This window comes from Physella acuta, unplaced genomic scaffold, assembly GCF_028476545.2.
Source record: "Physella acuta isolate Inbredline_101_S28 unplaced genomic scaffold, ASM2847654v3 ptg000534l, whole genome shotgun sequence".
Classification (NCBI taxonomy): domain Eukaryota; kingdom Metazoa; phylum Mollusca; class Gastropoda; family Physidae; genus Physella; species Physella acuta.
The window spans coordinates 215225-287313 of record NW_026732053.1 but is presented as its reverse complement, the minus strand read 5'-3'; the positions used below and the strand labels follow the sequence as shown (position 1 = coordinate 287313).

General features: G+C 37.3%; 7 protein-coding genes across 10 annotated transcripts in view; 3 read left to right on the top strand and 4 right to left on the bottom strand.

Annotated features, from left to right (window-relative positions):
- Window positions 1–9667, bottom strand: part of LOC131945815 (uncharacterized) — a 10891-nt gene extending 1224 nt beyond the window's left edge. Inside the window, exons 1-3 of one of the 2 annotated variants that reach the window (XM_059306415.1) lie at window positions 9615–9667; window positions 5083–5304; window positions 3986–4057 (exon numbers count right to left, since the gene is read on the bottom strand). In XM_059306415.1, coding sequence (XP_059162398.1) covers window positions 3986–4057; window positions 5083–5304; window positions 9615–9632 — 312 coding nt within the window. In that variant the 5' untranslated portion in view covers window positions 9633–9667. Of the gene's footprint in view, window positions 1–3985; window positions 4058–5082; window positions 5305–9571 lie in introns of both variants that reach the window. The other variant, XM_059306417.1, reaches the window with a different exon arrangement.
- Window positions 9668–12219: 2552 nt separating this feature from the next.
- Window positions 12220–19368, top strand: LOC131945814 (transcription activator BRG1). The gene is made up of 5 exons (XM_059306414.1): window positions 12220–12327; window positions 15916–16143; window positions 17036–17107; window positions 18330–18372; window positions 18886–19368. Exons 2-5 carry the CDS (start codon window positions 15928–15930, stop codon window positions 19329–19331), a joined length of 777 nt encoding a protein of 258 aa, XP_059162397.1. The 5' UTR covers window positions 12220–12327; window positions 15916–15927; the 3' UTR covers window positions 19332–19368.
- A 7169-nt stretch (window positions 19369–26537) lies between these two features.
- LOC131945813 (uncharacterized) lies at window positions 26538–32221 on the bottom strand. Its single transcript, XM_059306413.1, has 5 exons — window positions 32179–32221; window positions 31761–31985; window positions 28202–28276; window positions 27743–27785; window positions 26538–26880 (listed from the first exon to the last, which is right to left on the bottom strand). Exons 2-5 carry the CDS (start codon window positions 31971–31973, stop codon window positions 26549–26551), a joined length of 663 nt encoding a protein of 220 aa, XP_059162396.1. The 5' UTR covers window positions 31974–31985; window positions 32179–32221; the 3' UTR covers window positions 26538–26548.
- A 1979-nt stretch (window positions 32222–34200) lies between these two features.
- Window positions 34201–39893, top strand: LOC131945808 (pseudouridine-5'-phosphatase-like). The gene is made up of 5 exons (XM_059306407.1): window positions 34201–34422; window positions 35033–35158; window positions 35795–35887; window positions 36992–37224; window positions 38913–39893. The coding sequence occupies exons 1-5, from the start codon at window positions 34368–34370 to the stop codon at window positions 39096–39098; spliced, it is 693 nt and encodes a 230-aa protein (XP_059162390.1). The 5' UTR covers window positions 34201–34367; the 3' UTR covers window positions 39099–39893.
- Window positions 39894–40791: 898 nt separating this feature from the next.
- LOC131945809 (RING-box protein 2-like) lies at window positions 40792–43526 on the bottom strand. Its single transcript, XM_059306408.1, has 3 exons — window positions 43341–43526; window positions 42633–42680; window positions 40792–41258 (listed from the first exon to the last, which is right to left on the bottom strand). The coding sequence occupies exons 1-3, from the start codon at window positions 43489–43491 to the stop codon at window positions 41140–41142; spliced, it is 318 nt and encodes a 105-aa protein (XP_059162391.1). The 5' UTR covers window positions 43492–43526; the 3' UTR covers window positions 40792–41139.
- Window positions 43527–44321: 795 nt separating this feature from the next.
- LOC131945811 (uncharacterized) lies at window positions 44322–50710 on the top strand. 3 transcript variants are annotated; one of them, XM_059306412.1, is made up of 5 exons: window positions 44322–44391; window positions 46716–47346; window positions 47926–48026; window positions 49023–49246; window positions 50398–50710. In XM_059306412.1, exons 2-5 carry the CDS (start codon window positions 47186–47188, stop codon window positions 50560–50562), a joined length of 651 nt encoding a protein of 216 aa, XP_059162395.1. In that variant the 5' UTR covers window positions 44322–44391; window positions 46716–47185; the 3' UTR covers window positions 50563–50710. The 3 variants fall into 3 exon arrangements, with proteins under 3 accessions (XP_059162395.1, XP_059162394.1, XP_059162393.1); XM_059306411.1 differs by having other exon boundaries at window positions 45739–47346; XM_059306410.1 differs by lacking the exons at window positions 47926–48026; window positions 49023–49246; window positions 50398–50710 and having other exon boundaries at window positions 45739–47342.
- A 1209-nt stretch (window positions 50711–51919) lies between these two features.
- On the bottom strand, window positions 51920–56605 carry LOC131945807 (merozoite surface protein 1-like). Its single transcript, XM_059306406.1, has 3 exons — window positions 56363–56605; window positions 52653–52838; window positions 51920–52207 (listed from the first exon to the last, which is right to left on the bottom strand). The coding sequence occupies exons 1-3, from the start codon at window positions 56603–56605 to the stop codon at window positions 51920–51922; spliced, it is 717 nt and encodes a 238-aa protein (XP_059162389.1).
- Window positions 56606–72089: the final 15484 nt, after the last annotated feature.

The window sequence follows — 72089 nt, the reverse complement described above, 5'->3', positions numbered from 1 at the left end:
GTTGGATAACTGTGGGTTTCGGGGGTCATCCATCAAAAAACATCACGTCTGTCACTCAGAGGCATAGCGACCCTTCCCGGCGCCCGGGGACAAAGTTTTCGATTTGAACCCCCCCCCCCCTCAAACTTTTGATGTGCACCCCCCCCCCCCCCACTCAAACTTTCGATTTGAACCCCCCCTCAACCTATCAATTTATTTTTCCAAACCATTTTGGCGCCCCAACATATGCCCCCCCCCCCCTTCCCCCTCCCCACCCCCCGCCTCCCCTTCCCCCCCCCCCCACCCCCCCGCCTCCCCTCCCCCACCCCCCCGCCTCCCCTCCCCACCCCCCGCCTCCCCTCCCCTACCGTCCCCCCCCCTCCTCGGTACGCTACTGCAGTGTCACTTATCGTCACAAAAAAACAGACCCCACATTCAAATATATGTTTTTTATCTTTTAAAAACACCGAAAACACCGATTTCGGACTATCCCTTCATAAACTGACGTCACAGGTGACCTACTCAACTCTACTTCACCTGCCCAGTGTCCTGCCAAGTCTCAGACAACATGTTTTTATCGTTTAAAAAACAATTCCAGCCGAGCATGTATCTGACCACACTATCCTTTCATATGCTTAGGACAAAGAAACAGATGAACTCTACTTCACCTGCCCTGTATCTTGCCAAGTTCAGATAGGCAACGTTATCATTCACATCTAAAAAAAAAAAAATTGAAAAAAATAATTTCATTGACATATTGGTCTAGAACCCGTGCCTCCTGCATGAGAGCTGACTACGCTACCATTTTAGCTATTTACTCGTGACGTCACAAGTGAATTTTTATACTATACTATGTATCTCCTTATGCAACTTGATTTACGGCGTATAGATTCTAGATCTAGATCTAAAAATAAGTCTAGTAGTACTAACTTTCAAATTAAATTTTATCTTAAATAAGCCAAACAAAGATTTATATAAAATAATTAAGGCCTGAAATAGATTCTAGATGTAGAATTTACATTAAGTCTAGATCTAGAATTTACATAGAAACCTAGTGACCTACATCTAGGCTAGATCTAGATCTAGGCTAGATTCATAAATTTCCTTCGATAGCTGATCTTTAGATCTAGAGAAATTTATTGTAAAACTAAATGAAAAAGACAGTTGAACATTGATATAAGTGTTGGAACGTAATAAATACAGAAAACGGACGTATTGTTAAAGTTATGACCGACAGAAAATTAGATTTAGAACGCGTTAAACTTTGGAATGGGAACACAATTTTCTTCGATAGACGCCGCCATTTTATTGTACTAAAGAGTCAACAAAAAACTCTGACGTCACTATCAAGGGACGTCACTATCCCCACAAAGTTTATTCAAAGTATTAACATTTTTTAAAAAATACGGTTAATTTAACAATGAATAAATCAATAAATTAATTAACGTCTTTAAATAAATTTGTGATCAACAGTCTGTCTGCATTAAAAAATTATTCTCTACCTGCATACCATTTTACAGCTTTCCAGATAGAGCCGAACATATCAGGATACTTGATCAGGCAAACAAACAAACAAACAAAAAAACAAAAAAAATAAATATTCAAACATGTAAACAAACTTGACTTTTAGTAGTATACTAGAATACCCGTCATCCGTTGGATAACTGTGGGTTTCGGGGGTCATCCATCAAAAAACATCACGTCTGTCACTCAGAGGCATAGCGACCCTTCCCGGCGCCCGGGGACAAAGTTTTCGATTTGAACCCCCCCCCCACTCAAACTTTTGATGTGCACCCCCCCCCCCCACTCAAACTTTCGATTTGAACCCCCCTCAACCTATCAATTCATTTTTCCAAACCATTTTGGCGCCCCAACATATGTCCCCCCCCCCTTCCCCCCTCCACCTCCCCACCCCCCCCTTCCCCCCCCCCCCGCCTCCCCTCCCCTCCCCACCCCCCGCCTCCCCTCCCCACCCCCCGCCTCCCCTCCCCACCCCCGCCTCCCCTCCCCTACCGTCCCCCCCCCCTCCTCGGTACGCTACTGCAGTGTCACTTATCGTCACAAAAAACAGACCCCACATTCAAATATATGTTTTTTATCTTTTAAAAACACCGAAAACACCGATTTCGGACTATCCCTTCATAAACTGACGTCACAGGTGACCTACTCAACTCTACTTCACCTGCCCAGTGTCCTGCCAAGTCTCAGACAACATGTTTTTATCGTTTAAAAAACAATTCCAGCCGAGCATGTATCTGACCACACTATCCTTTCATATGCTTAGGACAAAGAAACAGATGAACTCTACTTCACCTGCCCTGTATCTTGCCAAGTTCAGATAGGCAACGTTATCATTCACATCTAAAAAAAAAATTGAAAAAAAAAATTTCACTGACATATTGGTCTAGAACCCGTGCCTCCTGCATGAGAGCTGACTACGCTACCATTTTAGCTATTTACTCGTGACGTCACAAGTAAATTTTTATACTATACTATGTGTCTCCTTATGCAACTTGATTTACGCGTATAGATTCTAGATCTAGATCTAAAAATAAGTCTAGTAGTACTAACTTTCAAATTAAATTTTATCTTAAATAAGCCAAACAAAGATTTATATAAAATAATTAAGGCCTGAAATAGATTCTAGATGTAGAATTTACATTGAATCTAGTGACCTACATCTAGGCTAGATCTAGATCTAGGCTAGATTCATAAATTTCCTTCGATAGCTGATCTTTAGATCTAGAGAAATTTATCGTAAAACTAAATGAAAAAGACAGTTGAAAATTGATATAAGTGTTGGAACGTAATAAATACAGCAAACGGACGTATTGTTAAAGTTATGACCGACAGAAAATTAGATTTAGAACGCGTTAAACTTTTGAATGGGAACACAATTTTCTTCAATAGACGCCGCCATTTTATTGTACTAAAGAGTAAACAAAAACCTGTGACGTCACTATTCCCACAAAGTTTAGTCAAGGTTCTAACATTTTAAAAAAAAATGGGTTATTCTGCGTAGGAATAAATCAATAAATTAATTAACGTCTTTAAATAAATTTGTGATCAACAGTCTGTCTGCATTAAAAAATTATTCTCTACCTGCATACCATTTTACAGCTTTCCAGATAGAGCCGAACATATCAGGATACTTGATCAGGCAAACAAACAAACAAACAAAAAAACAAAAAAATAAATATTCAAACATGTAAACAAAGTTGACTTTTAGTAGTATATAGATAGATGATTGTAACCTATGTTTAATAGTTATTTAGGAGCTTAGCCTATATCGCGTCATGGGATGAAGTTTTGAAGAGCTGCTGCCTAGCTCTGCTGGGTACCTCGATGCAGTTATCAGAAAATACGAGCTACTGGGGCGTAGCGTATTGCACAATTTACGCCCAGATTAATATATAAATATAAGCAACTGAATTATAGTTTCAAACTCGCACACATTAATTTCATTTTTTATTTATTATCTTCTTCTTCTTCTCCGTTCTTAATTTTTAGTGTTGTAAGGGAACGAGCCTTATCTGCCAGAGGGTTTGAACTCGAGACATTTTTTTCGAATTTATCAACCATGAGCTTTGCCGACTCGACCATGCTTACATCACAATTAAGGATTACGTGTCAACTGGATATGCGCCATTGAGGCCATTGACTCCGATTTCAGCCTGCTTTTCTTTTTGGATTTGCTTCCAAGAACAAACTACAAGGTAGCAGTTGTTTAATTTTGGAGTTGTCTCTCCTAGATGAGGAGCTGTCCCCAGCTAACAAGCCTCATCTGCCCGAGGGTTCGAACTCGAGACATTTAGGTTTAGCAACCATGAGCTTTACCGACTCGACCACGCCGTCCCCTAACGACTTCGTGTAATTACAAATCTGAATGTTTTTGTTTTTTTAGATTAGAAAAGTTTAAGCTATAAATGGACAAGGTAAGGCGGTACGAAAACAAAGAAACAACGTCGAAAAATTGTTTTAAAAATCCAATAAATGAGGAACTTACTTTAAATATTGCGCCCCAGCTAGATGAATCATAGACCTCAAATTTTGCAAAAAGAACTACTTTGTGCGGTTTCTGAAAAATAAAAAAGTAAAATGTGTTGCATAAATGATGTCACGCTTTCGAAATTGATTTTTTAAACAAACCCACCAACCCCCACCATCGCCCCTACACCCAATCTTTCCTTCCCCCTATATGTATTGATACTGTGTCTTGTTATTTACGGTTTATAGACAATTACAAAGCAATACAATTTGGGATCAAACCTGGAATTTACAGTTTTGATTCCATTTTTAGCGATCAATTACTCCTGTGATAGTACGATGTTTTTAAAAACTTGTAGAAATAAGTGTGCTCTCTTAATTACACACACATACACACACACACACACACACACACACACACACACACACACATATATATATATATATATATATATATATATATATATATATATATATATATATATATATATATATATATCAGTGGCGTAGCGAGGTCGGGTGTCACCCGGTGCGGCACTTAATGGTGTCACCCCCCCCCCCCAGAGGCGTTGCGACCCTTCCCGGGGACAAACTTTCAAGTTTTCGATTTGCACCCCCCCTCAAGTTTTTCTCTATATATTTTGCTATTTTTTTGCCTTGGTGTCACCCTCCTAAATGGTGTCACCCGGTGCGGTCCGCACCCCGCCCCCCCCCCCCCCTCGCTACGCCCCTGATATATATATATATATATATATATATATATATATATATATATATATATATATATATATATATATATATATATATATGCATGTATATAGTACGTAAAATTACACTAGTTTCTTAATGTTAACTCTAGTACATATTTTTCATTTCTCTTCATAAAACATTTTTATACATGTAATCTGTGGTTTCTTATGTTTTCCTGTAATTTTGAAAAAAAAAACTGATGCGCTAAAGCGACAAATAATGGTAGATTTATGTACTAATTTAACCACTTATAACCTTTATGTTAGCTTTTTAAAAATGTTTGTTTTTGTACAGTAAACTTTTTTCTTTGAGCAAGGAATTTGAAAAAAGAAATGCCAATGCCTTGTTTACTAACCCGATACTTACCTTGGCAACATAGGCTTTCAATGTCGGTTTATTTGCAAACACATTGTCTGCCCCCATGGTGTACTCATCATCGCACACAGTGATGCCAATGGGCTCAGGGTAAATGATTTGCAGGTTACAAGGTTGAGGGGGCTTGACGGTCAGGCAGGAGTAATCAGGTAAGCAGGTAACTGACGCTAGAAGAGTCACAAGAACCAGGAGTCGGAGCGTCATTCTCATTGTCTGAAATTACGTCCAACTTATAAATTTTGATTCTTGCTAACAATAGAAAAGACAGTCTGAGCGTCATTCTCATTTTCTGAAATTATGACCAAAGTATAAATGTTGATCTGTGCTAAAACTAGCAGAGTGCCAATCTGATTGTATAAAAATTACAGCCAACGAATAACTGTTATTAGGAGACGGTGTGGCTAAGAGGTAGATCGACATGCTTCTTATCCAGAAGTCCTGACTTCAAATCCTCTTCTAAAACTAGAAAAGACAGTCTGAGTGTCAATCTCATTGTCTGAAATTTCGGCCAAAGCGATAGTAAAAGCGTCACTGTGTCGAAAATTATGTATTAATTAAGTATTAAGTATAATTATTGATCATTGAGAGGATAATTAGGGGCATCAGCTGGTGTAGTACGCTTCATCTTTAAGTGCTGGACTAAAGAACGACATATGAAGTGTCAGGTCCCCACAGAGATCCGAACTCGAGACTTGGTGTGTGTTTTGATAGCACTAATACAGCCATAATCCTTACACTAACCTTAACCCTGTTCCTAGCACTTACCCTTATAATACGACTAATACAGCCATAATCCTTACCTGTTCCTAGCACTTACCCTAATAATACGACTAATACAGCCATAATTCTTACACTAACCATAACCCTGCTCCTAGCACTTACCTTTATAATAAGACTAATACAGCCATAATGCTTACACTAACCATAACCCTGTTCCTAGCACTTACCTTTATAATACGACTAATACAGCCATAATGCTTACACTAACCATAACCCTGTTCCTAGCACTTACCTTTATAATACGACTAATACAGTCATAATCCTTACACTAGCCATAACCTTGTTCCTAGCACTTACCTTTATAATACGACTAATACAGTCATAATCCTTACACTAGCCATAACCTTGTTCCTAGCACTTACCTTTATAATAAGACTAATACAGCCATAATTCTTACACTAACCATAACCCTGCTCCTAGCACTTAACTTTATAATACGACTAATACAGCCATAAACAATACACTAACCTTAACCCTGCTCCTAGCACTTACCTTTATAATAAGACTAATACAGCCATAATTCTTACACTAACCATAACCCTGTTCCTAGCACTTACCCTTATAATACGACTAATACAGCCATAATCCTTACACTAACCTTAACCCTGTTCCTAGCACTTACCCTAATAATACGACTAATACAGCCATAATCCTTACACTAACCATAACCCTGTTCCTAGCACTTACCCTAATAATACGACTAATACAGCCATAATCCTTACACTAACCTTAACCCTGTTCCTAGCACTTACCCTAATAATACGACTAATACAGCCATAATCCTTACACTAACCTTAACCCTGTTCCTAGCACTTACCCTAATAATACGACTAATACAGCCATAATCCTTACACTAACCATAACCCTGTTCCTAGCACTTACCCTAATAATACGACTAATACAGCCATAATCCTTACACTAACCATAACCCTGTTCCTAGCACTTACCCTAATAATACGACTAATACAGCCATAATCCTTACACTAACCTTAACCCTGTTCCTAGCACTTACCCTAATAATACGACTAATACAGCCATAATCCTTACACTAACCTTAACCCTGTTCCTAGCACTTACCCTAATAATACGACTAATACAGCCATAATCCTTACACTAACCATAACCCTGTTCCTAGCACTTACCCTAATAATACGACTAATACAGCCATAATCCTTACACTAACCTTAACCCTGTTCCTAGCACTTACCTTAATAATACGACCAATACAGCCATAATCCTTACACTAACCATAACCCTGTTCCTAGCACTTACCCTAATAATACGACTAATACAGCCATAATCCTTACACTAACCTTAACCCTGTTCCTAGCACTTACCCTAATAATACGACTAATACAGCCATAATCCTTACACTAACCATAACCCTGTTCCTAGCACTTACCCTTAGAATACGACTAATACAGCCATAATCCTTACACTAACCATAACCCTGTTCCTAGCACTTACCCTAATAATACGACTAATACAGCCATAATCCTTACACTAACCTTAACCCTGTTCCTAGCACTTACCCTAATAATACGACTAATACAGCCATAAACCTTACACTAACCATAACCCTGTTCCTAGCACTTACCCTAATAATACGACTAATACAGCCATAATTCTTACACTAACCATAACCCTGTTCCTAGCACTTACCCTAATAATACGACTAATACAGCCATAATCCTTACACTAACCATAACCCTGTTCCTAGCACTTACCCTAATAATACGACTAATACAGCCATAATCCTTACACTAACCTTAACCCTGTTCCTAGCACTTACCCTAATAATACGACTAATACAGCCATAAACCTTACACTAACCTTAACCCTGTTCCTAGCACTTACCCTAATAATACGACTAATACAGCCATAATCCTTACACAACCATAACCCTGTTCCTAGCACTTACCCTTATAATACGACAAATGCAGCCATAATTCTTACACTAACCATAACCCTGTTCCTAGCACTAACCCTAATAATACGACTAATACAGCCATAATGCTTACACTAACCATAACCCAATCCTTACAGAATTTTTTATGTAATACATCTTTTGATAACCGTAGTATATTACTCTGTAGGAGTCCCCCCCCCCCCCCCTTGCACCTCACATAAACATAACATACAATAAAAGCTGTTACTACACACTTTGTTTTAAAACAAAAAGTCATCACAATTGATTGATTTGTGAGACGTTTGACATATACATTTTCTTGGTAATGTTTATCGATCTAAACAAGGATGAAACCCAGTATGTTTTAACGTATTCAACAACAGTTTCTATCAAGAAGCTTACTGTGAAGGGGTGGAAGGGCATTGCCTCGCCCCCTTCCGAACGATATAGAAAAATGTTAAACCAGTGTCCACTTCAATCCACCAACCCCACCCACCCCCACCGCGGAAATTTAAAAGTGTGCCCCTCTCCCACCCACCAAATACACAAGCCTGAGGGGGTGTGGTACTTGTGCAACAATTATTTAAAACAGCTGTCCAAAGGTAGTTCCATAGAAAATTTATATTTCACTGCATTCAAACTGGTGCCTTGCTCAGTAAATCAAAATGATAAACCAGCGTTGAGCACGTTTTTAGGGCATCATCAGTAGGGATCATGATTAGCACTAATCCTAAAGTAAATAGAACAAAGATTAATGTGCGTAAAGGTCAAGGTTAGGGTCGATAAGGGTTTAGATTAGTTCAGGTGGGGTTAGAATTAAGTGCATGATCCTTTCGTATTAGAATTTAGGACCAAGCTAAGTACAAGTACAATGATTATAATATGCGAAGGTCTAAGGTGAGGTTAGATTTATTGGTAATCTATCGTTTTGGGTACGTAAAATCGCCCGCGGCTATTAATGTACGAAAACGTTACCTCATTGTCAAGGCTGTAATAGAAGTATATTGTGATTTGTTTGTGTCAAATATTATAGATAAATGAATAATAAACCTAAATCTATGGCTAAATATATCAATATAGGCCGGAAATTAACTTTAAACAGCAGTGTCTGCAAGTAAGATTTGCTATATAAACAGCAGCCATTTGTAAAATAGAGTGACTTCCGCCTGAATCTCGCTATAAGTCTATAAAAATAAAATTTTAACAAGATGGCTGCTATAGTAAATGAGCATGGTTGCATCTGTTGGAAACATCGCTGGTGTTCATTTATTACTGAAAAGTTTTAATTCAATTGTTTTAAAACAGGTACATAAATGAAACAAGGAAACATTTTTATATTTTTCAAAACATAAATCCTCCTTAAAATGCGAAATAATTATTAAAATGTAAGGAGTCACCTGTTTTTCACATTACTAGTCGCGGGCGATTTTACGTACCTAAAACGATAGATTACCGATTTATTTTAGCTGTAGTATTGAACAATTAAAATCGAGTACACACTTCTTATGGAATCGTAACCTCCAACACTCAAAATTGACAATAGACTAAAACTAATCATATTGAAGCCTAAAACAGACACAAAGCAAATTAACTAGATCTAGATCTAGATCTAGAATCTGGATCTAGTATTAGTAATTACTACAAGTATCATCTAGATATGGTTAAGTAAAAATTGATAGATCTAGATTTCTAAGAGCTTAATTGTTCCAATGATTTACATTGGTTTAGAGTACTTTAGAGACTATATCAATGCAACAAAAACAAAACCCCAACAATTTTAACATAGCAAACCCAAAGACAGTAATTCAGCTATTGATCAGCGAAGGTCAAATACCTCGGTTTTTGTAACCATTTTCAACCTTCATGGGTGTAAACTATCTTTGATCAACTTCCGTTTAGCCGTGCGAACTAGTGCAGTTACTAAAACAACACTTGCTTTGAACACAAAACAAATTTGCGCACCAAATAAACACTTTGCATTTATAATATGATTAAACCAAGCCAGAGTCTGTAAGCGGCGCCCCATAGTAGTGTTACCGGGGGCTCACAAGAGCGCCCTTGTACGTCTCCGACATCTGGACGATCACCGAAGTATGTTTTACCTCACTATTGATGAGAGCGATTAACGTACACTCAAGGCTTTCTCACACAACACGCCCTGGGATGCAGAGGCGTAGCGAAAGGGGGGGGGGGGGGCAGGGGGTACATATGTCCCCGGGCGCCGACCTTAGGGGGTGCCAAAATGGGTTGGAAAAACAAATTAAAATCTAATTTAATCTGCATTTTTGCTTTATAAATATAAAAAATATACGAGGGTGGGGGGTGCAAATTGAAAGTTTGAGGGGGGGGGGGGGGTTCAAATAGAAAGTTCGAGGGGGGGCGGGGTGTAAATCGTAAATTGAAAGGTTGATCCCGAGGGGGGCGCCAAATTGAAAGTTTGTCCCAGGGCGCCGGGAAGGGTCGATACGCCTCTGCTGGGATGAGCAGGGTGGTAGTAAAGGTAAACCCGTGTCCCGACATATACGATCCAAGAAATACAGCGCAGGCATTGTCGACGTTAAAACTGCTTAGTGTTAGAAAACAAGGTCACACGTTAAAGAATATAGGATAGGTTAGGCAATGATGAAAGCCTCTTAAAGTATTGCGTCAAAAATTCTTTGAAGACCGCGGCAACCGGCACATTATATATATATATATATATATATATATATATATATATATATATATATATATATATATATATATATATATATATATATATATATATATATATATAAGTTTTAAGTTTTTCTTAAAGTAGTCTAGATCTTTAAAAAATTAAACACTATTGATAGCAAGGACAAGATTAAAGTAACTCCAAGAAAAATAATTACGTAAACAATTCAATTTTAAATAAGCTCATTTGCGGCCTTTCTTTATCTCTTCCGACCTCCATCACCCACCCCCCCCCCCCCTTATTTTTCCAATACGTTCTGTGCCCAATCATACAATCAATAAACTTATTAAGACTCCTCCCTGAAATATATTGAAAGTTTGCTAGTTTTAAAAACTACAGTTTCTGTAGTGGTATTTTAACTATAATTTTACCCTCTAGCGTAAGGCGGAGACTGTAGATGTAAATAACTCAACGACAGAAATGTATCTAGTATATATGTTTACAAAAACATTATGCAAGCTAAAGTACACGAAATTAAATTTTAATCAGATTGTAGGTACATGTATCAGTTTACCAGGTTGATAGTTTAAATGGTACAGGTATGGGTATATAAGCCTATAGGATTCAGTATTACACACGTTTTAAGTTATCGCAAAAGCATAATAAATCCTTTTTTACTTTCTCGTATATACGAAGTATGGAGAAAGTATTGTAATCGTTCACAAAAATAGAATGAAATTTTGACAGTTTTCACCATTTTACTCCTCAGTCCTTCATCACATCCTGAGTATAGAGGACTTATTTTAATCAGGCAAAAATTATAAATACAAATATATAAACATTTTGGCGTTTTATGCGTTATCGAGTCGTAAAAACTGGACTTTGAAATTCTGTCCGTATGTCTGTGTGTGTGTGTGTGTCTGTGTGTAAACACGATAACTTGAGTACCGTTACAGCTAGGTTGATGAAATTTCATACATAAGTATTTTATCAAAATCGTAGATCCTGATCAACTTTTGAGCGATTTCCAATAACCGGAAGTGGTACATTTTCTACTTTGAATTTTTGAGTACTATTTCAGATAGATAAATGAAATTTCACATGTAAGTAAAAGATCTAATTCTCTGCCTTCTGTCAAATTTTGGGTAATTTCCGTTGATCGTAAGTACTAATTTACGCTATATCCGATTTCTCAAAAAACGAATGTAAACTAATAAAGTACTAATAATATTCCGCACTATTATGAACGTTTTATTTGGCGTTCACATGTGTGCAATTCTTTTTTCTACGAGATTTTATTCTATTTTAAAAAGTTTAAGTATTTAAAATGGATTAAAGTTCATGTCTATATCCCGAGTTCCCATCCCCTGTTTTTTTATAAAAGAATATTCGAGAAAGTTTAGGGGAGATCGCTCCCGGTTTATTTTAATAGAAGCCAACATTTAAATTTTGCTAGAAACTAATCGCATGGTTACATTAATTGAGCAACAAATAAACCTGCTTTGAATTAGAATGCCTACTTTACATAGCAATCTTTACTTTATTTTAAAATCGTTACTAATCAATATTTATGGCACACTGCACAGTTATTTGTCTTCATTGAGGCCTCAGGTTTTGAAGAAATCAGCTCAATAAAACTGTTTGAAAATAAATTTGCTAACGAATTTTGAAATATTGAACCATATCGGACGAGGCATGATAGCATGTAAAAATAAACTTTTAAAATCTCCGAATGAGCCTATGAGTTCGTTTTGCGCCAATTTGAACGGAAGTTGCTGCCTTAGCAACTTTTGTGATAAAATGGTGAAAACTTAAACAAAATATAGGGGCCTATTATGATTTCAGTGAGATTATATTGTTGACTTAGATGCATGCTTCTATGTTTCAAAAGGTGACAGTTTAAATGTTAATTTCGGTTTTAACTTTTCTTAAGTCAGGTTGAAATTTTTCTTTAATTAAACTAGATCTTTTAAAAATTTAAAACCATTCATAAAAAAAACCGTTTTTAATGCACTTCCGTTTTTGAACGATTTTAAATTTTTTGATCATAAGTTACCTCATGTATTTTAAAGCCTTTTTCAGAGGCGTAGCGAAGGGGGGGGGGGGGCAGGGTGTACATATGTCCCGGGCGCCGACCCTAGGGGGCGCCAAAATGGGTTGAAAAAAAAATTAAAAGCTCATTTTAGCTGCAGTTTTGCATTATAAATTTTAAAATATATGGGGGGGGGGGGCGCCAAATTGAAAGCTTGGTTCGGGGGGGGGGGCGCCAAATTGAAAGTTTGTCCCCGGGCGCCGGGAAGGGTCGCTACGCCTCTGGCCTATTTTAAACACTCCTCTAAGTCATTGATACACGGCTTAAAAAACAAAAAGCCATACTTCTAATAGCAATTCACCCAAAAAAGCCATACCCAAAAAAAAAAAATATGTTGCTCATTGTATTCTTCTAAATAAATAATACGTCACATTTAGTAAGCCACTCACTAGCTTGTACCACCATCATCGTCATCAAATAGTCTGAACTCTACCTCAACTCAGGTAGATGTTTATATTTTATGTTCAACTCTCTATTACCCCCCCCTCCCCGATATTGTATGGTCAACCCCTTAGTACCCCCTTCACGTGTTTTGCTGTCAAGTGCCTAGTACCCCCACCATATTTTTAATGGTCAATCCTTTAGTATCATTTAGTGTCCACATTTTAAGGGTTAATCCATTAGTACCGCCATTTTTATGGTCAACCCTTTAGTACCCCAACATATTGTATGGTAAATCCCTTAGTACCACTAATTTTTTATGGTCAATCCCTAAGCACCACCCCTCCCCCAGTTTTATTGTCGATCACTTAGTACCTCAAATTTTTATGGTCAACTCCCTAGTTCCCTAACATATTGTATATTCAATCCCTTAGTACCCCAATTTTTATGGTCAATTCCTTAGTACCCCATAAGTTTATGGTTAATCCCTTAGTACCCCATAAGTTTATGGTCAATCCCTTAGTACCCCAACCTATTGTATGGTCAATCCCTTAGTACCCCAACCTATTGTATGGTCAATCCCTTGACACCCCACATATATGGTGAATCCCTTATTACCCCAGCCTAATGTACGGTCAATCCCTTATAACCCCACATTTTTTGGTCTATCCCTTGGTACCCCCCCCCCCCCACCCTTTCACGCTCATTTGTTTTATGTTCAACCTCCTAGTACCCCCAAATATAACCTCATATAGCCAATGTCAAGGGCACAGGAAATGCTTTTGCATCAATGAGCTAGCAAGTTCAGCACTGAACCATATTTATTGCTGACACCTCAAGGATTGTGTGGTGACGCGAATTTTATCTTCACTTTTAACAATCCATTAATTAGTGCGCAGCATCGGTAATTCCCATAAGTTCAAACAAGCAACAAAAGACGACATATTTTTGTTTATTGTACTGAAAACTCACTAAGACTAAAGTTGACTTTGATCTATTACATTTTCTTAAGTACTGCTAAATTTGTTTTTATATATAAACAAGTTAATTAAAAAGTCTAGTGACAATTTTAGCGCAATTTCCTTATATCGAACCTCAGCTTATTAATAGGGTACAAAAATAACGTTTGATTTAATAAGTAAATTAAATCGAGATAAATCATATATTGAGCAAATAAATAATGCAACACAAGTAGTTTTAATAATTCAAAACAAAATAGAAAAAATATTTATTAACGAGATTTTTAAAAAAATCCTTTCGAACCTCCGCTCATTCGCTATGGTAAAATCCTTTCGAACCTCAGCTTATTAATAGGGTACAAAAATAACGTTTGAATTAATAAGTAAATTAAATCGAGATAAATCATATATTCAGCAAATAAATAATGCAACACAAGTAGTTTTAATAATTCAAAACAAAATAGAAACTAGCCTCCCGTATCAGTCGAAAAAAAAGGGGAGAGTAGCCTCCCGTATCAGTCGAAAAAAAAGGGGAAAAATTTAAAAAATCCTTTCGAACCTCCGCTCATTAAAATCCTTTCGATCCTCAGCTTTTGCGCTAAAAACCTACAAGACGCTCAGTTTAAAAATTCTTAATTAATTTTTTGTGACCGAACGAAAGGATATTTTTGAAAACTTTCTTCGGCAATATTGGTTTAAATTATGGCAGGAATCGATTGGTAAATGTTTCAAGTCGCTAAGTGGTCTGGTTGCCTAGATATGTAGCAAAAACTGAATTTGTTCGAGGTTTTTTGGCTTTTACGGGAAATCCATGAAAGAAACCCGGAATTTTTATGGCCTATGTTCATCCTCGTAACTGGCTTAACATAATTGCTTTTGGAACTAGTCATCGATATTGCTTCGTTGAGGAGGAGATACGACTTAAAGCTGTGGACACACATTCATCCATCCATCCATCCATCCATCCAGAAATGACGGGTTAATAAACGCAATTCTCCAGAATGGAAATTGCGCTAAAAAAGTATGAAACACAATAAGCTATTTTTAATAATTACAGAAATGTAATATATTTTTATGCAAGAGATGTAGATCAGGGTTAGAAAGATAGAATTTAAAATATATTTATATATGTTTAATAATGTATATATTTCTTTTTCTTTTTCCTCATACGGACTGGGTTTGCTCTTACTGATTGGGTTAAATAAGTGGGGTGGAATGTTAGACAAAAAGTTTAAATGGAAGTTCCCTTAGAGCCATGTTAGTTTTATTTTCTGCACATTTTTTTTTTACTTTTAATTAGGAATCGTTTATTAAATTCTTGTGTAAAATATCAATTTACTTGGGGTTTTTTTTTTCAATTTTTAAAAGTATTTTGTTAGTTCATATAAGAGTTATAAATTCAAAATACAATTTATGAATTTTTTTCTATAAAACCTGCTTATTAATACCGGCTCAAACGTCCTATGATTGTAAGTTGAAATCTTTTCCTTCTACGTTCTTAATTCTTGTGTTGTAATGGATTCCTCCAACATAATTAAGTCAGTAGCGTAGCGAGGGGTGGGGGTGGGGGGGGGGGTGGGACATATGTCCCCGGGCGCCGACCTTAGGGGGCGCCAAAATGGGTTGGAAAAATACATTGAAAGGTTGAGGGGGGTGCATATCGAAAGTTTGAGGGGGGGGGGGGGGTACAAATCGAAATCTTGAGGGAGGGGGGTGCAAAACGAAAAGTTTGTCCCCGGGTGCCGGGAAGGGTCGCTACGCCTCTGAATTAAGTATTACGTGTAAAATTGTTATGCGCCATATAGACAGTTGATTCCGATTTCAGCATGCTTTTCTTTTTGGATTTTCTTCCATTATCTTTGTTCAGCCAAGAACAAACTACAAGGCAGTAGTTGTTTGATTTTGGAGTTGTCTCTCCTAGATGTTGTCGAGCCTCATCTACCTGGGTGTTCGAACTCAAGACTGTTCTGTTTAGTAACCATGAACTTTACCGACTCGACCACGCCGACCTCACTATGAAGTAATGAGTTTTCAACTATCATTACAGGAAACCTAAAGTATGATCCAACTGTTGATTCTTGCGACTCTACTGGGGTCCGTGACCAGCCAGCAGGCTAATTTCGACTGTTTCAAGACCCAGCCACCCCAACCTTGTAACCTGCAAGTCACCTACCCTGAGCCGATAGGGATAACAACATGCGACGGTGAATACAAAAGGGGGACGGGCGACTCGGCCTTCAAGACACAGCCAACGTTTAGAGCAGCGGTCACTAAAGTAAGTTACAATTCGAGTGTCTGTTTGTGGACAGTTACAATTTGAGTGTCCGTTTGTGAACAGTTACAATTCGAGTGTTACAATTCGATTGTCTGTGAAAAATTACAATTTGAGTGTCTGTTTGTGAACAGTAACAATTCGAGTGTCTGTTTGTGAACAGTTACAATTCGAGTGTCTGTTTGTGAAATTACAATTTGAGTGTTACAATTCGATTGTCTTTGAACAATTGTAATTTGAGTGTTTGTTTATGAACAGTAACAATTCGATTGTCTGTCTGTAAACAATTACAATTCCTGTATATGTGAACAATTACAATACGAGTGTCTGTTTGTGAATAATTACAATTCGAGTGTCTGTTTGTGAACAATTATAATTTGAGTGTCTGTTTGTGAACAGTTACAATTCAAGTGTCTGTTTGTGAACAATTATAATTTGAGTGTCTGTTTGTGAACAGTTACAATTCAAGTGTCTGTTTGTGAACAATTATAATTCAAGTGTCTGTGAACAATAACAATTCGAGTGTCTGTTTGTGAACAGTTACAATTCGAGTGTCTGTTTATTAACAGTAACGATTCGAGTGTCGCTTTACGAACACTTACAATACGAGTGTCCGTTTAAGAACAGGGCCCAAACACACTGTCCCCAGTGGTAACCCATCTTTCTTGTGCTAGTTTCTCCGTCCCCATCTTTCTTGTGCTAGTTTCTCCAAATTAATGCACCATTTCTCTTGTGTTTCTTTTGTCACCGGTTTATTCCGGACAGCATGATATATCTGTTCTCTTTCTTCCCTTTTGTCAACTGAAGGCACAACTTAGCAACTTAAATAGTAAAAAATAGTTCATCTAAAAACACATGGTCATTACATTACTGCCGTGTTTTTGTTTTTATTCAGCAACCACAAAACGCTGTTCTTTTGATGATGGAGCGAGAAAACACAGCCGTTGGATTATTCTTCAAAGCTAAGGTATTGTATAAACGGCTTTAGTTTACATTTCGTTCGAATAAATTACAATGATAGCTATTTTTTTTTTACCTGAAACGTCTAGTATCTTCTTGTATCTAGGTCTTATAAATACACGATTAGAAAGATATTTTTTAAAACCACTTTACGAAAAAAAAAAATCATTGATGAGGCTAATATACTGGGATCTTTGATAAACTCACGTTTACAATTAATTTTAGAATGTGAAAAAAAAACTATTTCTATGTGTATTTGAACTCTAAATTCATTGTATACTTAGGTATAAAATCAGGTTTTCCAAAGTTTAGCTTGCTTTGTCTCTTAGAGCTTACCACACTTTACAAATAAGATCTTTTATTCCTGCTGGAAGCAGATTGTAGAAGTTGATATTTGACTAAAATCTACTTCATTAGTACTACATTGATAAATAATAATATCTTATAAACTTGTTTATATAAATATATATATATATATATATATATATATATATATATATATATATATATATATATATATATATATATATATGTTTATCCAATGCAAAGTGTCACCAAGTTTGTACGTCCCGGTGTAGTGACGTCATCCCCTTTACAAATAAAATTATGCATATTGACATTTAAAAGGACACGCTATAAAAACATTATTATAAATGTCGAGTCAGTTCTTTTTCCCAATAGTCCTTGGTCTTGGCAAATGAAAGAATGTTATGGCAACACTGCGGTCGGTCTCCTTTTTTATTGAACTCGACTCGGATACCTACTGGACTCGATCCCGCGAACCAAACATTCTGTGTCGTAATCGATACCGTCCCTCTAAGCAGTGGCGTAGCGAGGGGGGGGGGGCGGTGGGTGCGGACCGCACCGGGTTACACCATTTAGGGGGGTGACACCAAGGCAAAAAATAGCAAAATATATAGAGAAAAACTTGAGGGGGGGGGGGGGTGCAAATCGAAAAGTTGAAAGTTGGGGGGCGGGGGGGTGACACCATTAAGTGCCGCACCGCGTGACACCCGACCTCGCTACGCCACTGCCTCTAAGTACCATGGTGTGAAATGTGGAGGTTTATGTGCTCATTCCTAACTAACATTGATCAGATAATAATGTGTTCGGTGTATAACCTTAACAATAATTTTATACATAATTTTTATTTGGAATGCGGAACCAAAAAAATAATTAACCCATTACATTGGTTGTTTTTTTTTTTCGTCCATTTAAAACTCTTGTAGGTAAACATGAACTGTGATGTAGAGATAGATGGGCCGCCTCCAGGTGAGTTATCTTGTTTAAGATAAAAAAATTTAAAAAGTATTGTTTCAAACAGACCTTCTTCAACCCCCCCCCCTCCACACACACCCACACACATGTACAAATGTGGGCCGACTGATGATAATGAAGTGAGTCAACTATTATAACTTGTAATATTACATACACATAAAAAAATCCTCTTTAGACCTAGACCATCGTACAGATGAAGAAGAGTTTCATTTATTTCTTGACCTCGGCATATGAAGGGAAAATGCGGTCAGCACTATGCCGTCTTTACTTTCCCTAACGTGAGTTCTGTACCCATCAGAGTTAGATGGACTCAGAGGCGTTCTACTTGCGAGTTAGCAGTCCAGCGCTCTACCGCTCGTCCACTCCGCCCCACATTAGAACTACCTAAACACACAAGTAAATTTCAGTCTCACAATAGCAAAAAAAAAAAAAAAAAAAAAAAAAAAAAAACATTATTAATCAAGAAAATGCAATATAAGTAAATAAAAATGTCGGTATATTTCTTAGATTCGTATCACGGACCGAACCCTCAAGAGGGAGCACATCATTACGTGTATTTTCTGTTCGACGTTGGAGACAAGGACTTTCAGCATTCGCAGATCGATATCGATGGCCTCTGCCCAGTGCTCACCAGACTGGGGGTGGGGGACCCCATCGCTGTCTCACAGATCACCGTTTCACAAAACGACGGCCCCGGTGATGCGACACCAGCGGCAAAGGGGAGTCCGTTGGCTTGCCCGCTCAGTGGTGGAGCTCAGGGACCTACACCTGCACCTGGAGGGGCACCTGGAGGGGCACCTGGAGGGGCACCTGGAGGGACACCTGAACCTCCACCTGGAGGTGCACCTGGAGGGGCACCTGGAACTACGGCAGCCCCTACACCAGGATCTGGCTCATGTTGCCAAACTACAATTGGACTTTACATTATCTCTTTACTGCTATGTCTTGTTTAGATAACCATAAGCATTCATATATATATATATATATATATATATATATATATATATATATATATATATATATATATATATATATATATATATATATATATAACTTCAACAGCCACTAGGCACAGTGTTTAATTAAAATTTATTATTAAAGTTAGAGGTTTTTTTTTAAATTTTGGTTTTTATGAGTTTGATTTATCGTATCTTTATCTAGTCGAGTACATACAAACTGTAGTAACAACGCCAGATGTGTCTTCAACTCACCACGACAGATATGTAGGTGCACAAGCATGTCACTCAAGAAAAGAATCTTCAAAACAAATGTTAAGGCAGTATTGCTTCATGCTTCGGTGATCTGCAGGGTTACCCAGCCAAATAGAGACAGGTTGCAGTAGTTCACAAATATATATTTTTTTCACGACAGATCCTCAAGAAAAGATAGCTAGACAAAAAAAAATAGGACTAGTAAGTCTCGGCCTCTCTCGCTAAAAAATCGAAATCTCGTTATACAGGAAGAGATTTGAATGTTCGAAGAAAATTATTTTGTTTTGTAAATGTTTCCCACTATAGCAAAAAAACATGTCAGGTATTTGTTTTGAATGTCTCGCTTTAAAGATTTTTAAATACCAGCAGAACCCAAAATGGAAAAGATTGCGAAATTTCAACGAAAAATAGAATTAAATTAAGTATCAGTAAGCATAGGCTATTAATAGTAAATATACCTAACTCTAGCAAAACAAAGAAAAAATTCTTAAGTAAGCGAGTCAACTAGGACTACAATGACCTCAACTTTAGCATGAGAGTCAACTAGAATATCAACTTTAGCATGAGTCAACTAGGACATCAACTTTAGCATGAGAGTCAACTAGGACATCAACTTTAGCACGAGAGTCAACTTGAACATCAACTTTAGCATGAGAGTCAACTAGAACATCAACTTTAGCATGAGAGTCAACTAGGACATCAACTTTAGCATGAGAGTCAACTTGAAGATTAACTTTAGCATGAGAGTTAACTAGAACATCAACTTTAGCATGAGAGTCAACTAGGACATCAACTTTAGCATGAGAGTCAACTAGAACATCAACTTTAGCATGAGTCAACTAGAACATCAACTTTAGCATGAGAGTCAACTAGAACATCAACTTTAGCATGAGAGTCAACTAGAACATCAACTTTAGCATGAGAGTCAACTAGAACATCAACTTTAGCATGAGAGTCAACTAGAACATCAACTTTAGCATGAGAGTCAACTAGGACATCAACTTTAGCATGAGAGTCAACTAGAACATCAACTTTAGCATGAGAGTCAACTAGAACATCAACTTTAGCATGAGAGTCAACTAGAATATCAACTTTAGCATGAGAGTCAACTAGGACATCAACTTTAGCATGAGAGTCAACTTGAACATCAACTTTAGCATGAGAGTCAACTAGAACATCAACTTTAGCATGAGAGTCAACTAGAACATCAACTTTAGCATGAGAGTCAACTAGAACATCAACTTTAGCATGAGAGTCAACTAGAACATCAACTTTAGCATGAGAGTCAACTAGAACATCAACTTTAGCATGAGAGTCAACTATAACATCAACTTTAGCATGAGTCAACTAGAACATCAACTTTAGCATGAGAGTCAACTAGAACATCAACTTTAGCATGAGAGTCAACTAGAACATCAACTTTAGCATGAGAGTCAACTAGGACATCAACTTTAGCATGAGAGTCAACTAGGACATCAACTTTAGCATGAGTCAACTAGGACCACTAGGACATCAAGGCATGACACAAGAGTCTAATAAAGTCCGTAAAATCTAATGTCAAATATGTCAAACGTTTAACTCCACCAACAACCAAACATTAGCACTATATTTAAATCTTCACAGACATCAAACAGAATTAAAAACAAAAAAAGTATGCGCCTCTGACAAACATCGCATAGTTCTTTAACGTTTCAACCTGCGTCGAAAAAGTTCACTCAAATCGACTCTGAAGTTTTTGTTCATGACGATGTAGACGACGAAATCGCTGGAGCAATTGATGCAGCCGATGATGTTGGAAACCTGGCTGACGATAAGCGCCACGTTTGTTGGTTGTTTGTCCCCCAGCGTGTACCATGCGTATATATCCGGCTTGAACACTGCAAGAGAGGCGTACGCAGAGGTGGTGACATACACGCAGCACACTGCAAGGAGAATCTTCGTCGTCTTTTTGCTGAAACTGGCGTTTGCGCTTAAAGATTTGCGCTTAACGGAAACGATTTTCAGCTTGATGAATATGACAATGCAGCCAAATGCTGTGCACAGAGGGGGTATCACTAAACTGGTGTAGCTAAACAGCGTCTGGACAACATCCACAGCAACCAAGTTTCCAGAAAACAAGGCCGAATCTTTTAATAGTCCGACAGATCTGTTTAAACGTGCATCCCAGATGTATTCGATGTCTAGCCAGAAGCTAGTGTAGATGAAAATACTGTTCCAGTAAAGCATTACCGTGATCAGTACCATGCACGTTCTTTTAGGCGTGACGATTCGATGAAACGACATCGGCAAAAATATGACAATCAATCTCTCAATTGTGATCAACATCGGTACTGAAAATGCCATCAATCCGAAGGAGTAATCAAAGAAGGTGAATATAGAGAGAAAAATAAACAACAGATAAGTATCGTATTCAGAAAACCCATCGTAGCTTAAGTGTCCAGTTGCGATATATAAGACTTTAGGTACACTATTGTAGGCGATGAGGTACATTGTATTACAGAACGCTAGACTGATAAGGAGAATGTTCGATGACTTGTGGATGCCGTTTTTAACCAAGATGATTATACTTAGTGTGTTCCCTATCACGCCGAACAAAGCGATGACTGGAGTAACAACGTACATCAGAAGTTTTAGAATGATATCAGCCAGTTCATCGCTAATTACATCGTCGCTTACATCAGCCTCTTCTGTAATAATTGATGTCAGGTTTTCAATTTCTTCCATAATTCTAAGACGATAAAAAAACACATTCGGTAAATCACCATTTAGACACAATAAACATAATGAATTGCTCCACAACTGATATTTAGTTTTTACAAGATATTTTGAAATCAGTCTAAAGATTTTTAATTAAAACGCGTTTTTTATATAGTGCCGTAAACATACTTTAGAATTTACCTTGACTTTTTTTGCTCACTGTTTAATGAATGTGTTTGGTTTTTTCTTTATTAGATCTAATTCTTATACGTATTTTAGGGATAAAATAGTTACAATAAATATTGTTTTACACGTGAGAATTGCAACTGCCGTACTCATCATTTTTGTAAGCGGGTTATGGGTCTACAAAGAAGACTCAATGGTTTCAGCTGTATTTGCAGACCCCAATAACAAATTATTTTACAGACTACAGCTAATTACGACAAAATCCATCATTCTGCATCTCAAAATGTATCCACAAAAAGCAACGTATAAGTGTAAAATCCCACACGTAATATCGTGAAGCATTATCAACCGATATTCTAGATATATTAATTTGGTACACCGGCAAGGGCCGGACAATAGGGCTGGTAAGTAGTTCACTGAACAGTTCTATAACCGCTTGAGAATGACCTGATCTCTATGTTTACTAGAATAAGACCACCTGCAGTAATCGTGTTCGGATAATGGGGCTCAATTTACGTCCGAATTTTCAATACGGCTTTGATGTTAATAGGGATTAAAAGTGTTCATTTCCCAGCAGTGGCGTAGCCAGGAATTGGTCGTGGGAGGGGTTCAAGCATTTTTCCATATGTACACAATCCTATATATATATATATATATATATATATATATATATATATATATATATATATATATATATATGGGTCAATGGGAGGTGTTATAACCCCCCCCCCCCCCAACCCACCCCCCACGCCACTGTTTCCCAGCATACCACGCCATGATCGGAAATGTAGGATGGCACTTTCAATGATATGACGATGAATGGTACAGCATACACGCGAGAAGACTGGGAGACTGGCACTGTTTTACACCCATATCTCTATAAGTCTTAAGGGAAGCCTCTAACAAAATCACAGGCTAGTTGGAGGACCTAGGGCCACACAGAGGTCCATTTTACAGGTGAAGTACCGGACAGTTAGACCGGGCTGGCATATGATTCCCTACTTGGCTTAACACAGAAATAGGGCTGGTAAGTAGGTCACCAACCAGTTCTACGGCTCAATAAAACCTGCATGAGCCATAGAACTGGTTGGTGACCTACTTACCAGCCCTATTACAGTCAGCTTCTAGATGCGCTAAGAGAAAGACAGAAAGACAGATAAATATAAAGATGAACATGATATACCAATAAACATAAAAGACATTAGAATAGGCGAGCATGTGTTAGAGTTATAACTGATGAACAGATTAAAACTTACATGGACAGGGCCTTATGAGGTTGTTGATGAGACATGAGACCTGGACTATGGTGTTAGGATGAGTGAGAGGACTACGTTCTACCATGTAAACCGAATAATACTGTACCACCGCAGGTCTAATACTGATAAGCTTAGAACAATTTCAATGGTAGCGGCCATATAATAAGTTACAACACGCTACCTACATCAGGGGCGTAGCGGGGGGGGGGGGGGGGTGCGGACCGCACCGGGTGATACCATTTAGGGGGGTGACACCAAGGCAAAAAATAGCAAAATAGAGAAAAACTTGAAGGGGGGGTGCAAATCGAAAACTTGAAAGTTTGTCCCCGGAAAGGGTCGCTACGCCTCTGGGGGGTGACACCATTAAGTGCCGCAGCGGGTGACACCCGTCCTCGCTACGCCACTGACCTACATTACGCGTTTCATGAATGTAATGATTCAAAGGGGTAAAACAAACGCAGCGAAATACAAAAATGAATTCAATAAAGTTAAACTTTTTAGGATGAAATTCACGCGCAGCGAGTACAGATGCTTTTAATCATAAGTCTGCATTGAGCTAAAACATCAAAGAAAACTACTCTTCACTTACTGCGGACTTTGTGGTTTGGGCCGGGCCAACCACAAACAATGTACGCCCGCTAACGTAAGGTTGATCTCTCTTTCCTCGGTAGCAAACAAATACATCTTAAACGTCCCCCTGCGAAAAAAAAATGTGTGCGCCCGTTTCTCGTTTTTCAACATCTCACACTTTCGCTTCATTTTGAAGATAATTGATCCGATACCTATCGTCTGTGAAACACACTTTGAGCCAATTTCGTATTGCTTATAGTCGACAGAGTCAAGTGGTCTCACCTAGACAATTTACTACTCAAGAAGAAATCTACAACAAGCAGGCTTCACATCCGCCTTGTGTTAGAGCCACGTTTAAGATTTTACGCTACAGCTCAGTGTGAAAATCGTGGGTGAGTTTCCTGAGCAAAAAATACGATAATTATAAAGGGAGTTTATTTACTGACTAAAACCTTACAATATTTGCAGGATTCAGTAATGGCTTGAAGCTCAGCATGATACTTTTAGCAGAGAACGACTAGCTTTATATAGAGAAGATTTGAGGGTTTTTTTTTGTTGCTGAATTATTTCTAAAATACAAAATAGCATTGTGTGCCGTAAGCGTAATTATTTATGTTTTTTTTTACTTTAATTATTTTAGTAATTTGTACTGATGAAATAAGTGTATCTGATTCTGAATAAAAAATTCAAAGTCATTTACTTCATCCAAGATTCTAAGGGCATTTAATTTAAGCGCTACGTGCAGATATCGACCAGGAACGAATTTAATTTGTACACAGAAAAGTATCAGAGTTTGTAGTTTGAAAATAAATGGTAGCGTCAATCGGAAGCGTCGCTTATTAAGGGTAAGAAGCGTTTGACTGACAAGAGCAGGCGGAGAAAAACATTAAAATCAATAAATCAATAACGTGGTAAATATAGCCTGGAGCTCTATTCCCGTCCAAAGACATTACAATAATTGCTTCTTTTTACGATTTACAGATATTTGAGATATTTGAAATCAAATATGTATGTTTAAGTTTCAAAATTGTTGGATTTATTAAATTTCCAGCACGCGGTAAAATTGTGAATAAAATGTAGATAACAAGATGCCTCAGGATGTATACTAGAATGTAATGTCTACCAAATCTAGTTAAATTAAAAAAACATTCTAGTTTTATTCAATATTTACAATTAAATTGATGGTGGTTATAGTTTTAAAACACTACAGCTAAAATTGTTTTGAAAACCAACGATACTTAAGATCTATTTAGTTTCCATAAAGATATAGTACTAAATAGTTCATATAGTTCAATTTATATTTAGAAACGTGGGTGTATTTCAATTGGCAGAAACTATGTTACCATGTAAGCAGGCGTTCTTTGTTTGTTGCGACTGCCTAACGTCTTACTAAGTAGTTTGTAGATCCTCATTAGATAATAGAAAATTATATCACCTTTCATTAAACTTACTATACAGCCTGATAGAAATTTAGAATTAATGAACCAATACTGCATTTGAAGTGAATTATATTTAGCACTTACTTTTTAGACAGAATTTCTGCTACAAATAACTTTTCATTTTTTTTTTTTTTTCACTACTCATAAGCATTGGTTGAATAAACGCGTATAACTGGATTATGGACACTAAACTTCAGAGTTGTTTAAAATGAATATGTAACAAGCAATTCACTCAAGAAAAAAAAAATACGGTTTTTACTCATTTCAACAAGTCATTTAATTGTATACTTAAAACACAAAATCAAGGTGTCGATTTTCTCAGTGCTAATCTTTTAATCTTTTAAATAATATAATATTATTAAAGGTAGTCTTTTAAGAGAGCTAAAAACTGTTATTTGCACAGCAAATAAATAAAAGCTCGAAAACTTCCTCGTATATTCTTAATTAATAGAATCTTTTATGGCTATTTCAGTGCAAGTGGTTTATAAAAACGTGTATTATAAAATGTTTTTAATGCTTAAATTTTTTTAAAATAGGAAAAGATCAAGTAGTAAAAGAATGGCGAAACCGATGAACATAAAGAATATATAACTAAGCGGAAAATAAGTATTTTGAAAAGAAAAATTTGATAATGATTCTTTTATTAAATAAATTACACATCTAATTAACTCACAACTTTAAAACAATCCTGTAATAACGATATATATATATATATATATATATATATATATATATATATATATATATATATAGATAGATATATATATATATACATATATATATATATAAATAAATGTCTGTTTGTGTGTCTCTACAGCAGATACAGAAGTAAAGCGATCACGTAGATCCCAACAGATCCGGGTGTCGGTCCTGGGTTTGAACCCCCCGATGATTCCCCCGCGGGGAGCGGGCATACCAACGGTTCGCCTTTTGTCGCCGGCGCCGTGTCGTCCCTTGAGATCAAGTTCTGTTTGATACGGATCTGGGTGGCGGCGAGGGGGTCGCCCAATCCAACTTTGTCTATCAGCGCACAGAGACCCTCAGACACTATGTCTTCAAGCTTAATGTCCAGGCTTCCAGAGTCGAACAGAAGAAACACGTAGTGGTGCGGTTCCATGAGTGGCAGCGGGGGTGAGTAAAAACCTAAGAACAATATATGTATTGCTTTATGTTTACGTATTAGGCTTGGACGTGAATGAATGCATTGTCGGATGCATGCAGTGACGTAGCGACCTCTCCCGATGCCGGGGACAAACTTTCAATTTGGCAGCACCCCCCCACCCCCATATATTTTTTTAATATTTATAATTCAAAATAGCAGCTAAAATGAGCTTATTTTGGAGCACCTAGGGTCGGCGCGCGGGGACAGATTAACCCCCCCCCCCGTCGCTTCGCCTCTGAATGCATGTGTGTGTGTGTTTATGTATGTGAAGCAGACATATATTACGACAGTAACGTATGGTATTAATGCATTCACTGCAAGAATTAAACATGACAGTTTGCATCAATCATACGAAACAAATTCACAGGATTAAAATGTTTTTTGATTGATGCAGTTTATTTTGATCAACATTTCTTATTTATAAATACAATTACTTATTCAGTCTACGTAACAAAAGCAACTGGGTGGCATTTTTTTTTAGGGACGGGGGGGGGGGGGGGGGGCTGGAACGGATTATTGGCCTTTCATTATAATTTCAGTTTCGAAAATCGCATTTAGATACGATTTGACATCAGAGCAATGTTAGGGAACGATTAAATTCGTATTTCTAGGTACAGTGTATATATATATATATATATATATATATATATATATATATATATATATATATATATATATATATATATATATATATATGTATATATATATATGTATATATATATATATATATATATATATATATATATATATATATATATATATATATATATATATATATATATATCATATATCTATATAGTATAAGTAATTAAATTGTTGGAAGAAATAATTTAAAAAACTAACCAGAATCTTGTCCACTGTACACTAGTTCGCATGATCTATTCACCTAGATGTGTTTTGAATCAACAAAGGGAATAATATTTTTGTTTAATCACAGTTGTTTCTTAAAGTATCTACACTATTGTTATTAATGCTAACTGCATGTTTATAAGCAGATGGATTAAGTGATAGACTTGTATAGACTCCAACGTTTGCTCAGTAATGTTTAGAGGGACTGTGTGGATTACTAAGCTGAACGTCTCGAGTTCGGTTCCTACGGGCACAAAGAAAAGGGAGACTGGTCGTAGTGTTTTTTAACAAAATATAGATTTTTGAAATATTAATTTGATTTCATAGGCCAAGTTAAAACTTAAAGCAAACTGTACATTTAGTTCTCCGAATAAAAAATGATATTGAGTGCTTAAAGTTAAAATTTAAGTTGATTTTGAAACCTGACGGTCTATGGGGCAAGTGAGCGCTTACCGTGGGATGATCAAGCAGGTGAATCCTACTTCCTGCGTCTCGATCTAACATGACAATAAAAGCTTTCTGTGGTGTCTGAAAACAAAACATTGATTGTAATGTATGATACAATGTTGTCGGCTTCTGATATACTATACAACGTAATTTACTGTAACCCTCACTCAGTGGGAAAGCTTTTACCCACTGAGGTGTTGTGGTTAAGACGGGCTGACCCTGAGATTTAGGACACACTGACACCGACAGTTGTTGTCAAGTACTGGATTTATTCACGGCATCGAGCCATGACGGCGATGCATAACACAGTAGTACGACGATTACAGATGAATACCGAACGAACAGGAAAACCAAAAAGAAAACAGAGACGACTGTAAACCTAAAACAAATGTAAAGAAAAAGTTGCATTCATAACACCACGTGTAGGCTACAACATACACGGGTAAAATAAAATATGTTTCGGCCAGTACACAGTACTGCCAACAAGTACCAATAAGTAGTACAATAATAAATACTTAAATAAATACTCAACCTAACTAGTGTGCACATACAACACTAGCAGGAATACACAAATAAGAATTCTAACAATAAACATAATTTATATACCCACACTACCTTCATTAGGTCTACATCTTGGTACCGTCACCGTGTCCACAGACTGCAGCCTTGCGTGTGACTGACACGGCTAGGCATGAAACTACCCATAGTCCCATTGTGACATGGGACACAGGTAAAATCACTCACAAGAGCATGCAACACAACTACATCAACAGGGCTACGGCCACACAGGGGCCGCAACTCAATGAATTAAAACTTTATTTGTTATCCCCCCTTGGCTGGTAACCATATGAGCCATATGTGTTTTTAATATTCATTTCTTGTGTTTTTCTTCTTATGTGGTCTCTCTGGTGATTAACCCTTTATCTACTGACGGTACTTTTAAGTACCACTTTAATTAAGCGCCTGTATTATTTTTAATTTAAGACGAATTTTAAAAATTATTGGTAATTGATAGTATTATCTCCCTTGAGTCGCAGGTAGGTGGAGGGAGCGATGTTTTTTGAAAATTACTTGTGTGGCGCCATTTTCAATCTCTACCTGTATCGATAGTTCACAATTGTTCTGTACATATCTCACATGTGTTCCTGATTTCCCTTTGTTTTAGCTTATTCTTCACGTTTTCAACCCCGAATATTTTTTATTGGCATCCTCAATAGTCAGGTCAATGTATTTAGCTTCTAGTTATACAATTTTTATCAAATTGTCTTTGTAATAGATCGATGTTTACAAGTGGACTTATAAGTACCGTCAGGGCACACTGACATTTTTTAGGATTTCTTGGAAATTGCTAATTTTCGATGTGGAGTGACATAAATATTATTTTGATAATTAATTATCGAAATGTACTTAAAAAAAATATATTTATGCATTTATAAGAAGGTTAGCATATGGTTTTCCTCAGAAATATTGTAATTAATTGCAGATTTCTAGTAGTAAAAGAATAACAAGAATAGAGGTGGCATTTGCAGGCTCGTTTACTAGGTTTAGTATACGTTATTTGTATACCAAAGTCTAGTTCTAGAAGTAAGATTTGTAAGTTATATTAGTTGCAAAAAATGTCTTGCATACAATAGCTAGCGTGTACGTAATTTATACATGTAGACTAGTAATAGTCCATACATCTGCATGTAGTATAGATCGTTTTGTAATTTTGAATCAGTAAACACAAAACAGTAGGCCACTACGGCTCTTCCATTCACATTGAGCTCACTTCTATTTATGAACTTTACACTGTAGTGAAGACTTTTCATAACATTCTAGTGGGCTACAATTATACTAGTATTACTAGTAGTAGTGTACTGAATGACTAGGATTTCGTTTTCAAATATATTTTGTCTATACGGCTCATTGTAAAATCTATTGGAAGCCTCCAGCAAAAGCAGATTCAGTCCGGCAACTGTTGCCACACCAGAAAGACGACAGACAAGAATGTCTCAGGAATGAGGAATAAGGGAGCAAGCCATGTCGGCACCTTTTGCTTTGTTTGATGTCTAAGATGTGTTCCGATAGAAAATCCAGTAAAAATCATACTCAAAATATACTTGTGTGCTAGGTTTATGTGTCAAAATTACAAAAAAATTATTGTTATAATGATTGCCATGATATTATTTAATAAGTTGTGTCGATTTTTCCTGTTTTGTAAATTTTTTAATTTTTGGAGAAAAAAGTCCTACATTCCTGACGGTACTTATAAGTACCAATACATGTTTGGCCCCTTAAAAATTTATGAAACTAAATTTCCTTCGACATATGCTTTAAATGTGCCAAAAGCAATATGATAACACATTGTTTAAGAAAATATGTCATTCGGAACCTAATTCCGTAAATAAAGGGTTAAAGTAGATTGTTGGACAAAATATGCAGGAGCCTTAGTCAGGAGGATGGTACATGAGAGATGGTAAAATAATGGGGACAGTTGGAGAAATAGCAAATGGGAGATGGTAAAATGATGGAGACAGTTTGAGAAATAGCACATGGAAGATGGTACAATGATGGGGATAATTGGAGAAAATAGCACATAGAAGATGGTAAAATAATGGAGACAGTTGGAGAAATAGCACATAGAAGATGGTACAATGATGGAGACAGTTGGAGAAATAGCACATGGAAGATGGTACAATGATGGAAACAGTTGGAGAAATAGCACATGGAAGATGGTACAATGATGGAGACAGTTGGAGAAATAGCACATGGAAGATGGTACAATGATGGGGACAGTTGGAGAAATAGCACATGGAAGATGGTACAATGATGGGGACAGTTGGAGAAATAGCACATGGAAGATGGTACAATGATGGGGACAGTTGGAGAAATAGCACATGGAAGATGTTACAATGATGGAGACAGTTGGAGAAATAGCACATGGAAGATGGTACAATGATGGAGACAGTTGGAGAAATAGCACATGGAAGATGGTACAATGATGGGGACAGTTGGAGAAATAGCACATGGAAGATGATACAATGATGGGGATAATTGGAGAAAATAGCACATGGAAGATGGTACAATAATGGAAACAGTTGGAGAAATAGCGCATGGAAGATGGTAAAATGATGGGGACAGTTGGAGAAATAGCACATGGAAGATGGTACAATGATGGGGACAGTTGGAGAAATAGCACATGGAAGATGGTACAATGATGGGGATAATTGGAGAAAATAGCACATGGAAGATGGTACAATGATGGGGACAGTTGGAGAAATAGCACATGGAAGATGGTACAATGATGGGGATAATTGGAGAAAATAGCACATGGAAGATGGTACAATGATGGGGATACCATTGTAGACAGTTAAATCAACTAGCTCGAGAGAGAAGGTACCGATGGGGTGAGATCGGTTTTCTTGGCATGGGATTTTATTGAACTAGACACGTCGCTAGAAACTCATTTACCTGTATGGGTGGTGCTTAAAAATAGATTTTGAAATGAGAAAAGTTAAGAAATAATGAAACTAAAGGCATCACTTTAAACCGCATGATGTGTTACCAACAACTATATACTTACTTTGGTAATAGCAGCTTTTATCCGGGGCCGTGTGTCAAAGGCACCTTGCAATCCTCGTGTGTAGTCACCGTCGCATGTTGTGATGCCAATCGGCTCGGGGTAAATGACCTGTAGGTTACACGGCTGAGGAGGCTGCACCTTCAGACAGTCCAAATTAGCCGGCTCGCTGGTTACATACTCCAGGAGCGTCACAAGAATGACCAATAGGATCATCTTGCTGGAATCCTGAGATGATGGTTGAAGTATCAGAACATTATTTCTCTTTAACATTAGACCTGGTTACAATAAGCAGTTTTTACGGTATAAATTGTGTTACTTGAAGTTCAAGTTATTATACTTACACTAACACGCAGAAAATTGAAAAATAATTTTCAATAAACATATAAATAAATTAAAACATATATTTAGTACCCAGTACCCAGTTCGACACTATAGTTTCAAGTACATTATAGATCTGTTTGTTTTGTCTGTGCGTCTGCACTAAAAACAACTTTCGTGCAACATGGTGCAAATCATATACATGCTTAAATGCTAGTGCGAACTGAGATTATAATGTTAATATCCGATTACTCTTTGACGACAGAGTTTCTTCCATGCATCTCTTCGGGGTCTACCCCCCCCCCCCCCACCCGAACGAGATGGAATTTATATAGTAAATATATTCTTTTACTAGTGTCCGCCCCCCCCCCCGGAAAATGTTGACCCCCCCCCCCCTCGAATATATCAAGTGCCCCCCCCCCCACCCAAAGAAAAAAGTCTGGAAGAAACACTGTTTGGCGATCTTTGTTTTCTAATCATTGCTGCCAATAGGCCTATTTGTGTAATCCAAATTATACCCATTATCATTCCTAGAATTCCTAAGGGGTCATCCATAAATGACGTTACGCTTTTTTTTGACGATTTTTACCCCCCCCCCCTCCCCTCCGTCACACGTCGTCACAAAAAGGCAGACCCCCCCCCCCCCCTAAAATGATATCACACCTCAATCTACAACCCCCCTCAAAATTGCAGTTGAATTTTATTTAAACATCGATATTTTTCCAAAATCTTGTCTAAACTATTACAATTTATTAAAACAGTTATCTAAAACGCGAAATATTGTCTAAAATTCGTTCTCTAACATTGCTTTTTTAGAATGCAAAAATGTGACGTCGCAACATCTGAACCCCCCCCCCCCCCTCCCCCTCATCACACATCGTCACAAAATTACGGACGCCCCCTCCCCCCTACGAGTGTGACGTCATTTATGGATAACCCCTAAGGCTATACCGGCAAGGTCGATATATGATGTATCATGACGCATGGGTATCTTGACTAGCGATCTCTACATTTGACGCCATAGAACACGCCCTGAAGAAGAAACGCTGGTGATGCATCAGAGCCGCTAAAACCATGGAGGCATTAGTCACGGGTTATTGTATTGTCTCCCGTGGCAAAAGGAGACATTCATACATACATACCAATTGTCGTAAACTGAAGCCGTTACGCTAAATACGATGTATCGTTTCTGCTCAACTTTAAGCTAACAGTGATGCTAGGACAAATTATAAATGAGAAGATAATAAATAATCATAACCTTTTTGCTGACTCACTTCTGTGTTTTCTAACATTTCTTTTTTATAATGCAAAAGTGTGACGTCGCACCATCTGAACCCCCCCCCCCTCCCCCTCATCACACACCGTCACAAAATTACGGATCCCCCTCCCCCCTACGAATGTGACGTCATTTATGGACGACCCCATTATTTAAGCATCTATCCATTTATTGTTTTCACTAAATTACAAGATGTTCACTTCTCTTTTTGCCTGTCCCACTTCTCTTCACCAAAGAAGCACCATTGTTCCATATCTCGCCAGCATGATGACTTTTAAATTGTGTGTTGTTTACGGCTACAATTTCTACCAAGAGTCTTCACGACTATGTCAGATCTTGAACGATACCTTATTTTAGTGACTGGAAAAGTTTGGAATTATTCTAGGCAGACAACTGAAAAAAACCAACTCATTTTTTAAGGGGTACTATCGGTGTCCAACTTCACACCTCTCTCCTCAATAAAGGCCTATATATATAGGCTTATAATAAAAGTGTATTTTAAATTTTAATATAAACACTTTGCTCAATCATAACAAAGAAATTTAAAAAAGAAATGTTAGGACATTCTTTACGTAGCGTTTAAAGTTTAAACATATTGACTAGCTTTCGACTATTATAAGAATAGAAAGGGATGTTTCATTAGTATAAAGCTATGGATATTTTGAATACGCATATTTTAAGAAATTATGCATGTTAAGTAATGTTAGTATTTATTATTTTGCAATATTTGTTATGATATGTAACATAAATTATAGATTTTAGAATGGAATTAACTTTTTGTAAATAGATCTAAACGTCTATTCTCAACATTTAGATCTCCCCTGATAAAATAATGAATTGAAAACGAAAGTAGGGTAGGCCTAGTTTACAGCATTTGTTGTGGGCATTGGGTTGCCGCTGTAAACAACCGTTCGTGTCCGTAACACGCGGAAAGAATTTAAAATACATTTCACTTCAAAATAACGATTACTTTATAATACTTGTATCCTAGGCCTTCTATTGATTATCGAACGATGTCAAATTCATATATCACACACGTAATCTTTGACGTAGATGGCTTAATTCTTGGTAGGTGTGGTTGGTAGATCTACTTAAAAAAAAAAGAAAAAGGTTTCTTGAACTTTGATCGGTATGAACTACGGCTACCTACGGTAGTTCACGGTTACTGAAATATCGATATGGACTCTAGACTACTAGATCTAGAGATCTAGATCTAGAAATCTAGTCTATATCAGTATATCTAGAGTATTCTAGAGTCTAGAATAAATCCATCGGTAATCTATCGTTTTAGGACATTTTATTTTTAGGTACGTAAAATCGCCCGCGACTTGTAATGTGAAAAACAGGTGACTCCTTAAATTTTAATAATCATTTCACATTTTGAGGAGGATTTGTTTTTTAAAATACAAAAATGTTTCCTTGTTTCATTGGTAATAAAACAGATAGTATTAGTTACCTCACAAGTTAAAGACAGTTACAAGTACTAGACGTTTCGACCCAAGGTCTTCGTCATTGTAAAATTGTAACTATTTAGTTAGGCCTATTTTAAAATTTTAATCTATCTGTAAAAAATCAGATTAGGTTCTTTCTAAATCTTGACATCCAGATTAACCTTAACTTAACAAAATTTGCCCCTTGTGTCAAGCATTGTTTTTCTTAAATATTTGTAATACTTCAGACACAGAACGGGTCTACACAGAATGTCTAGAAGAAATCTGTGGTGAGTTTGGCAAAACATTTACATGGGACCTCAAAGCAAAGCAAATGGGAATGAAAGAACGGGACTCTGCACAATTATGCATTGGTAAGTTTTTTTATAATTCATATATCTGATATGAATCGGTTAGTTGTTTATCATTCATCTAGATGTGTAGGCCTATACACATGTTAATAATAATTACCTTTAATCAAATCCAACATCACATCATGGTTAACATTGATCTTATTATAAATCCACTTTACTGTTAATAGCAAATTAGTGCTTCACTAATACTACTAATAATATGGTCCTTGAGTGTAAAAATGTTATGCAACTTAAATGGATTAGAACATTGATATTCTTCTCAGTTCATTTACTTTAAAAAAATCTTATTTGCTCATAAGGTGAACCCCACCCCTGAACTTCTTTATGCCTAAAAGTGGAATGGTTCTATCATTTTTTACCACTACCTTAACCAACTTCCTAACAACCAAGATTTCAAAAATAAATCTCATTAACTTATTCCTTTGTGGCCACTGAGGAGCAAAGGGTTGCAACCACACATCTACATCAGAAGGTTTTTTAGCAGCTCTCTTTATTTGCACCCATATAAGCCCTTCAGCCTTTACCTCATCTTCTACAGTCCTCCTCCAGGTTTTCCTTGGCCTAGAAATGTGTTGGCTTAAAATTTTACTTAATAATAGCTTTGTTGCTGATAGAAATATTTGCTTTTCATTCTAGATACATTACAGCTACCATTGTCTGCTGATGAATATCTGCTCAAGTTAAAAGAGAAACTGGCCCAGAAACTGCCTACTGCCCAGGTCCTGCCAGGTAAGTCCAACAGTAGGGTATATGAATTATGGTACCATTTGATTCAAGCTGTAGGGTATATGAATTATGGTACCATTTGATTCAAGCAGTAGGGTATATGAATTATGGTACCATTTGATTCAAGCTGTAGGGTATATGAATTATGGTACCAGTTGATTCAAGCAGTAGGGTATATGAATTATGGTACCACTTGATTCAAGCAGTAGGGTATATGAATTATGGTACCATTTGATTCAAGCAGTAGGGTATATGAATTATAGTACCATTTGATTCAAGCAGTAGGGTATATGAATTATGGTACCAGTTGATTCAAGCAGTAGGGTATATGAATTATGGTACCAGTTGATTCAAGCAGTAGGGTATATGAATTATGGCACCATTTGATTCAAGCAGTAGGGTATATAAATTATGGTACCATTTGATTCAAGCAGTAGGGTATATGAATTATGGTACCAGTTGATTCAAGCAGTAGGGTATATGAATTATGGTACCAGGTAAGTGAAGCAGTCGGGTATATGAATTATGGTACCAGTTGATTCAAGCAGTAGGGTATATGAATTATGGTACCATGTAAGTCCAGCAGTAGGGTATATGAATTATGGTACCAGTTGATTCAAGCAGTAGGGTATATGAATTATGGTACCAGTTGATTCAAGCAGTAGGGTATATGAATTATGGTACCACTTGATTCAAGCAGTAGGGTATATGAATTATGGTACCATTTGATTCAAGCAGTAGGATATATGAATTATGGTATCATTTGATTCAAGCAGTAGGGTACATGAATTATGGTACCAGTTGATTCAAGCAGCATTAGGTGAGTCTAAGGGTACCAGTACATCACTAAAATAATTTTCTACCAATGATTTTTTTTTTTGCCTAAAGAAAATAGTTGAATCGAAAAGTGATGTGCAACATCAGAATCACTAAAAAATAAATTTAAAGTCATTCACAGACTATAAAATAGTTTTTTTTTAAATTTTCAATTAACACATTTTTTTTCAGCAGGTTTTAAGTGAATTTAACTTTAACTTGTTATATTGGTCTGAAAACCAATAGTAAGCCAGTAGCATTCAACTTTTCATTTTTTTTCACCCTGCCTAGGTGCCAAGAAATTAATACACCATCTCCACTCTCACAAGATACCAATAGCTGTGGCCACCGGGACAGACAGCTGGGGCTTTGCGCAGAGAGTAGCAGGTCACAAGGAGCTGTTTGATTTGTTCCACCATTGTGTTCTTAGCAGCAGTGACCCAGATGTGAAGAGAGGCAAACCTGCACCAGATTGTTTTCTGGTTTGTGCTGACAGATTTGATGAGAAGCCTCAGCTAGATCAGGTTTGTGTGCTTTAGAAGTTGGTTAAGATAATTGAAAACATGAAAATAGAGACCCAGCCCAGAGTATGGCCTTTGTAAACAAATAAGCTGAGGAGTATGTAAGGTTAAACGTACTGCTTACAATTTGTGCTAAGCCAAAGTTATACAATTCTCATTTTTTCCCACGTTTTCTTTAACTTGCTTTCTCTGTTTGTTTGTTTGTTTTTCCAATCAAATCTTGCGATCGAAATTTCTGGCACTTCCCAGTTAGCTAGCGCGCTGATATTTTCAGGGAAGCTTTCTTTTGGATGACCATAGAATATTCAATTGTTATTATTACTAAATTGATCAATGGAAACATTTTATTGAGCATTTTAGACCGCTATATAATCTATATATATAATTCTCCTCTGCGAGCCATTATAAAAAAAACCAGCGACGCGTAGCTCGCCTCTCTCTTGCCGCGCGCAGTGACGCGAAACGATCCCACGTCGCGACAGGCTTAGGGGCAGATAATTTAGTTTGAACCGACTTTAAACTTACAGGAGGTAACTATTACCACTGGTGGCCAGTTTGGGGGAGACGATATGGTCGAGTGGTTGGGCACACGATTGCTATCCCACTCGACACGGGTTCAAATCTATGTGTTCTAGTCAGTAACCAGCCCTCGTCCTAACCGCTATCAACTAACCTCTGACAATCATTCACTTGCGATTGAGACCGAAGAAGAAAGGGTCTCTCGTTTTTTACGAGTTGTCTTTTTACGAGTTGCCTTCGTTTACCCAAAAAAAGTGAAAAGATAAAATCGATAGCAAGATTTCAATGCAAACAAACAGACAAAGACTAAAAAGTAGAAAATAATAATCATTAAAAAAGTTTTAAAAAACCCATGTTTTCTGATTGAACTAAAAAGTAGAAAATAAATACTATACATCACAATAATGCAAGCGATCACTCTACTATAAGCGATGAAAAACGTGGGGCGCCGTGATTTTCTTACAGTTTCTAATACTGTTGACTCTCTACAAGCTCCCTAATAAAAGTCAATAGTATTATCTAATCAATAGTAATATAACTTTTACTTCGGCGCCCCACATTTTTCATCGCTTATAGTAGAGTGATCGCTTGCATTATTGTGATGTATAGTATTTATTTTCTACTTTTTAGTTCAATCAGAAAACATGGGTTTTTTTAAACTTTTTTAATGATTATTATTTTAGAGAAATTTTTTTAGAATAAATGCCACCTTTGATTTTTAGGAAATTGCTCACAAGTTGATATAAACCAATGAATAGGATACTATATTGTTGTATACAAAATATTTTCCACCAAACTGAAACAGACCTCTTGTTACCATGTTTAGTGACAACACACATACAGACAAGACCGCAAAACTAATTTTTTCCAACTGAGGGAGGTGTAAAAAATTTTGAAGTTTTAAAGTCTAAATCTCTCATTTCTGCACAATACAATACTTCCACATTTACGAGAAAGTGAAAAATGCAGCTGATATTTAGCTAAACTATATTCTACTTTGTTTTCTAGTTTATTAGATTTTTAAATGATATTCGTTTTTTTTTTTATTTCTAGGATTTATTTCTGTGAATCATTATTATTGCTCCTGAGTAGTTATTGTATAATTCTTGTGACAAATGATCATGAGCAACTTCTGTATGTTAAGTTCTATTGATTGACAACCTGATCCCCAGGTGTTGGTGTTTGAAGATGCTCCTAATGGTGCTGAGGCCGCTGTTGCTGCAGGTATGAAGGTCGTCTGGGTCCCTGACCCTAGGGCTGACAGGTCACAACTTCAAGGTCGTGTTCACCTCATTTTAGATTCATTAGAACAGTTCAAGCCAGAGGACTACCACCTTCCTCCATATGAAAATAGTTGATGACTAAGGAAACAGGCTGTATGAAAACAGTTGAGGAAATGTGAATGAATTTAAGGATGTGAAAAAGTTGTGGATAGTGGAACTAGAATGAATTATGATTACATTTGGAAACAACAGAATCAAAGAAAAAATTATACACCATTACATTTGTAAGAGATCATGTCAACATTAGTGTAATAAATTAATGTAACTTCTACAGTAGCTTGAGCACAGAAATTAGAAATGTATCCGTCGCTATTCTGAGATAAAACTCCTCAAGTATCTGTTGTTTTATATATATTATGATTATCAAATTATAACATGTTTTACACATGTATTCATATTTAAAATTGTGTGGTACTTCTTATTTGGTATAAATGATGTTTTTAATTTATTGTTAGTTTGCATAATCAGTAATTTGGTGGATCACAATTTGATGTTATAATTCCAAAGTTCCTTTAAAAAGGTTATGTCTATTTAAATTTTATTATATTAGCAATCAGAATATTTAGATAAACATAAGCACACCATTACCAATATCATGATCCAATTATACTTTGTTCACTTAGGGTAATTGTCAAAGATTAATTATAATGTTAGAACTTTTATTGTCCATTTTGTTACAAAATGTGTTTTTTTTTATGCAACAGTACTCAGACAATTCTGTCATTAGATTTTATTTTTAACTCTTTAATGATTTGATATTTTATAATAAATTACTACTCCCTTATTTTTTAAAATCAAATTTTAATCAACATTTCACATTAAAATACAGAAAGGTAGTAATACAAGTGAATAAACTTCATATAGCACTCACTCAAAAGCATTGTTAAACTTTCTCAACTTCTATAACTTTCACAATCACCTATCAAACAGTGGAAAAAAAAATTGCACTGTTACAAAGTATAATTACAAAACAACCATTCAATTACTGTGACACCCAGCTGGCAAAATTAAGTTTAACACAACAGCATATTGACAAAAAAGGTATTATAAATGTCATTTAATGACAAAAATATTTTGTCTCCATATAAGACCCGAGCACATAGCTGCTAACAGATCAGAAAGAAACAAGCTCAATATACAAAGAACGAATGAAACAAACACATCATTTCAGTCTTCCATGGGTTTTTTTATTCCGCGAAGCATACACTATCTTTAAGAATATGCACCAAAGATTTAAAAAGGAATTCTATTAAGAAATATTTTTACAACCATCCAAAACTCAGAAAAATAAATTACAATGCATAGTACGCAGTACTTAATCATGGTGTCAAATTGAATAAAGGTATCTTTGAATAAAATAAATCACCATAGCAAACAATAAAGCTACTATCGTGCTACTTGGCTAAGTATAAAAAATAATTTTACAGTAGCTTATTAGCTGAAAGAAAATATGAAATAAAAGCACCACTACAAAAGCATCAGCATCCTGTAATGGATGTTTTTTTTTATTAAACAATAACTTTGGTGTATAGCACTTAGAACTTTGATGGTAAAGTATTATCATGTGACCTATATTGTCTAGGGTCCTTGAATATATTAGTAAGGACAGCCTAGTGAGCCATAATATCAGTAGTGCACAGTAGCTTGACAGCAGAAAATATAAAAAATTACAATTTCTTAATGTCTAAGTGTGGGTACAGAAAAGGTCTGATATTAGCTTCAGAAAGTATGGAAGACCAGTCTGATAAAAATGATTTTTTTTCTATACTGGGCTATCTAAGAAGTCTTTTAAAAAATAAATATCTTTAGAACTACTATTGGTATACCAGTCAGATCTAACAATTTACAAAACTTTAAAGATTAAGTTAACAAACAAAATAAATTTTTTTTTAACTTATATGTAATTATATGAAAAGTGTGTAAATGTTGCATGAACTGAGCCATATCAAAATACTACAGTCAAACAGAAGTAGTGCCTCGTACTAAATTTTGAAATCCACTGCTATATCTCCACTAACTCACACCATGTAATCAGCTTGTATCAACAACTATTTACAGCAAAGGGTTGGTGTCAAATCAAGGCATAGTTCATAAGGTACAGATAAAAAAAACATGATCACTTTCCCGTCCTCTGCACAACCCATTCTTGTTGGCATAAAGGGCATCGGTTGTTCTGTTTTACCCACAAGGACATACAGCAGTTGTGAAATGAGTGATTACATTCGCCCCACACCACTGCAGAGGGAAAAAAAACATTTATATTAAAAAAAAAATTTTTAAAAATGAGCATACGTTAGTATTTCATCAGTGATGTGTAGTTAAATGTACAAAATAAAATAAATTGCCTTCAAAATTGTCATCAATTGGGTAAATAGAACAGCATATAAATTTAAAAAGAATAAATAATTAGACATCTTAGGGTAGGGGGGTGCGTGGTCAGGTCGGTAAAGTATTGCTAAACCAAAAAGACCTAGGTTTGAACCCATGGGCAGATAAGGCTAGATAGCTGGGGACAGCAACCCAATAGGAGAGAACATTCCTAAATCAAACAACCGCTGCCTTGTTTGTTCTTGGGTGGAAAAGACTATGGAAGCAAATCCATAAAGAAAAGCAGGCTGAAATCGGAGTAGACTGCCTATTTGGCGCATAAGAAGTTGGGAGGAAATCCTTACCAACATTACAATCAAGAACAAAGAAAAAGATTTCCAGATTTTCATTGTGTTCAAGATAATTGAATAGATTGAAAGGAATAAAGTAATATCCTGGACTATTTTAATAATGATTATTGAATTCCTTTAATTTGTGTACAGAATGAATTCAAATAAAATTTAAAGTAATCAAATACACATTACACGATAAAAAATTTTTTACCCACACCACTTTTATTAGCCCACTCTGTAACACATTACTGAATTCTTAAGTAAACAATTGTGGTTTGTTATTCATCATGGTGATTGTAACAGTTTAGAGAAAATTTGCTTTTTTTCATAAAAAAATAATAGGAAAGCTTTATTTTGTCTTCAAAGGAAGAATGTGTAATATATTTGTTTTAACTTATTCATCTAAAGTTTCTAATAGCAGAGACTTCACACCAAAAATAAGAGACAAGAAAATGTGTTATACCACCCTGGGTTAAGTAACATGTATAACAATGTGATACATCACTAATAGTACTAATACCCTATATATTTATAACAGCAATAGTGAAATAGGGTGTTATTACACTGTTATTTCAACCCTAAAGGTAGACACAACTACATAATATAATCCTAGAAAAAACTGAGTAGTTTTAGCAGACAGGATCTGAGCCTGCCTTACAATAATGGCACTATTGGCACTGAATCATCGTGCCTGCTGTTCATCAGGTCAGAACTCCAAAATACACCAACGTACTACTGGTCTTCAAAACACAACAATGCACTAAATAAGTTAGTAATACATAGATGGACAATGATACAAATAGTATCATTCATTTTTAAATGGATATATTTATAAGATTAACATGATCAGCTCCAGTTTGCCCCCTCTATGTTAAAAAATATAAGGATCCCATATCAATTATTCTTGTACATTTCTGAATGTTATGGTAAATATATTTAAATAACTCACCAACACAATCATCCTGTTTATTTTCTGATTGGCATCTTAAACACGCATCTGAAAGAAAAATGGATTAAAAAAGGATTATAAAAGCCTGATGTCAACAAATTATACTACAAAAACTATGATACAGTTAATGAGTTTACAAATCTTAACACATGACTAGGACTATAGGTGATATTATCAAATTAATTTTGTCCTAATGAGGTACAGCGGGGGTCTCTTTTTGCTAGAGATTCCAGGGGTCAACTCGAGACGTGTTGCCCAAAGTTTGTATTATTTCTTTTTATTGGGTAAAGATGCTAGAAAAATAAAACCAATACCAATGACCTAGATGTTACAACAAAGCCATCAAAGAAGAATTTTTTTTTTCTTCTTGACTAAGTATTTATTTAGTATTTTAGTAGGCCTATTTCTGCCAATTGAGTATTAGGGGGTTATTAGTCAGACCTAAACAATATTTTCAATAGACCTAGTCCTAATGAAAAACAGAAAATAGCATGACATGATGAAAATCACAAATCAAACTTTAAGTAGGCCTAATGTTAGTATGTATTTCTATTGGACTTCTCTAACAAGACTAGACTAGCCTTAACTATATTTACTTTTTTTTTAAATTTTTAGTCGACTCTGACAATTCTGACTCTGACCTACCAGTTACTTAGTTACTTGAGTCTACTTATTACAATTTATTTTATTAACTTATTATAATCTTACCCATCACTTGGACTCGACATATAGCACACGTATCACATTCAACATCCCAACTCCACATAGCAACTAAGTTCCATTTTTTTAAAGTAAACATTTTGTCTGGTTTAGTAACACCCTCTTTCTCTCCCTGATCGGTTTCCATTTTCTTTGACATAATAAATTCCTATCACAGCTGAGTTTCAGTATTTAGTTTTGATTTCCGGTTGCCAGGACAAACTATGAAACAACTGACCAATTGTGATAATAAATGCCATTAAAAAATAAGTAAGTCAATTTAATTCATTTAATTTATTATAATTAATTAATATGCATAATTTTTGTAATTTTCAATTATATTTTTATGTAAAGAAGAAACTAATAATTTTAATTTTGAAACAATACATCAACAAATATTTCATCTCTATTTAATGCGGCATTTATTAGGCGTATTAAATATAACTTATTTTTTAAATCGTTCCTTCATGAGTAATGTGTTAATCTTTCACAAAGCAAAATAAACTTTAAGAAATAAATTTATTAAAGATGTTATTTCGTATCACTTCGGTCTGGCAGAAATTATAAAGTACTTATTTTTTTAGGGAAAATGCGGTTTATAATGTATGATTAATTTAGTTTTACTAAGTTTTAGTTAACTTAGTTAACCTATAATATATGGCTTATAATTCATTAATGTTTTATTTGTTTAAAGATCGTAAGTAGTTTATTATAGGTCTGCAGGCTGTTGAAGTAAAAGATAAAAGACATTTAAACACACGTAGACTATTCTGTATATATTTAGCTTACATCAGGTGAAAAATCAATTTTATGTCATACGGCATAATAAAGTAGTTTTTTTTTTAAATTTTAGAATAGTAAAATAAAATAAAAAAACAAACAAAATAAAGCCTACAATATACATTAATATAAAATGTCAATGATTCGGGATTTACCAAAGACGTTTTTCTAACACACTGTATGGTACCAGTCGTTTGCTCATTTACATCGGTGCGCAAATTCAGCTACAGATACGTTTTACTACGAGGTTATTGTCTACATCTGGAATATTTACCGACAGGTTTGCTACTGTGCTGTTGCTTTTTGTGTGTTTTTAAAATTTAAATCGATGTTAAAATTAACAAGATATTACACGCATTTACTATAAACGTTTGTAAAATATCAAGGCATTATAGATCTAATATTGACTTTGTGTTAAAAGCACTATATTTACAAAAAGCCGTTAGAATTTATAACGATATTCTACGTAGGCTTCTATACTAGATCTAGATCTAGATCTATAACAATAAGTAGATATTTAGATATAGGGATCTAGATATAGAGACCTAGATAGAAGTCAGACTACTTTGTTACAAAAGTGTTACTTAATCTAGATCTATGTCTACCCTACGCTAGCAACATTGGACCTAAAACCGAGGTAAAATGCAAACACTAACTCTAACCCCTTTCCTGTTGAAGCCATCGTTTCTTTCAGAAATTTTTCTCCTGGAAGACGGGAGTACTTAATATTTTTTTGGGGAGGGGAAGGTGGTGAAATTTTCATTTAATGGATATATACTTGATAATATTTTTTTTGCCCGCTGGCAGAGTTTCTTCCAGGCTTCGCCCCCCCCCCCCCCCGAAATTTTTTTACCGCCCCCCCCCCCCCCCCGAACGAAATCAAATTTATATAATTTATAAAGAAAATATATACTTTTAACAGTGTCCGCCCCTCCCCGAAGAAAGTCTACCGCCCCCCCCCCCCCCCCCGAAAATTTCAAGTGCCCCCCCCCCCCCGGAGAAAAAAGTCTGGAAGAAACACTGCTCGCTGGGAAGTGTGGGTGGGGAGAGGGGGGGGGTTGAAAGAAGCTCAGGTTGTAGCTGCTAGTATTGGGACAAGAACATGTCTAAAACTATACAAAGAGTTATTCAGACTAGATTTTTATGGGAAATACTCTTATAAAAACACTTTACTTAAAAAATGCAAGTCTCGAGTTTGAATCCGGGCTCAAGTCAGTAGACCGTTCCTGAGTCCACCCAACTCTGATGGGTACCTAACTCACGTAGGGTAAGTAAAGGCGGCTGGGCATAATGATGACCACACTATCCCTTCAACAGAAACAAGCGAACTCTACACCACTTGCCCCGTAGACCGTCAGGTTTGAAAGGGAACTTTACTTACTTACATTATAGAGTTTAGTGTAGATTTTGAAGTATTTAGTCGTTCTGATGTGTTTACTAAAGGTCAACATATAACAATAGCTTTTTTTTTTAAACATATAATATAACGTAGAAGTTTTGTCGTGAGGAACATAGGCTATGAATATGTTTATATGGCCGGGACAGTAGCGACAGTTTATTGTAAAAAACGTTGACACAAATAGTTTATCTCTGCTAGTAAATATGTACGTGAATGTCTTCCTAACAGGCAGTATAAGGGACGTGTTTCGGTCATCTTATCCTTCGAGACATGGTGCCACTGTCAGTAAAGTTTGGCTCTTTCTGTAAAATCATGACACATCCTCTTCGCAACTTAGCCTCTTTGTGTTACACCGCGACAAAAATCAAACCATCAGTAAAATCAACCAACAAGTCAAATATCAATAACAACCCGCTTGATATCATTCTCAACGAGCATGCAAACAGTCTCCAAGCACACATCTTCTCTAACTCAAAGTATGGATTTTCCCGATCAATCTCAACCTTCTCCACCTTACACAGCCGGAAAATGGTGCGGGATAAAAATAGAAGCTTGAATTCCCCGAAAACTGGGCGCTTGTCAGCTCGTCCTGCTCACGATAAAATCGCTACGGGGACTTCAAAACGGCATAGAGCTGTACAGAACCCAGAACCTTCCAGGCACTTACTTCGTAGGAGGATAATTGAACCACGTAAAGGACCTAGCACTTTGGATTGCTATTCTATCCTCAATAGCCCGAACCTCAAACCTACCAACGCCACTAGCTGCTTGACATCTAGTTTTGTTCATTTCATCAAGAAAGTTTCTTTCCAACCCAACTACATGAAGAAAGAACACTTAGTCAAGCCGTCGGATTACAGCGCATGCGTGACAAATCTCATTTCTGGGGGCACGTCCAGCGGACAAGGGGAATGGCGGATCAACTTGGCAGCCATCAAACAGAGGCTACAAGAGAAGTTGATGATCAGCCAGCCATATCGTGGTCCGGTCAGCGAACTGTATCTGTTCCATCACCTGGCTAGTTTCAAACCTTGACCATCTGGACAGATCGCAAACCGCAGCGCACATTCGAACGTTTCTTTGTATCGTACACTTTTTTTGCTATTCTTTACACGAACTACAATTACAACATTTTTAAAAATAGAATATTCATCTAGATCATGAATGTGTTGCAACATTTTTATACACTTCTTTATGTCTTCCAGAAAACAACAACAACAACAACAAAACAAAATGGCAATTACATTAGGATAATCAAGGAGAGATCTTCTTCGTTGAGGTACAACATTTCATATGAGGATTGACGTCACATTTTTAGAGGATTCAGGACTCGTCAGTTGAAAAACAAATCATCATAAATTAACATTTTGAAAAATATCTCAAATCAAGTGTCAGAAAACTGAACAATTATTTTAAAAATTAATTACCAAATCTTAACAAACTAAAACGTGAAATTTTGAATTATAGAAAAACCATCGGCGGCTATAAAAAGAAACAAGGGGAATAAACTTAAATAAAGTGATATTGTGATACCGAAGGACGAGATTCAAACTTATTAGATTCAGGCAGCACCACCATAAAACAAGTTTAACCACTGAACTTGCTAGTAAAAGGCTCCACCACCACCATCATAAAATAAGGTTAACCACTGAACTTGGAAGCAGAAGGCACCACCATGACCACCATCGGAGTGATCCAGGACCAATACCACAGGGTCGACGCCCTCAGATTCCCCAGCTACAACTACCACTACCCAGCATTCAGGAAATCACAGATCTCCGTCTGTATCCCACCATCCCCCATTTTCAGAGGCGTTGACGCGGACAGAAAAAGAAGGCAAGTTTTTATTTTTATTTTTTAAATTTTTTAAATTTAAAAATAAATAAATTCCGCCTTAACTACTTCAGATTCTAGACTTTGCTTGAAAACATGCCTTAGCTTGTTATGTATGCCTTAGCTAGTTATGGGAGATAATCCTTTTGTAACATAAATCACTATTTTAGACATCTAGTTTCATGAAAACAAAATGCAATACATTGATATATAAGAAGCTTATGTCTTGGTCTAGCTATGAAAAATAAAATAACATGTGAAGCACACACATATGGTTCTAATAAAGAGGTTTACCCTAGTGTCGTGCTTTGATAGTTTGAAGTCAAGCAAGTTAGGCGAAAGACAGTATCAGTATGTCCAAAAAGGTGTTTATTGTAAGAACACTAAAATTTCAAAATAGCTGTATGTGAATCCAATTTGTGTTAACACATCCTTCAAAAATATTTATGTAATTTTGTCGCATACATTAAATATCACCTGCCCACCTTTATAAAAGTTTTGCGGGCAATAATATTTCAACCCGTGATCCTCAATCTCTTAGTTTGAGAACCCCTGGGTTAATTTAACTTTTTTCCCTATCAGGCTGTGTGAGTGTAAAAAACGACAGGGTGGTCCCAATAGAGCTGAGTTAGAAGCACTGAAAATGGCGGCAGAGATGAAAGAGTCGAAGAAGCCTATATCAGGTTGGCTGTTTTCTTTATATAATGAACAAGGCATGTAACTGTAACCGTTATCTTTTTTTTAAAACTTCCACAGAATCAATCGGTTGCGTATAATAAAATTGGTACGTCTTGACAACAACAATGAACGAACTGAATTTTTTTTGTAATGAAACCCCACATTTCTAATTGAAAATAATTATCGTCAGTTAGAGTTAGGCTTATATTGTTCAAGTTTTTAGGATAGTGTTTCCAAACAGTGTGGTACAACCTCGGAGGTGGGGCGAACTCTCTTCTAAGTGCGGTGACAGGAGGTGAAAAATGTCACATAAATGTACAATCCCAAATGTAAACTTCAGATTCTTAAAATATACTGTCATAAAAAAACTTCGAACTACGTTCCACGTACTTGAATCTTGGAATTCGAACTCGAGACTTTCAGGTTAGTAGTTATATACTCTACCATTAGGCACCACAGTCCTATAAGATTGCAGTGATGGATCGTATACGAAAGGTCGCACACATAGCATATCAATACCCAGCCAGCCAGTACATTTGGTACTCACTGTCTATATCACACATGCTTGCAGGCTCTAAAGATACACCTCTGTTAAAGCTTACTATATGCTGGACCAATGGCGACACTAGGTCGAGTGCCACGGTAACGCAGTGTGTCACTCCATCCACCAAACAATCATATTTATACCTACAGTAACAAAACTGTAAATAATTTGGTGTCATCACCATCCCTTATACGATATGCCTATGCCTATGGTATCGCCCAGTTTCCAAAGGAGTAGATTACAGAAATAAGTAATGAAATAACTAAGAAAATATTTTTTCATTCAAATGAGCTACTTTTTGATTATCTGTCACTCCAGTGGACGTTGACACAACCACGCACATCCCCCCCGCCCCCTCCCCTCCTCCGCAAACCGACTTGTTACTTTACTGTGCTTTACCACTAGAGTATATCCGATTTACGCTATTTTTTTTTTTTCAAATTCCTGTTGATTCCAGTCTCACTACGTGAGGTGCCGATGCCAATTCCAGCAGAGCCAAAACCCGATCTTTTAGCCAGGCCACGACTGAACGCGAAGGAATACGCAAGATGGCGGTTTGAGACGACGCCCGTCGTAACAACACAGGCCCGGGCTGAATGGAACTGTTTCCTCAACAGATGCCCCGAGAGGTTCAACATTGAGTTACCGGAGGAAATTTCAGGGGACGGAACTCAGCGAAAGGTGAGATTTTCCTTGATTAATGGAGTAGCTTCCCTTAGAACATCACGGTGATTAGTAGGCCTATAGCAGAAGATGGCGTCTAGATGTTAAAGAATAAGGGATTTATCTATAAATTAAATAGTTATTGGGCGAATGGGTGGGATAATGTTAAAATTTACATACAATCAATCTTATGCTAATTAGTGTTTTACTGTGGGTTTTTTTAAAATTGTTTTTTTGTTGTTTACATTTTTGCAATAGGCCTTAGATAATTATCTGTATTAAAATGTCCAGCATTACGCGAGTGTAATTTACGATTTGACTGGGACATGTAATATCAAACGTTATTTATTATGATATATCTGATGCTAATTTTATTCATTCTTTGGAGTATTTTTACATTAATAGAATACTGGAAGATATTATTCTGGTTTGTACCAATTGTAAGCATTAATATTACTGCGTGCATTTAGTATTAACTAGGACCTATAACAATCATCATCAGAGTTTCTTCCAGGCTCCCCCCCCCCCCCCGAAGAAAGTCTAAAAGTTTACCGCCCCCCAAACGAAATGGAATTTATATAGAAAACATATACTTTTACCAGTGTCCGCTTCCCCGGAAAATGTTGTCCGCCCCCCCCCCCCGGAAGAAACTCTCTATCATATTTTTTCGTTCGTGCCCAAAAACACATTGGTTCAGATGGAGAAGAGTGCATCTGTTTCATTGACCTCGGCGTACAGGGTAAGCATATGCTCAGAAGCCTAACGTCTTTCGTACCCATCTGAGCTGGGAGGATATAGGGACGATTCTCGATCAGAGGCGTAGCGACCCTTCCCGGCGCCCGGGGACAAACTTTCGATTTGCACCCCACCCCTCAAACTTTCGATTTGACCCCCCCCCCCTTCAAGATTTCGATGTGCACCCCCCTCAAGCTTTCAATTTATTTTTCCAACTTATTTTGGCGCCCCCTAAGGTCGGCGCCCGGGGACATATGTCCCCCCCCTCGCTACGCCTCTGCCCTCGATCTTGGGATACAAACTCGATACTTTCGGGGGTAGCAATCGTAAGCTCTACAACCCAACCACGCCGTCTATAGTATCTGTAGCATTAAACATTATTTATTACTGTGTATATTTCTTTGAAGCTCTCTAACAATATTTCCCATCCCCAGCATTACTATGATCGAGGCTACAGCCTGCCCTACCTGCGTCCCCACCTGACCCGGGGGTGGGGTCTGGAACCCTACAATAACCAGCCTCTTGGTGTCTTCTACGGTCCTGCTGATATCAGTCCTTACAGAAGTATCCGTGTAACAAACAATTTGATTGGGCAGTAGTTTAGATATCCGTTTTACCTGTACTTGGATTGGTTAAATAGTTTCAACATCCATGTTATCTTCAGTCTGATTGGTCGGTAATTTCATCATACATTTGCAAACAAATCAAAACAACAAATTCAATACTTAAATAAAGTTGAAGAGCAATACACTTTTTCTGTTGTTTTTTTTAATTCATCGTTGAAGATATTTGAAATTTGAGTTTACAAACAAGTGTTTTTTCTATAAAGTTGTATGGAATATCTCCATTAAAACAACATTAACAACATAAACGAACCTATGCATCTTTTTTTCAGTTGCAAATATTCTGCTTTATCAAAAGATAGTTTTGTTCTCATCATTAGGCTTGTACTAAAAAAATACTTCTATTAATACAACACCTATACATAACTTTAGTTGAAGGTAATCTCCTCTAATTTTCTTAGTGTAGCTAATAAACAAGTTAATTAAAAAGTCTAGTGACAATTTTAGCGCAATTTCCTTATGTTATCTAAAAATAGCTCTGTCGTAGCGTAAATCAAGAGCAGGGTTAGTAAAACCATTGGTTAATATACATGTTTTATTTACAATAGAGTTACATGACTAAAAACCATTGCGCGCCAAGCTAATGAACGTGATGGCGCAGCTATTGAACGTGATGACGCATGTGGTGTGGTTGGAAAAAATGCCTACTAATTCGGTCCAAATTTTAATTAATTAAAAAAAAAATTTATGACCGAACGAACGGATATTTTTGAAAACTTTCTTCGGCAATAATGTTCTAAATTATGGTAGGAATCGATTGGTACATGTTTCAAGTCGCTAAGTGGTCTGGTTGCCGAGATATGGGCCAAAAACTGCATTTTTTCGAGGTTTTTTGCTTTTCCGGGAAATCCATGAAAGAAACCCGGAATTTTTTTGGCCTATGTTCATCCTAGTAACTTGCTTAACATATTTGCTTTGGAACTAGTCCTCGATATTGCTTCGTTGAGGAGGAGATACGACTTAAAGCTGCGGACACACATTCATACATTCATCCATCCATCCATCCATTCATCCATCCAGAAAAGACGGGTTAATAAACGCAATTCTCCAGAATGGAAATTGCGCTAAAAATGGTCTAACAATTGTGTTGCCATTATTCCGATAGAGTAGACAAGGACCACTAGCGAACAGAATAAAAGCGAAACCAATAACTTACAATTTAAAATATCACCCACGCTTGACTTATAAATAATACCCACACCTGTCTCCCATATCCCAAATAGTAATTAACGAGTCTTTTGTACTACAAGTCATATTCAACATTATATCAGTCTCATCCACCTGATGTATAATTTCCCTGAGCTCATCCACCTGATGTATAATTTCCTTGAGCTCAGCTCATCCACCTGATGTATAATTTCCTTGAGCTCATCCACCTGATGTATAATTTCCTTAAGCTCAGCTCATCCACCTGATGTATAATTTCCTTGAGCTCATCCACCTGATGTATAATTTCCTTGAGCTCATCCACCTGATGTATAATTTCCTTGAGCTCATCCACCTGATGTATAATTTCCTTGAGCTCATCCAACTGATGTATAATTTCCTTGAGCTCATCCACCTGATGTATAATTTCCTTAACCTCATCCACCTGATGTATAATTTCCTTGAGCTCATCCACCTGATGTATAATTTCCTTGAGCTCAGCTCATCCACCTGATGTATAATTTCCTTCAGCTCATCCACCTGATGTATAATTTCCTTGAGCTCATCCACCTGATGTATAATTTCCTTGAGCTCATCCACCTGATGTATAATTTCCTTGAGCTCATCCACCTGATGTATAATTTCTTTGAGCTCAGCTCATCCACCTCATGTATAATTTCCTTGAGCTCAGCTCATCCACCTGATGTATAATTTCCTTGAGCTCATCCACCTGATGTATAATTTCCTTGAGCTCATCCACCTGATGTATAATTTCCTTGAGCTCAGCTCATCCACCTCATGTATAATTTCCTTGAGCTCATCCACCTGATGTATAATTTCCTTGAGCTCAGCTCATCCACCTGATGTATAATTTCATTGAGCTCATCCACCTGATGTATAATTTCCTTAAGCTCACCAACCTCATGTATAATTTCCTTGAGCTCATCCACCTCATGTATAATTTCCTTAAGCTCATCCACCTCATGTATAATTTCCTTAAGCTCATCCACCTGATGTATAATTTCCTTGAGCTCAGCTAATCCACCTGATGTATAATTTCCTTTGAGCTCATCCACCTCATGTATAATTTCCTTAAGCTCATCCACCTGATGTATAATTTCCTTGAGCTCAGTTCATCCACCTGATGTATAATTTCTTTGAGCTCACCCACCTCATGTATTATTTCCTTGAGCTCAGCTCATCCACCTGATGTATAATTTCCTTGAGCTCAGCTCATCCACCTGATGTATAATTTCCTTGAGCTCATCCACCTGATGTATAATTTCATTAAGCTCATCCACCTCATGTATAATTTCCTTGAGCTCATCCACCTCATGTATAATTTCCTTGAGCTCAGCTCATCCACCTGATGTATAATTTCCTTGAGCTCATCCACCTGATGTATAATTTCCTTGAGCTCATTCATCTCATGTTAAATTTCAATAAGCTAAACCACGTCTTCCACGATTTCTCTAAATCCAATCACCACCCATAACAAAAACAGTACTCAACTAATCAGTCACATTCTAAAATAGGAATAAAAGAGCCTTTTAACTCATTTGTCGTCTAGAATATCTAAAATAAACTCAGATACGTAAGTTACTTACCTTATATTGAGTGATGGACTGTATACACTGAATTAATCATTTTGGTTAATCTCATGTTTTTAAATATTTTAGGATGTTTATTTTGTCAGATACCCAGTCTTTCTCTATCTCTTTATATGCATATATATATATATATATATATATATATATATATATATATATATATATATATATATATATATATATATATATAAATTAATAAATATATAAATAAATAAATAAATATATATATATATATATATATATATATATATATATATATATATATATATATATATATATATATATATATGTTACGGTCAAAGCCCGAAGTGCGGCCGAACCCCGGATTGGCCGGCCAATGCGCGGATTGGCCGGCTCTCTTGGCCAAAGCCCGAAGAACTTAGAACTAAGATCGTATTTCGTACATTGGCCGGCCAATGCGCGCATTGGCCGGGATGTCCTGGCCAATGTTCTATTTAGACTAAGTTGTGATCGCGTTTTCATTATTCTAGGTGCGGTTTCACTGTGAGTAACGTATTGTTTAGCTCTTGTTTGTATAGCATCCACAAGGATGGAAAAAGAGCTCAAGAGAAAGTACAAAAATATCACCAAAGAAATCATTACTATGTATCTTCGGTTGTGCAAGCCTTGTCAGACAAAATTGTCTAATCCCAAGAAAGGTCTACGAACCATCGCATCTTCACAATCATTGACCCAAAATCTGCTCATGATTTTCTAATTCGGTCGTCTTTAGCCAGGTGATCTTCTAATTAATACTTTGGCCGGTTCATCATGGCCAGTCCGCGGACTGGCCGGCCAAAGGCCGAAATCAAGAGCTATTTCAGACTTTGGCCGGTCCACTATGGCCAGTCTGCGGATTGGCCGGCCAAAGGCCGAAATCAAGCAAAGTTTCGGACTTTGACCGACCTATGGGAGGCGATATTGGCCAATGCGCGGATTGGCCGGCCAATCCGCGCATTGGCCGACTTCGGGCTTTGACCGTAACACACACACACACACACACATATATATATATATATATATATATATATATATATATATATATATATATTAATACATATATTAATATTATTAATATTATTAATAAATATATAAATAAATATATATATATATAAATATGTATATATATAAATATATATATATATATATATATATATATATATATATATATATATATATATATATATATATATATATATATATATATATATATATATATATATATATATATATATATATATATATATATATATATATATATATATATATATATATCTGATGCCATGTAAAACTAGATTTACAGATAATCCGCCTTAACATCAAGCCACTTAGGTATTAATTCAAGCAAAAATTAAACACCAATCCCACCAAAGTATGTTACAACAATAAGATTCAATAGTGTTATTTTTACACAAAGACAAACGCTTCGGTTTTTGTTCCACAATATTGAAGATTTCCTGACCAGATCGATGGGGCCCGTTGATGTACGGTCCAGATTGCTAGTGTTTGGCAAACATATGTATCCCACCATAAGTAGTGGGGGTGTCTTTTGTGCGGAAGTGCTCTGAGATTGGCAGCAGGGATACGGGCAATCAAACAAGTTTGGGGTTTCAGGGGGAGCCACTCTCACTATCAAACTGTAACAGATTACTATACTTTAAGCCGTATATATATATATATATATATATATATATATATATATATATATATATATATATATATATATATATATATAATTGTATGTATATTTATGTATATGTGTATATATGTTTATGTATATATATATATAAACGTATATATATATATATACATATATCCACCTCCACAAATAGACCTATAGGCTATATATATATATACATATATACACAAGCATATATATATATATATATATATATATATATATATATATATATATATATATATATATATATATATATATATATATGAATACATAAATATATAAATATATAAATATATAAATATATATATATATATATATATATATATATATATATATATATATATATATATATATATATATATATATACATATATATGGATGAAAAGGATCAATGGAAGGTAAGAAGAACCAACCATCTTAAGGTCTGTTTGGAAACTAAAGGACAGACCGACGTACAGCTAACGGAAGGCCTGGCCTAATGCTAACGTTCATATCGTTCTTATTCCCTTAGATTTGAAAGTACTTCTATCAATTCTAAGAACACCCCAGACAGACTTTACATAAGAAGAAAAAAAAACCGACCTTCCTAAAGTAATGCTACCAAAACGAACCTCTAGCAAAGTAAACAGTGAATCCCCACAAACCGCCGTCTCATATTTTCTTATACTGGGCCACTAGTCTCAAGTGTACGTGTGATGGAAGTTTGAAACTTTTGATTGGTTGGACCAGATACATTGCACTGTCCTCACATTTTATGACTTTTCCTGTTTGTATTCGCTAAAGTGTTGAATAGAGTTAACGTTCAATAACATTGGATTGTTTTGGTAGAGAGTACTTTACTGATAGGAGTAGGAGAAACTTTCATTTTTTAATTCACATAAAATACAAATAGACGTATCTTAATGCGTTTAAATATCCTATAAGTTCCTTTTCAAATCAGTCAGTATGGGTAGATGAAGTAGATTTTTAAATACATCACACGTAGGAAGTATTTGTTCACTCTCTTGCTAGATATTCTTTATTATATTCTTCGACTCTGAGTAGGTTTGAGCTTAATGAAATATCCTACTAAGAGAATGGAACTCGAGACCAACTGGTTAACACACACTTTCTTTCACTGAATATGCTCATGCATGCATGTTATTTTTTACAATGGAAAAATAAACTAAGCTGTTTTTTCTTGCATTCATTCGGGTGTTAAAGTACACTTTTATACCTATTAACGCTTAAATTTACGAGTTCGATTCCCGCCATCTAGCCCGTGGGTAGTCCCTGGGTAACCCAGCCCGTGGGTAGTCCCTGGATTACCTAGCCCGTGGGTAGTCCCTGGATTACCCACCCCTTGGGTAGTCCCTGGGTAACCCAGCCCATGGGTAGTCCCTGAGTTACCCAGCCCGTGGGTAGTCCCTGAGTTACCCAGCCCGTGGGTAGTCCCTGAGTTACCCAGCCCGTGGGTAGTCCCTGGGTTACCCAGCCCGTAGGTAGTCCCTGAGTTACCCAGCCCATGGGTAGTCCCTGGGTTACCCGGCCCGTGGGTAGTCTCTGGGTTACCCGGCCCGTGCGTAGTCCCTGAGTTACCCATCCCTAGGGGTGTCCCTGAGTTACCCAGCCCGAGGCTAGTCCCTGGGTTACCTTGCCCGTGATGGTGTCCCTGGATTACACGGCCCGTCCCTGGGTTACTCAGCTGAGGACAGTACAGACGGCTGCGTACTACTGACCACATACATCTGCTTCCCGCGTTAAGAGGAATACATTATGAACTCGATCTATTTCATCTGCCTATAGAGCCGACATGTCTGATACTACAATTTACAAAGGACGAGGTCAAACACAATTACAGGCTATTTAAACAGTGCTTGCAAACAGGTCATAGAGAAAGACTCACATACTTTGTGTAATGAAACTTCCTTAGATCAGTGATCTATTGGGCAGAAGAGGTAGAGTTCATGAAGGGATAATGCACAATACCACGTACTTGAACTCGAATTTGAACTCGAGACTTTCAGGTTACCAGTCGTATGCTCTAGCATTCCACTACTCTGTTCCCGTCTATGTGTAGAAGTTAACGAAAGCAGAGTGGAGAAAGTACCACTTCTGGAATACGTTATTTTTTTAAACTAAAAAAGAAATGCAACTAATAGACTAGGAGACTAAGAAATAACTGCATATCTTGAAATCTTTATAGCATTTGACACGGCATTTTTTCATGCACAAATAATTAAGACGAAAAGTATCACATCCAATTCGTATTTTATTAAATAATCTGTCAACTTTGACAATGGAATAACTTTATAATAATTATCTCTCTAATTAGTTTTGTATACCTACCAGTGCATAAAGACGAAAATTGTTAAAACGTGTGTCTTTACGTCATCATAGCGACCCAATCATGCCAACTTTTTTTTCCTACGGGTACACGGGAGTTCTTAGCCACAGATCTGGCCCAAGGTTCGAATATCGATGGCCCTTTCCCTGCCCCCGACAATAATGCAGGCCAATTCAACCCTTTTCATCTTTTTTTTCCCCGTCTTGGGTTTATCTCTTCCGGTCCTTACCTCTTCTATCTCTCCTGTATTTGTTTTCTAAATGGTTTTCTCTTTCGCTCTGTCTCACTTTCTCTTTCTCTATCTCGTTCTTTGTAAGAAATTTGGGCAAGAAAAGAAATCACGTTTTTTTAGAGTTAGCTAGAACGCGTAATATATATTCAGCAGGAATGCGGTTTTGTAAAAATAAAAAGTGTAATAATAGCGTTTATAGTAATGCACTTGAATATATGAGATACTAAAAATTAAGAAAAGTAAATGGCTTTCTTTAACTATATAAGGTACGCATATTTATATAACTATAAAGAAAATCGGTGATTGCTCATAACATTTTAGTTGGGGTATTCGATTTAACGTACAGCAACCTACGTTTTTTTTATAGTCATTCAGGGTGTTGACCTAAGTGTAAAGTTTGAACAAAATCGGTTCGGTAGAAGTAGGTGAAATTTAGTTCAACCGTTTTGACCAATAAAGAAAACAAAAATCAAAGTAAATAAAAGTTTATAATAATTACACTCAGCTAAAACAGCTAATTAAAATGGTTATTAGCAAATAACAATAAAATTGATCCACTACTTTACATGATATGCTTATTTATGTACCTATTTATTTCTTTTTAATTCGATTAATTTTTTTATTTTGGGTGACATATCGGAGAGAACATAAACAGCATCCATACTTATAGCAACTAGCTAACGCTAAGTGTACGTATCTATAGCAACTAGCTAATGCTAAGTGTTCGTATACATAGCAACTAGCTAACGCTATGTGTCGGTATCTATAGCAACTAGCTAACGCTAAGTGTCGGTATCTATAGCAACTAGCTAACGCTAAGTGTTCGTATACATAGCAAAAAGCTAACGCTATGTGTCGGTATCTAAAGCAACTAGCTAACGATAAGTGTCGGTATCTATAGCAACTAGCTAACGCTAAGTGTACGTATCTATAGCAACTAGCTAACGCTAAGTGTACGTATCTATAGCAACTAGCTAACGCTAAGTGTACGTATCTATAGCAACTAGCTAACGATAAGTGTCGATTTCTATAGCATCTAGATAACGCTAAGTTTCGGTATCTATAGCAACTAGCTAACGCTAAGTGTCGATTTCTATAGCATCTAGATAACGCTAAGTTTCGGTATCTATAGCAACTAGCTAACGCTAAGTGTCGATTTCTATAGCATCTAGATAACGCTAAGTGTCGGTATCTATAGCAACTAGCTAACGCTAAGTGTCGATTTCTATAGCATCTAGATAACGCTAAGTTTCGGTATCTATCGCGACGATCTAACGGTAACATCTAGATACTCTAATCACAGACAGTGTAACCTTTTCAGACGAGTACTTCAATCTACTTTTTTTTTCCTTCGGTAACACTTGATGACAGGAGTTTCTTATTGGTACGCTGTTGTTTGATTGTGTGGCTGGGGAGCGTGGTATGAATAGATTCAACGGGTTATGGCCGATGTATTTATTTTAAGTACCAATCCGTCAATACACCTAAATCAGATTTCTCAACCGCGGTTTTTTTCTTTCCTCCAGGCTCAACATTTCAATTTTTAAATATATTTTATTTTTTACATCGTGACAACTTTAGAGGTTGTTCTTTTGTAATGCGTATAGATTAGAAAAATCGATTTCTCCAGCACATTTTGACTGTTGTTTACATCCAAATGAGTTGTTTCCTTTAGTGAAAATCAAATTTAGGCTGTCCAATTCGATTAGATTACAAATAATATTTACCTTGACATCTGAAAAAAAAATCGTTCGATTGCAAATTGCTAAACCAATATTCAATAATTTTTCTAAAAACACTATTTGCCAGTTTTTTTTGTGTAGAATTATTGTCTTTTTTTCATTACTTTTGTAATTTGGTCTAGCCTCCGTCGGAATAAAAAATAGTGGGTTGAGGATAACCTACACCAGCTAAATGTGACTTTGTTGCTACAGATACCTTTAGGGGCTCTCAAGCCAAGTTTATTTTTAGGTGGGACAATTTTTTCATGGGATACAAATTACCTTTCGTTCTTGAAATTTACAGTGTGAAGGGACTTGAAACTTCCGCGTTGGGGGGGGGGGTAAATTTGTCTAAAGTATCGAATTTTCTATACAAATTCTATACATTTTTCCATTTCATACGGACCTGTTACAAGTGAGCAGTGCCCCCCCCCCCCCTCCCCAATTTTCCTCGGAGAATTGCCTGAAAAAAAAACTGATTCGAACCCGTGTAAAAGTTTTTTTGTACTGTGGAGAAGAGAGAGCGTATGCTTTAGAAAAATCAAATAATTTTTTCCAGGTGCATGTGTTTCTGCTAACCAACCTGAATATTTCTGTGGTGAGCTACGTTCCATAAAATTCGTAGAATTTGGTCATGTAGTGTCGATGCTACTGCGAAAAAAAAGTTATATAGAAAAACAAGTTAATTGGCGCATGTTATTTATGCTTCATTAATTTTGAATTAATAATGTCAAGATATTTTTTATAGTTTTTATCACACTTTTAGAACGCATGTTTACGGTAATTCCCCTTTCATCTCAAGACACACGCATACACCTGTCACAGATTCACGCTGAGATACTAATCAGTGTTAAGGTGAACGACGTCTTATCGAAATACCAGAAATTTGCACTCAAGAATTTTATAGTTAATAAAATATATGCAAAAAAAACTATTTACCGAACTTAAAATTTCAATTTCTTAATCTTCGGTAATGTTCAGAGTGGGATTATATTAATTAAACCAATTAGTTTAAAAATTAATTAACAGTGTAGTGATATTTATATTGGTGTTGTATGGCTTCTCTATCGTCTAACGTAACGTCTAACCTGGCGTAAGGTGTTTATGTTACCGCTTCTGATCCGGCGGTCAATAGGATAGATGAAGTAGAGTTTACAAGCTTTTGTGACCTAGGCATATGAAGTGGTAGTGTCGATAATATCATGCCCAGTCACCAGATTTAGTAAGGTACCATCAGAGCTGGATGGAATAATGTAAGTACTACACATTGAAATCCGGGTCCGAACTCTAGGCTCTCCGGCTAATAGTCGTGTGCTCAACCGTCCGATGTGATTAAACAAAAACAAAATAGTGTGGTGTTGTAGAGATTATTTGACGGCTCAGCCTACCTGTAGAGAGCTAGACTGGTATCTCGAAAGTCTCGAGTTCAAATCCAGGTTAGGGGTCGTTGTGGTCGAGTCGGTAAAGCTCATGGTTGCTAAACCGAAAAGTCTCGAGTTCGAACCCTTGGGCAGGTGAGGCTCGGTGAGGCTCATTAGCTGGGGACAACAAATCTTCTAGGAGAGACAACTCCAAAATCAAACCATCGCACCATCGCTGCCTTGTAGTTTTGTTCTTGGTTGGACAAAGTCTATGGAATCAAAGGCTGAAATCGGGATCCCTTCCAACACTAAAAATTAAGAACGAAGAAGAAGAAGAAATCCAGGTTCAACTCATTAAGATGTCCCTGAGTCCATCAAGCCATGATGGGTATTTAACTCGTTAAGGGAAAAAGAGGCGGCTAGGCATAGCACTGACCATACTATCACTTCAGATGAAACAGATGAGCTCTACTTCATCTGCACTATGTTTCTTGGGCACGAATGGGTAAAGATGGCAATAGTAAAGACTAACACATGTTGTACGTTAAGCTAATGTTGTTAAACCAAAGTTATGGTGTTCGACTAACCCCAAAGAGCGTGTAACAACATCTATCAAACCTTGCTAGACACATCCAGCACAATTTAGCCTGTTCAAACTAACCCACATTTCTATGGTGAGCTAACCCTTCAGTACTGCCCAGCACTTAAAAACTAAGCCTAATACTCTTTTAGTCCCCCCCCCCCTCCCCCCCTTCCCCCATTTCTTGCCCGCCGAACCCCCAAACTCATTAAATAGTAAGCCTTAGTGTGTCCACTTGATTGTAGGCCAAAGTGGCCAATAGGATGCCAGGGAACAACACACGATGGACCCCCCCCCCCCAAAAAAAAATACAGGCATATATCCCAAAATGTGGTTAGGATTTAGAAGCTGCGGCGTGGGTCGGGTGGGGTAGGGTAGAGGGGGTGGGGGGTCGGAGAAATCCCAATTGGATTCGAAGCTTTGCTCGGTCGTCAGCGCTTTAGGAATTTTTTTTTTTTTTGTTCTTTCGTTTGCGCGGCCGATGCTACCATCGAAAGTATGAGTTATTGATCGTGTTAGAGGACATAAACATATGTTTCATGTGTCCACGTAGTAACCAGGTTAACCAAGTTTAACCACTGTCGACGTTTGAACATATAATGCTATGGTGTAAATGCCTGTGTAAACACCTCGTTGCCTTGAGCTTTGAGGCTTCTTACTCTCTAAGAAAAACAGTTTTATTATTTTTTCTTGATTCTCAGCAACTACACAAACAGCTTTGTTTTATTGTAATTGTGTGTTGCATTAGTCGGCTTGTGCTATTCAATCATCTGTGAGAATGGGTTAGAAATAGTTTCTGGGATTAAAAAAATAAAAGCTGACCACCCTAACTTTTTGTCTGTAATTGTCAGCGGATTGGGATGTAATAATCTTTGTTTGACGCCACAATTTTAACAGCGCATCAAATCAACACACCCACTAAGCTGATCGTCGACTATACTTTTGTATGAGCTAGTTGGAAACTGCACTTAATAATTAGTCTATTTGTTGAACATGTATACATATAATTAGACTCATAACTATTACGTACAATTGCATGGGTAAAAATTACTTAAAATAAACAAACCAATTGATGAATGGAAAGTAAATAACATTTTAATACCAAATACACGTAGTCAAAATACTGATTTAAAATACATTTGTAAAGGAAATATTATTGCAGTGAAATGCAGTGTTTGTACAGAACAAATATAATTCTTAGAAATACCTAGATGGCCTTGTTTACCGATGGATAACGGTCTCATTTTTTATGACAAATCTGCTAAGTATATAAACAAAGAATTCATAATTTTAGTTCCTACCACATTCGTTTCAACTTTGAACGATTATGTTGTTTAAAATTGTTACACTTTTCATTAAGCAATCGAATCTATTAGTCCTACTGTCATTAATTACAATTTGATAAATTTGTCAATTTTAAATATTTCTACTTTTCATTTATAAGTAACTAATAATATTGGTCGATCTCGAAAAACCCAATAGATATTCAATACCCTGGTTAGCCTTGGATGTATATCTATCACTTTAACAGTCTACCTATTTTTTTTTAAACATACCAACACATTAAGCAAGGAACGCCAGTTTAATTTCCGCCAACTTCAACTAAAAAAATCAAACAACAACAAATTGGCTGCGTTATTCAACAGCACTAAATAAGTTAACACCTCAGTTATGCCCTGCCCCAGCATGCCCCCACCCCTTAAATATCCGCACCCCTTTACCGATCTCCCCCCCCATGTACCCACACTGTGCTCAGCCCATCCATTTTCAAACATCATCACCCATCCCCCACCCCCATCTGTGTACTGACCCCCACCCAACCCCCCACACCCCCAGACCCACTTTACCCCTGCAAGGGAAACAGATTAGAGCTAATTCCCCACAAACGCGGGTCCGGGTAACTTAATTCCAAGGTCAGGTTGACAAACGACGCTTTAATTAACGACTTCAAAATCTTATGATGTAATTACCGAGGGTTCTCCCTTTCACCCCCACCGCCCCCCTCTCCAAAAATAAACACGACTTTTTAAAAATACCTTGGAAAAATAAAATATCTCAAAATTTTTAACGAACGTTCAATTTTTTTGTTACTTTCAGCTTGTGGTGGTTGGAAAGAAAATGAGTGTAATTCAAAGGTGCGTAAATCGTATTTTATTTGAAACCCTAATCAGACCTTGGGTGTGTGGGCTTTTGAATTGGTTTAGACTCGTTAACACGAGGTCAGCGTGACCCATAACATGTATTAAAAATTTGGGCAGACTTTGAATAATAAATCGGCATGGGTACAGTGCACTGTGTTAACACTAGGTAAGGGGAAGTAGAGTTCACTAATAGTGCGATGTAATAAAAATATCAGCGGGTGTTAAAAATAACTGTACTGTGTTGTTAATATGAGGAATGGATCTGTACTTAGAGGGGAAAGAATCCACCAATTGCGCGCTGTTAAAGGGAGATTATATGGAAACAGTTTTCGTGTGTTAATTTTTAACGTTTGAAGAAAAAAAAAATGATTTCTGATATTGACAGCAACAAATATTAAAAAACTTACATTACTAGAGAGCCTCAAATGATGAAACACTATTTTAACACATTTTCACATTTTATGTGGCGTTAAAAACGAGGCCGAACCCTATTATATTATAACAACATTTCACTGTTAGCTTCCCACTACACATCTTGTGACTAATTCGAACGCCAAGTCTATTTCAGCTCATATGCTTTCTTAATTATAAAAAAAAATCAAATTCAAGATAATTGTCTTCGAATAATTTAAGGATACTCATACCTCACGCAGCATATGGGCATATACTATCACGAGTCATCAACACCCGTAAATCCACGATGTAATTAAAACACACCATTTATTGTTTCGCAGTTGTGTATAACGTTGTACATCATAGAATGTTTACAACACTTTTTGAGTGTAGCCCTGGAGAAAAATTACTACACACTTGCAATACGTAGTAATAGTAAAACAACATACACGTATATTACTTATGTATAAAAAACATACGCAAGTAACAAAAAATCCAGGCAATGTATCAACACAGCTGATATTCTATCAATAAAATATCTATCAAGCAGTCAAAATAAGTCTAACAAAAAAAAAAAGATACATTGTTTTTTTCATTTATTCCTTTTATTTACATGACAAAATATTTCGGTTAAACCCTTAATTTCAGAGTTAATTTATTGAGAAAACTTAATTATCATAAAGAAAAAAAAAACCTAAATAAAACATCCATAGTGTTTTATAAGATAAAACACCGATGTTATCAACATACAACACTATTTGGTAACTACGTTAAAGATAAAAGACGACATTATTCTGGAACATTCTCTGATTTTACTTTCTCCATCCCCCCCCCCCTATGTTGTGACCTGGGAGGAATTGCGTCTTCGCGTGATAAAATTTCATGGTGAGCAGGACCCCCTAACAACAGGGGAACCCCTGTAGTGCTTGACGGGAGGTTAAAAATCTGGTTAATTTCTTTAGGAGGGATTTTTTTTCTTTTCAGTATCCGTGCATTAAGGTAAGGGGGTAAAGAACACAGGTTTAACGTCATAAGCTGTACCTGAAACTGATGATGAAAACATAGGGATTGGGGGGTGGGGAAGGGGGGGGGGGGTGAGCAAACTTCCATAACACTTAATTACGTGCAGGGGTTTGTTGATTATGTGTGAGCAGGTTATACATTAAATGAGAATAACTCACACACAGACTTGATTGTTTTCTTCTTGAGAAACAAAAATAAAGATTGTAAAACTTAGACTAGAGAGAAAACAGATGGGGTAAAGAAAATAGTGTTTTCTTTATTCTTTGTTAACTATATGTACGCATTCTATGTTAAACCCATATTGATATAGGCCTATATATATATACATATATCTATATACATATATACATATATATATATATATATATGTAACTAGGGTAGTTACCATACTATGGTTAACAACGTATTACAGTCTGATGCAACTGATAACGATCATAAAGCCACGGCGTATTTTGGGAAGGATACGACAAGCCGCTGTCAACTTTGACACGACTTGGCTGACGTAACAGTGCAGGTGTTCTATTAATCGGACTGATGAGACAACTGCGTAGTAATCGGAAGGCGAGATATTCGGATTGAACATAACTATGATAGAACCGAATACGATTACGAATACGAGGGATATATAGGAAAGTATGAGTTGGAGGCAGAACGTGATTGAGGCTGGGCTGAGTAGGAGTAGGAGAGTGGCAGTATCAAGTTGGTTACTGAACGTTGTAGACGTATTGTGTTAATAGGGACGATAGACATGTGCATTCGGTTATGTGAAGACTAGTGAGGACGGTTGGGGGTCAGTTGATTCATTATATTATTGTGAAGCATTTCTTTTTGATTCATGTAATAAAAGGATCAATGGTAAACCTGCATCTTCTAGTATCTATATTGTGGTCGATGTTGTGTAGAATGAGTAAATACACTCGTTAACATTTGGCACTACAAGCAAATAGACTCGGTAACATTTGGCGTTGTCGAGCAGAAGATTCAAATAGACTCGGTTACATTTGGCGCTGCGGGCAGGGTGATTCAATTAGACCAGCCGCTAGGGCACCCATAGTCAACCTAGTTCATAACTGTGTTTCGTGTGTGTGTGAATTCGGACATTCAGGAACAGTGAAAATTGAGGAACGAGGAAAATTTTTCATACATACACGGTAGGAAAGGTCTTTTTTTTTTTACTCAAGGAATAAAAATTAGAATGTCTACTCTGGACGAGAAGCAGACCCATATTGTGGTCCTGCCCAGAGAGTCCCACATTAACAAATTTTACGGGGACGGTGATCCAACTTTAACCAACAGGTTCAGTGAAGAGGTCAAAGCGGCCTGGGCCTCGAGATACATGTCACCAGAGGAAAGATTAAGACTGCTGATGGGCAGTATAGGAGAGACGGTTAGGGCAGAGGTCAAATGCCACGATAAAACCATCCAATCAGATCCAGATAAGGTGCTGGATCTAATTATGGAGACCTTTGGGGAGAGACGGTCGGGATCGCAACTGCTATCGGGGTTCGTAGGCTTAAAGCAGAGAATGGCGGAGAGTGTGATGGAGTATTCACACCGAATGAACAGGGCCTTTGATTCGGTAAAGGGCAAAACACCTGACATTGATGTGCGCCTACTGAGGGACCATTTCATCGAGGGGCTAGCAACCCCGATCTTAAGGAGAGAGTTGAAAGAAGAGGTCTACAAAGACCCGCAGTTGACCTTCCTTCAGGTCAGGAACTCAGCGATCCGCAGGTCCGAGGATGAGGACCAATCGAACTGTTCGGTAGACAAAGTCTCTGTGCCGGAACAGAAACAATCCCCACCCACAGGGACCGGCACGATGGAAACCATGATGGCTCAACTGTTGGCCCACCTGGATAAGGTTGACCAACGATTGGAGAGGTTAGAAAGCAGGTCAACAGCTGAGAATCAGGGCAAAAACGGGACAAAACAGAGACAGGTTGGACAGCCGCGACCTGCCGGTCCATCGCTCCGGTGGACGGCTGACGGTCGACCAATTTGCTTGTCCTGCTCACAACCCGGACATATGGCACGGTACTGTCAGGGAAACGGTCGTCCTCTGTAAGGCAGGGTCAGGCTACAGAGGGGCGAGGTTATGGCCCAAGAAACAAAATGATGGGAGTCTGTCCCGAAATGATGATTACGATCGGGGACATCGCGGTGAAGGCAATTGTGGATACAGGCTCCCAGGTGACGACAATTACGGAAATTTTTTACACGAAATGGATGAAAGGAAAAGACTATAGGTTAAGGTCTGACACATGCATGCGCCTGACGGCAGCTAATGGACTAACCATTCCATACTGTGGTTATTTTCTGGCGGATGTCGTGGTGGCGGGACATAGGTTGAAGCAGGTTGGGGTGTTCGTTACGAAACACAACCTAGAGACAAATGTGTCAAATATACCTTGCCTGTTGGGCATGAATATTCTTGGCCAGTTGCCAGAATTTCTTACAAATATTGTCGGATCGACCACACCAGGTCGGGGATCCAAGTTGGCCAGGTTTGCCAAGACCAGAGGAAGGATATCAGTCCCGGCAAACACGGTCAAGGCAATCACATTACAAATTGGTGATAGAAGCGTGAATGGTGATGTGATGATAGAACCATGTGGCGCCGCACTGAGGGCAGGCGTCGTGTTACTGCGGACATACACATCAGCGGAAAATGGACTAGTTCAAGGATTAGTGGCAAATGTTTTCGATGAGGAAATTTTTATACCGCCTAACACTCTGGTAGGAGTACCACAGAACGTCGAGGTACAAAAGTCGGCACAGTGCATCGAACTGATCAATACCAGCAGTAATGAAGTAACAATTAGGTCGGTCAATGTGACGGCCGAGGTGAAGAAAGAGGATGGCCGATCATATACATTCCCGGAAACTGAGGACCCAAAACTAAATGAATTGCTGAATAAGTACAGGGATATATTTGCCTCGTACGAGGGTGATTTGGGTTACACGGAAGTAATAAAACACCAGATACCCTTACTACAAGACAAGCCGGTGGCGCAACCTTATCGAAGATTACCACCAAGTCACTACTCTGCGGTGAAAGCACACCTGAATGATCTACTAAAGAAGGGAATTATTACAACCAGCACAAGCCCGTATGCGGCACCTATTGTAGTGGTAAAAAAGAAGTCAGGGGAGATAAGACTGTGTTGTGATTACCGGAAATTGAACAATATCACAAGAAGGGATGCATTTCCCTTGCCTCGTATTGATGAATGTCTTGATGCGTTGGGGGGAGCAAGATTTTTTTCTACCTTGGATTTGGCTAGCGGCTACCACCAAGTGGCCATGCACCCCAACGATCAACATAAAACTGCATTTATTTCTCCACTGGGACTGTACGAGTGGACCCGTATGCCGTTTGGTCTAACTAATGCGCCTGCTACATTCCAGCGAGTAATGCAGAGTGCTATGAGTGACTTTCTATTTCAAATAATGTTGGTGTACTTGGATGATATACTAGTTTACTCAAAAACTTGGGAGGACCATCTAGAAAGATTAGAACAAGTGTTTCTCCGTCTTAGAGAGATAGGAGTAAAGCTGAACCCAGACAAATGCGGCTTCGGTCTGAAATCGGTACGTTTTTTGGGTTATGTGATTTCGTCGGATGGCATCGCCACTGACCCAGATAAAATTGCAGCTGTTAAAGAATGGAAACAGCCAACAACTACAGTAGAGGTCAGATCATTCTTGGGCTTTGCTTCCTATTATAGAAAATTTGTACCTGGTTTTGCAAAAATTGCCGCACCGTTGCATGACTTGGTAAACAAAATGACAAAGAAACACAGTAAGGAGAAAAAGAAAGGCAGAACACAACTGATAGGTGAAGTATGGACTGAGGAATGCCTGAACTCGTTTAAGCTACTGAAAAAGGCTTTGACAGAGGCGCCGATATTAGGATACGCAGACTTTGACAAACCATTTCGGCTAGAAATTGACGCCAGCTCTAAAGGTCTGGGAGCTGTGCTATCACAACAACAGGAGCAAGGTTTCAGGGTTATTGCGTATGCCAGTCGAGCTCTGAAGGAATCAGAGAAGAACATGACAAATTACAGCGCCATGAAACTAGAACTTTTGACATTAAAATGGGCTGTGACTGAAAAATTCAGGGACTATCTATTAGGTGCTAAATGTGTGGTATACACTGACAATAACCCCTTGAGTCACCTAAAGACAGCAAAGTTGGGATCCATCGAACAGCGATGGGCAGCAGAATTGGCACTCTTTGACCTAGAGATAAAATATCGCCCGGGGCGGTCCATTGGCAATGCGGACGCTTTATCAAGGAATCCTTACGAGAGACCGGGCGATGAGGAAGAAACGCTGACAGGAATATGTGAGGTCAGAGCGTCAACAGATATCCCTCACGGGGTGCAAGTGATGCAAAACGGGCAGACTGTGGTGGAGCACATATCCACAGAGCCCCGTCATATGGACATTAGTGATTTTAATTGCCTTAATCACAAAGAGATAAGAAATGCCCAGAAAACGGATAGTGGCTTACAGCCGCTGTTGAAATACGTCCAGGAACAAAAATTCCCAGGAAAAAGGGAAAGAGAACAGTTTGGTCGGGAAACAAAGAAACTACTGAGTCAGTGGGACCGTCTCAGTATAAAGGATGGTGTTCTCATGCGGAGAATTCATGACCAAATTGATGGGACAATACACCAGGTGGTGGTGCCTGGACAGTTACGAGAAGAAGTGCTAAGGTTGGCACATGACAGGGCAGGACACCAGGGTCAGGACAGGACGCACAAAATATTACGACGGAGGTGCTACTGGCCCAATATGGAAATGGAGGTCAAACGCCATTGTGAGGTTTGTGTGAGGTGTCAGCATGCGAAAATGCCAGTCGTTAAAATGAGACAGCCATCAGGACACTTACTGGCGACAAAACCACTAGAGATTGTGGCTATGGACTTTACGTCGTTGGAGCAATCATCGGATGGGACGGAACATGTGTTGGTAATGACTGATGTATTCACCAAATGGACTGTTGCGGTGCCCACACGAGATCAGACGGCCAAAACAGTGGCAAAGGTCTTAATAGAACATTGGTTCATCAAATATGGCATACCAAGACAATTACACTCTGACCAAGGAAGGGCCTTCGAGTCAGAAGTAATTAACCAACTGTGCAGCCACTACGGGATCAACAAATCTAGAACAACCACATTTAATCCGAAAGGAAACGGACAGTGCGAGCGGTTCAACCGCAGCATGCATGATTTGCTGCGTACTCTAGAACCTGAACAGAAAAAACGTTGGCCTGATTTTCTCCCAGAGTTGGTATATCTATACAACTGCACCCCCCATGCCACAACCGGCTTTTCGCCACACATGTTACTGTTCGGACGGGAGGCTCGACTCCCTCTTGACTTGTTCCTAGGAAAAAAGGAGAGTATGACTGGCTCATACACCGCACTAGAATATGTGAATGAACATATGAGACGAATTAGAGAAATGTACAGGATGGTACAGGAAAGACTAGAACATGAAGCACGGCGAAGGGAACCGCCGGTACAGACAAAGGACCCGCCACTCAAACTGAACGACAGGGTATTACTGCGTAGCCACCCGTTAGGCAGAAACAAAATCCACGACCTCTGGGGACAGGAGATATGGCAAGTCGTGGAGATGCCTAAAGTAGCAGGTGGCCCCTTTAAGATAAGACCCATCAATCACACCAAACCGGATCGGTGGGCGAATATTGCTCATTTAAAGAAATATTGTCATAGTCAAGAAGAGCAGTTACACACAAGGAAACCTAAGACAATTAGGGAACCGGAAACTATAACGGAAATTCACATACCCATCCCGGAACCATGTCACCATCAACAGCACAACAGCGATACACAAGTGGAGGATAACGGCAACAAAGAGGATCCCGTTCCTCCCAGAAGCAGAGAGACAGTAGACCATCAGATAAGTGGTCCGCGGAGAAGTGTGAGAAACAGAAAGAATACGAAATTTTTCGTCAGCAACCATCAATTCTTTCATGGTCGCGCTGGTATGAGAACAGACTGTTCAAAAAGTTATAAAAGTGAACTGGTGAAGGCACCAAACGATAAAAGGTGGATGTGAATTCTAGAACTGCTTTGTGTCTGAGGAATATGATGAAGACACATTTGACATGTGAAATAGTGATAACTGTCAATCTTTTACGAATGTGACGACATTGACAGTGAGTGGAACAATAATTTTTTTTTACGGCGGTGCTTTTGACTTTGAAGGAGTGCACCTGCCAAGCGTTGTTTGTGGTTGAAAACACACAAAAAAAGGCGGGGGTGGATGTAACTAGGGTAGTTACCATACTATGGTTAACAACGTATTACAGTCTGATGCAACTGATAACGATCATAAAGCCACGGCGTATTTTGGGAAGGATACGACAAGCCGCTGTCAACTTTGACACGACTTGGCTGACGTAACAGTGCAGGTGTTCTATTAATCGGACTGATGAGACAACTGCGTAGTAATCGGAAGGCGAGATATTCGGATTGAACATAACTATGATAGAACCGAATACGATTACGAATACGAGGGATATATAGGAAAGTATGAGTTGGAGGCAGAACGTGATTGAGGCTGGGCTGAGTAGGAGTAGGAGAGTGGCAGTATCAAGTTGGTTACTGAACGTTGTAGACGTATTGTGTTAATAGGGACGATAGACATGTGCATTCGGTTATGTGAAGACTAGTGAGGACGGTTGGGGGTCAGTTGATTCATTATATTATTGTGAAGCATTTCTTTTTGATTCATGTAATAAAAGGATCAATGGTAAACCTGCATCTTCTAGTATCTATATTGTGGTCGATGTTGTGTAGAATGAGTAAATACACTCGTTAACATTTGGCACTACAAGCAAATAGACTCGGTAACATTTGGCGTTGTCGAGCAGAAGATTCAAATAGACTCGGTTACATATATATATATATATATATATATATATATATATATATATATACATTACAGAGTATTATTTCCTTAAGTAGTTATTCTTCATTTCAAAATTTAAACAAACCGTTGTTTTTATAAAATAATAAATCGTATAGTGTTTTTACACTATCAGACTTTATAGCCATACCATACAATACTATTTATCTTGCATTTTTTCTTTATGCATGTTGTGTTTAAGCTAGTCTGCCTATGATAAACCTATCGTAATGAATATGATAACAGCTGACAAGTCAGTTACCTCTTCTATAGATCTCTCCCCACCTCAGGGTTTAGTGTTCCCAAGTGATGTCAACATATTTAACCACCATAGA

Bases quoted from the DNA above. Each gene is read 5' to 3' on its own strand.
- LOC131945814 (XM_059306414.1), top strand. From the start codon at position 15,928: ATGATCCAACTGTTGATTCTTGCGACTCTACTGGGGTCCGTGACCAGC. The intron at 16,144-17,035 runs GTAAGTTACAAT...GTTTTTATTCAG, and splicing joins TTAGAGCAGCGGTCACTAAA to CAACCACAAAACGCTGTTCT. The intron at 18,373-18,885 runs GTGAGTTATCTT...TATATTTCTTAG, and splicing joins GATAGATGGGCCGCCTCCAG to ATTCGTATCACGGACCGAAC.
- LOC131945813 (XM_059306413.1), bottom strand. From the start codon at position 31,973: ATGATCCTATTGGTCATTCTTGTGACGCTCCTGGAGTATGTAACCAGC. The intron at 28,277-31,760 runs GTAAGTATATAG...TTTTGTTTTCAG, and splicing joins TAAAAGCTGCTATTACCAAA to ACACCACAGAAAGCTTTTAT. The intron at 27,786-28,201 runs GTAAGCGCTCAC...AAACACATCTAG, and splicing joins ACCTGCTTGATCATCCCACG to GTGAATAGATCATGCGAACT.
- LOC131945808 (XM_059306407.1), top strand. From the start codon at position 34,368: ATGTCAAATTCATATATCACACACGTAATCTTTGACGTAGATGGCTTA. The intron at 35,159-35,794 runs GTAAGTTTTTTT...TTTTCATTCTAG, and splicing joins CTCTGCACAATTATGCATTG to ATACATTACAGCTACCATTG. The intron at 35,888-36,991 runs GTAAGTCCAACA...CACCCTGCCTAG, and splicing joins TACTGCCCAGGTCCTGCCAG to GTGCCAAGAAATTAATACAC.
- LOC131945809 (XM_059306408.1), bottom strand. From the start codon at position 43,491: ATGTCAAAGAAAATGGAAACCGATCAGGGAGAGAAAGAGGGTGTTACT. The intron at 42,681-43,340 runs GTAAGATTATAA...TTTTTCTTTCAG, and splicing joins ATGTCGAGTCCAAGTGATGG to ATGCGTGTTTAAGATGCCAA. The intron at 41,259-42,632 runs GTGAGTTATTTA...TTCCCTCTGCAG, and splicing joins TAAACAGGATGATTGTGTTG to TGGTGTGGGGCGAATGTAAT.
- LOC131945811 (XM_059306410.1), top strand. From the start codon at position 45,781: ATGGTGCCACTGTCAGTAAAGTTTGGCTCTTTCTGTAAAATCATGACA.
- LOC131945807 (XM_059306406.1), bottom strand. From the start codon at position 56,605: ATGGGTAACTCAGGGACTACGCACGGGCCGGGTAACCCAGAGACTACC. The intron at 52,839-56,362 runs GTGGGTAATCCA...ATTATACATCAG, and splicing joins ACCCAGGGACTACCCAAGGG to GTGGATGAGCTTAAGGAAAT. The intron at 52,208-52,652 runs GTTGGTGAGCTT...ATTATACATCAG, and splicing joins TCAAGGAAATTATACATGAG to GTGGATGAGCTCAAGGAAAT.